The sequence below is a fragment of the Oreochromis niloticus genome, linkage group LG18 (assembly GCF_001858045.2).
Source record: "Oreochromis niloticus isolate F11D_XX linkage group LG18, O_niloticus_UMD_NMBU, whole genome shotgun sequence".
In the NCBI taxonomy this organism is placed as follows: Eukaryota; Metazoa; Chordata; class Actinopteri; order Cichliformes; family Cichlidae; genus Oreochromis; species Oreochromis niloticus.
In genome coordinates, this window is record NC_031982.2 from 6356925 (window position 1) to 6417872 (window position 60948).

The window sequence follows — 60948 nt, forward strand, 5'->3', positions numbered from 1 at the left end:
AGTGATGGGTTTGGGTGGAGGGAGGTACACAGCAGACTGACTCGGAGTAGGTGGGGATGTCACAGGCTCTGTCGCTGAAGGTAAAGATATTGTAGCGCTAAAAAATACTGTAACAACTCTGTACATATGCTGTGATAGGTGAAGAGTGTTTCCAGCATCCTAACATCAATATTGTTGATAGGTGCCTTTTAATAATCAATACCCTGAACAAGTAGAGACTTGAGAGCCTCTGCCATCTGTCACAAACACATATTGATCTTTAAAGCTGCTTCTTCTCATTTCAGCAGCTGCAAGGGGACATGGAGAAAATGCCAAGCAATCACACAAATACCTACAATGCATGATTTAAAATGCTAATAGATTATCCAAATGATAAGCTATGACCATTTATTTGTCTTGGAAATGTTGCTATTACTCTAACCTAAGAACACAGAGATGGTAAATATGCCTGTAAAAATGAGCATGTAAGGGCTGTGAAACATGGGAAGGATCTTAGTATGCTTTCTTTAACTTAAAACAATGCTGTAAAATGGCGGTATATATATATTAAAATCATTTGCGACCAATGACACACAATAATGAAACGATCTCTGTTTAGCATTTTAGCAAATTTTAGTTCATTCTACAGTTAGGGGGAAATTTCATGTCAACAAGCTTTATCGACCAAATACTCACTTCAAGCGATGATAAATATCATATTGGGGCATGGCTGTTTTTAATAAATATTTTTAAAAATTTCCATAATTTATTTTTTCCTGGCCATTTAGCTAAATGTCAATTTTTGCTATTCAAATTAACACTAGAGGTGACATGTTAGCGAGGGCCTAAAATTAAAGAAATGTCAACTGTGTTACCTGTCACCACACAGTCGACATTCTATCATGATTTAGACTTATTGTCATATATAATTTTGTCTTGTTATTATTATGACTCAGAAATTACATGGTAAATTTGATAAAAGTAGAAGAGATTGACATAGCTGACATAAATATTATTATACTGTTGAGGTTTAGTACTGAATAAATAATCACACTCTAACTAGACCTCACTACCAGATGAAATGAGCATTTGTTTTCAACATCATCTGCATTACCTTCAGAAAAACTCATTTCAACATAGCAATGATCTCATAGTATGACTCATTTTGATGTGATTTGGTGGTTTGAAAGGATGAGCTCCAGCTGACATTTGTGTAATCTGGTCAATAACAAAGTAAGGGTGGAAAACTGAAAAGAATTGCTTTCAATCATTACATTCACAGTGTTACAACGGCAGCGTTACATACATTATTAAACAGAGTGTTTTAAGTTGTAGGGAGATGAGGTTATCTTCTGCTGAGAAGCAGCACCACATGCTGATTTTGAGAGAAGCACTTAATATTTATAGAAACACAGAGAAAATAAAAAGGGTTTTATCTGAATACAGGTTTCTCTTTTCCTCTTAATGCATGCCGTCAGCTGTGTTGCTCCTGTCAGTTGTATTTCTTTTACCGCCGACTGTGTTACATGTGATTTTTGTGTCATAAATCTTTTAAATGTTGGCTGAACAGCAATAAAAATATCGGGGTACATTTCTAGAGAGGGAGGTCTTACATAAGGATGTTGAATAACTCTAAACTCCCTGCGATGAAAAAAATATTCATCCTTGATGATATCAGCACACGGAAAATTCATAATGAAGCTTAAATTTCACAGTTTCAAGTCAGTTAGACAGCAAAGCTCAAAAGTGTAATTTGTTATGTATTTTATGTCCAAAAGAATGAAAGGCTCTTTATCAACTTACTAGTAGAGGCGCGTGGTCTGACCTGAACCTGTACGGCTACTTGCTGCTGCCCTGCAGAACATAAATACCAGCCAGCATCTCTCATCTGCAGCTTCTTTAAGGTTACAGTGAAAGTCCCAGTTCTGTCATCGCTGATGGCCACTGAAGTATCTTCGTAACTCCCTTCAGAACCCGTCGACAGACAGGAGCTCCAGCCTCCGCTCCGACACCACTTCTTCTCACTTTCTCTGTTGGCAGGCAGTCACAGGGGAGTCAGTGAATGCTCACTGTCCACCAGCGTTTGACACCAGTGGAAGTTTCCGGACAAATTCCCACATTTACTGAAGTGTGATCAGTGCTTCTTTAAGGACTGTTCTAAGAGTTTTAAAGGGTAAAAGGTGGATAAAATCCTCCAAAGCAAAACCAAATACCTGAATCTTTCACTGTAAAGGCACTGAACCGTGACACTACTTCCTTCTTCCCCACTCACCATGCTGTTCACGACTGACACACCTGCAGAAATCATGAAAATGCAACAAACTTCTTTAAAACTGTGAGTCAAGAAATGTTTATCATCTTAATATTTCTCCATTACTCACCGTGAATGACTTTCACTTTAGTGTAAGCAACATCATCGGCCTTCCACCCGTTACCTAATTCCACACCACACAAGTACCACCCAGACTGCGTCTCTTTCAGGTTGTTCATGGTCACTGTGAACATCTCCTGGGCCGGGTCGTCAAAAATGCTCACTTTGTCTTTACTTGGATTGGTCGAGGAGGTCTCGTCAGTTCGAGCCAAGCTGGTGCAGAACTCTCTCATGCTCCCACTACACCAGTATTTGACATGGTTAGCATACTTAGGGTCATATCGACACGGGACAGTGATGGATCCACCCTCCAGGACACTAACCTCGTCTACAGTGGTCACCCAGCAGAGAACAACTGATGAGAAGTGGAGATCATTCAATGTTAAACAGCAATTTGAAATGAAACTTTCGGTTATGACACAACCTTAATATAGCAGTTGCTCACATTGGACACCTGTTATCTATAAATGAGATGTGGGGAAATGTGGCCTTTGGCAGCACTTGTACCATATTTATCGCTTCAGTTTCCTTTGTTACGAAGCACATTTCCTGCTTTAACTTCCCTCTTCATACTTCTCATTCCAAAATTGGATTATCCCTTTATAATACACAGGCTTTTAAAGGCCTGACAAAATAAACATCAAACATACTGTTTGCTAAAGGGCAAACTGTACAGAAGCTTGGAAGATTTACAAAAACACAAAAGCCCTCTCTGGCTCCTGGGGAAAAAAATTGCAAGCTTTTAACAACCTTCTAGTCTGTCTTAAACAAACGATTAATAACAGAAAAGTCATAAAATTGTAAAGAGAAGCAAAGTCTAAGGAGTATCATACATTTTAGCAAGACTATTTGCCAAAAGCACAGCAGAGAAGTGAGGAGGAGGAGGCACAGACATAAATTATCTTTGTTTTTTTCCAATTATGTGAAGCAGAAAACAGCTTGAAAGTCTTTTTTGTCTGACTTCTCTAATCAAATGCACACAGTCACAGTGAATACCTGGGATCCATGGTAACAGGCTGAGCGTGAGTATAGAGAGTCGCGGCATGTTTCCACTTCAAGTTTGACGCTTAACAAGAAAGTGTTCTCTGCTGCGCAAACACAGACTGCAGGTTTCACAGAGTCTCAAATTCCCCTTTGTCACGTGACCATTGGCTGGATCCAGATGCTCCAGATGTTAACTACATAAATGCCAGTCAGATTTTATTGACACTGTTCACCTACTGTAGTGAACACTAAAATTTGAATAAGATGAATGTTGTGCTGGTGTTAAATCTATCTTCTCTGAAAACCTACTCCTTGTTTCTCAGCTCATGTATAGCCTATATATAAGTATATAGGTATTTTTCATGTTTGATTTTGATTTACAATAATGTGCGGAGAATATACCAATTGAAAAAAACTCCAAATTGGACTTTAGTGGCTCTTTTTTATCGCAAGAGGAACATTTTTAATTCTCAGAAATACATTTTCTGTCGCAATACACCTTCCAAATTCCAACATTTTGTCTTCCTTGCGATGAGAGATGGGAAGTTTAATCCCAATCATAGCAGTTTTCTAAATAAAGCTACAGGTAATGAACAGTTAGCTGTGCCACCATAAAGACGAGAAAACAGCCATATCATCTTGGCAATGTCGAAAGGTGATCTGGGTGGCAGCGGATTAAGTTTCACTCATATTTTTTACATATATGCAGGAATGCACGACACCTATAAAAGCAAAACATGATTTTTACACAGTTTAGTTCTTGTATGTTCTGTTTGCTATGCTTATTGCTTTCTGGATCCAGCTGCAAATGGATTTTGCATAAAACATCCAGTCATGTAAGGTATCATCAATCTTATTGTCTAACTAAACAGCACATTTTTGTTTCCCCTAAAGATAGACTGTCCCTTCAAGGTTTAGGCTTGTAACTTAAAACATGACATACTTAGCCTTTTTTTTTTTACAATAACGTTATTCCCCCTGACAGGCACATACTAAGCCTCTCCCTTCCATAGCTGGGGAGAATTCATTTGGCAGGCTGCAGTGAAATTACTTGATTCTGGTGCCTGAAAACCTTGGATATGGTCCAGTCTTCATTTGTCGGATTAAGCTTCAAAGCACAACCCCCTCAGACACTGAATTAACAAACAATTATTCCAATCCTTTCAATTTGCTCTGTGAAGGATGTCCCTAAAGCCCCACTTGCTCTTTTGTTGTTGCTTCTGCTACAAAACCTTTTATGGTCATCTATTTCCTGGAAAGATTTGGGATGATCTCAGAAGTGAAACTCAACTTTTTGCCCAGTTTGACCTTTCCGGAGAAATGAAACCTAACATTGCCCAAAGTCACTACTTCCTGATCCCTACCCCATATCCTTGTATTGTTTTGAAAATTGTGGCAGACCGTACGTCCTTTTGTATCTTACAAGAAATTTCAGACTGATGAACTTGATAAGAGTGCATGCTGATAAAAAGAAGTTATTTTAATAGCTTTTCTCAGATTATTTGAAATCTTTGACTTTGCTTTTAATGTTTATGATGTCTCTTTATAATATGTCTAATGGTAAGCAACAGTGCTTTTATATAGATGAAAACAGAATACTGTAATAATGCCTAATGTTTGTCTTTATTTTTGTGACTCTGGTATTCTTTGTGGTGTGATTGTTAGACTGTTCAAAATGCAGACTGTAAATGACAAATGTGGTTTAGTCATTTTCGAGTAAAGTGTAAATGTACTAGTAAAAGTTCATATTATATAACAAAACATTACAACTGAATAGTGGTCAAGGTTATTTAAAGGCTAAATCTCAGTCTTATTGATTGCATACGATTACTGAAATATTGCTGAAAATCCACAGCTGTTGGTAGTGTTATATAATGAAGTTTTTGTGTGTTTGCATGTTAGGAACTGTTGTGGCAGATTTCTTTTCTGATGCATTAATCATATATGATTAATGCTTTATAATATAATATAATCATAGTCATTATATTATAGTCATAATCATAATCATTATAATATAATGATTGATGATATATGACTTTAATCATATCACATTAGTAATAGTAATATCACTTTCTTACTTTAGTATAGCAAGATCACTCCTGTCACCAGTTGTATGCATGCATGTAGAATGTTATCACAAGTGGACCCCAGGTTTTATTGCACCTTCACAGTGGACCCATTGTAGACTTGAAGATCTCCAGACATCCTGCTCAAAGGAGGTGACGGGTGGTCGTAATGTTTCTTAGAGTGGGAGGGGGTCAAGGATGAGCTGGACTGAAGGTATAGGGATACATGATGTGCTGTGCAATGTTCTTTGTTTGAGAGTGTCTGTGTGTGTATATAAGATGTGAGGGCAGTGGCCAAATTTCAGAGATCATCCTAGTGTTTGGCTGGGATGTTTCTCTCCACATTCAAAACGCTCACTGGGGGTGTTTGCAGGTTATTTAAAATTTCCACAACGAAACCAAGAATTCAAACTACAGTGAACCTATGATGTCAGTCATCCAGATTATAGTGGTCTAAAGTGCTCGAGTGGAAGACAGCTGGAATTAATTTAGGATCTCAATAATGTTTCAAATCACACAAAAGATGTCTTAAAATGGCTCAGAATGAGAGGTGAACCAAGAAGAAGTCCAGCTTGTTTTTTTTTCCAGTCAAGGACTTTAAATGAAGAACCTGCTGGCATTGTACAAGACTATTATGGGGTCAGCGGATGCTAAGCCATATAGTGCGCATGTGGAGTAGTCAGACTCGAACGTCAAGGAAGGTGGTAAGGAAGGTGGTAGGGAAGCAGACTAGGAAGACATTTCAGATTTCCAAGGTGAGCAATTTACTTACAGTGAACTTAATTTAATGTAACTTAACAAAACTTCCCCTCAAATAAACTCTATTAACAAAACTCAACATAACATGGATCTGGTAACACAGCGAGCTCACCTCTCCTCCTCCTGCATCTGGCAGAGACTGGCTTTAAACTGGGCCATCAATTTCCCTCCAATTCCCCAGCCAGTACCACTCACTCAAACTGAGGGATCTAAAACTCTACACAGATGATTTAAAAACACAAAACCTCTTCACACTTCTAATATGCACATTTACACAACTAAATGGCAGTATTAACAAAAAGAAAAACATTCAACAAATTCCTTTAAACCTTAACACAAACAAAGGAAGCATCTCTATGGAAAAAGAAACCCCTCCACTTGGTTTGACCTGCTGATGTCATGTTTGACATGTCATGTTTGACATCATCAGGATTTTAAAATGAGGAAATGCCAGGCGGCGTTTCCCCACACCTGGCCCTCATGAAGACTGAAAAGACAAACAAAGTATGAACAAATGACTTAATCTGTAACATAATAAAATATAAAGAAACATAACTAAGTATTTGTCTTAATTTGCAGAATGTTTGATTTGCCAGCAACAGAACGCTTACACAAACAAAGGCGGGATAGTGAGTGAAGCAATGTTACTTGACAAATAGCAAATCATAGCAAATACATAGAAACAGAATAATGTGTACAGTGTGCAACAAAAGGTCAACACATATGGGACAAATGGAGAGCATTGCAACTGCTCCTCCACTTTATCACAGCGCAGAGGTCACCAACTTTCTCCAGATTCAATCGCTACAAACCTCCAAACTGTGTGTGGCCTTCAGATTAGCTCAAGAAAATTGCGTAGAAAGCTTCATGGAATGGATTTCCATGGCCAAACAGCTGCATCCAAGTCTTACATCATCAAGTCTCAGGTGAAATGCTGTAAAGCACACTGGACTCTAGAGCAGTGGAAACATGTTCTCTGGAATGAACGAATCCAGTGTCCAGCAATCTTAGATGCACTTCAAAGACAGTTTTACCTACGCCAGCTAACTGCAGCTAAACAGCAGCGTTTACTGACAGAAAAATGTAAGAAATCCTCGGCAACTCATCTCAGTTACTCTGTTATCATTCAGACGTGAACTTCACTAACTCAAAGATTCATTTTGGACTCCTTTCACAAAGCTTTCCAGCCTCCGCCAAAGTAAATAGATGTCGACGCATATTGACAGCTGAGGTAAACCGCGGACTGACAGCCTACACTCATTACAGATGAATGGTGGGCAGAGTTGTTTGTCTTACACCAGCCACTGTAGCTAGGATTATGCACTTGAATTGGGAGGCGTAAGAAAACAAAATTCAGTTGACTGCAGTTTTCAACCTACTTACACCTACTGGTGATATTTTTCACACTGTAACACTGTATTGCAGTTCACATGCAGGCTCTCTAGTTTACTCTAGATGTCATGCGTGATAAGAGTCCCAACCTGAACATATCTGTATGCCGAGTGATTGTTGTAGCAACAACTAGTATACATACTTAAATTGTACGAAATTTCAGCTCAGTCTGAGAGTATTTATGTGACTTATCATGTTCACTCATTTTAAACACCACCCAAAATTGAGTCACAGTCACAATCAAAGCCCCATCAAGTGACAACAGGAAGTCAACATTATGAGATAAACATGAACTGATATGCATGATTAATGCACTGTATTCTATACATGTTATACAGCAGTATTCTGCGTAATTATTGCATTTATAATGTTCCACATTGGTCACAGGAGGATCACTGCTGCTTGTATCTTTAATTCCACCAGTGACTGTTTATCTTCCAGTAACCTTTACCTGCCCTGTACCAATGACAGGACCATAATGAGAGAATGATGACAGATTTATATTTAATATGTAGAGACAGGTAGATGGACTGCCAAACTGCTTGCCATAAAATCAGCACAGGAAGAAACTCAGATCTGACCTTTCAGGTTTCTGAAACCTGGCCTGGTGTACTCGATTCTATTTTTCATCTCTGCATGCACGGGGAGGGGGTTTCATTTCCAGTTCAAACACCCCCACAAACTCACACGCCAAGACCAAACTAGCTGAAATGTACCCTCGGGTCAGTGTTTTCTGTGACAAATATAAGCCTGTATTGGCTCTGCACAGTTTAAAGCAATTTTGGTAGGAATGTGTTTGACTCAATCACTTCTCCCAGAACAAGTAATAGAAGCAAACCCTCTCTTTGCTCTGGGGGTAATGTTCTCGCTTTGCCCTCTCTTAGCAGAAATAGGGCAGCAGGGAAATGCGAGTTCCTTTGCCTTCAACTTGGAAGAAAAAAAATATGCAGTCTGTGGGAATAACAGAATAATATCTGCAAAGTGCGGAGTGGTGGGGAATATTCACTTCCAAGTGAAAACATATTTTACCAGGACCTACATTAAAAATGGACATAAGAAAAAGTATCTTAAGTATTCTGAGCAAAATACATAGTCCTATGTATAAATATCATGGGGCTATGATATAAATGTGGCTTGCATGTATAAATAAATATCATGTAAGCCACAATGACAACAAGACGATTATCTGCTTATCTTGTTTCAGTGCAATCTTCTGCTGGGAAACCTTGGTCCTTGCACTCGTGTAAGGCCTACTTTGACACTGAGCCTACAGAGCCCAGGTTGTGACACTTAGAATTAAATGTAGTGTAAGAAATACTGCAATAAAAATAAAGTAGAGTAAAATACATTCCAGAGTTTAACAGTTACACATTTCATTATCCAGGCTCTGACTCTCAGTATTCATTTTAAAAATAAAAAAAAGTCTAGGCTTTAATCCTAATAGATTCACCTCAACATTGAAAGAATTGTGTGGGAGTTATGGTCCTTCTAGTGTCGCTGTTTAAAGGTAATTGGACACTTGGATGCATTGTACCTTGAAAAGTGAAGGCAGAGAAAAGGCGGAGAGAACCCCAGGTGTCTGCAGTAAAGGTCTGTGGGAGCATCTCCAGGGAAAACACAAAGTGTCTGTGGATGTCTAAGACTTAAAGCAGTCATTCACCACATGCTTTTCAATTAGAATGATTAAATATGACTTTGGATGTGGATCTGTGCAATTATTCTCAGACCCCTAAATTCTGCAGTAAAAATTGCTGCATTTTTATGGAACACTTTTCAATACTGGCGTGAATCCACTCCAATTAAAACTGAGACTTGGCACATTAATACAGTATTCATTTCTTTATGTAGAACTGAATATGCTTAAGCTTAGACCCCGAAGTTAGAAAGAAAAAAAGGGGGGAAAAGAAAAAGAGACATTTTGGACTGTGGCATAAAATGGAAATACACAACTTCTAAAGATGTGAGTTCCACCACTGAGCCTGGAGTCCTTTGCCACAACCATTTGGATGTTAGAGTTTTCTTCCCTGCTACCCTTGAAAAGAAGAAAGGATTTCTCTTTGCAATAACCAGCACTAAATGGTAATTTGAAAAGCCAGATTTGAACAATCCTACTGTGTATAAGAAGCTGCAGAAGTTGGGGGGGGATGCACAGAAATACAGTGCTGTGCAAAACTGTGGAGTCACCACTACTTTCTTTATATTTTGCCAAATGAGAAATAGGAAGCATGTGTAAATACATATGGAAATACAGCATATAATGCAAATAAGGGCCTTGTATAATCCTACCAAGCTTCAAAGTCAATATTTAGTATGACCACCTTTATTCTGCAACACAGCCTGAACTCTCTCGGGCAAGCTTTCATCGAGCAGTTCTCCGGGCTTCTTGAAGGCCATTCAAAGCTTTGCTTTGGATGTTGACTGCCTTTTGTTCTGTTGTCTGTCAAAATGCTCTAACACCGCTTCAATAACATTTAGGTCTGGGCTCTTGGGAGGCCGATCCATGCCTCACGGTGTTCCATTACGTGTTTTTCCATCCAGATATGCTGTACTGCACTGACAGCGTGTGTGTGATGAGTGAAAAATGAAGTGTTCCCAATCAGACACATTCCAGATGGTATTAGATGGTGAATCAAAATCTAATGGTACTTTTCAGCATTCATAATACCATCAAGTTTGACAAGATCCCCAACACCGCTGGCTGGAAATCCACCATCAAACCATGGCATAGCCTCCATTGTGTTTTACAGATGGCTGTAGACACTCCCATACATCCATACTGACCACAGGACCTGTTTACAGCCCAGTTCTTGTGTAATTGGTACACCTCAGCCTTTCCTTTTAGAACATTTGTGATGAGGCTTCAGTAAACTGTAGGTGTGCTGAGGAGACATCTCTCATATCCTATGTCAGGTCTTTCCTGAATTTTTTCCTATTTCTTAAAGATATGGTTTTCAGATACAGTTCATTTGCTGTAGCTTTTTCTGTCTGCCTCTTCTTCTTTTGTCTTCCACCTGTCCAATTTCAATAAATATTTTAAGGACACACTGTGCACCATGCTGAGATATACCAAGCTGTTGGTTAATGCCGCTTTGATAATCACCTCGTTGGAGCAAAAATACAATTTTATGCCTGTCAAACTTTTCTTCTGCATTTTTTAGTAGATTCTGCTGAAGAAATTGGAACAAATGATGTGTTTTGCAACAGGCTGCTACTAACAAAATGCCTAAAGATACACTTTAAAATTGGTTCTCTGTTGTGTATTACATGCAGACAACGCTGCCTCATCCCTTGAGTTAGGTGCCTTTTTATGCTTGAATGATTCATAGGTCAGTGTTAAGTGGCTTAAAAAAGGAAAACCGACAAAGAAAAACTTTGAAAGGGCTTCACAAAGCCAGGAGAGCTACTGCTCAAGGCCACTTGTAAAAAAAAAGAAAAAGAAATGTAGAAAGTGTAACAAAACAAGCAACATAAAGCAATGAGGCATGACTCAAGACTTGTTTACCGAACTGCATCAACATAGCACTTTTTGCTACATATCATTCACAGACCTAGCTACTTGTTAAATCGGATTACATTAGTGTGTGTGTGTGTGTGTGTGTGTATATATATATATATATATATATATATATATATATATATATATATATATATATATATATATATATATATATATAAATAAATAAATATAAAACACACACACAGATGGATAGAGTCAACCACTGTTTAACAAGGCTACCATTTCAGTTCTTTTTATTTCTTTGTGTCAGTGCAAAAAACGGAATGCTGGACAAATGTTTACATAAAAAATGTTTCCATAAAAGTAGAAAGAAAAGAAAAAAAAAAATAGCACTGCATCGTATGTGACCAGATCCGACTTATTCGGTGAGGATGGGATAGTCCAGATCAGCGGGGAGTTTAATAACTTCTTCTCGTCGTGATCTGTAGAAAAAACACAAAAGACGCGGCGTTTGTGTGAGACAGCGAAGTTATGAAAGCAAAAAAAAAAAAAAAAAAGAAAAAAAACAAAAAAAGAAATGACACAGTGTGACCTTCCCAACCAGCAGCAAGTCTAAAAATTCAATATCACCATTTTCTAGTAAAGCAAAAGCAATATGTGTCATCATGTAGTCCTCAGAGAAGCATCTTATCACATGTACTATCTGCTGTGCTGTTCCACAGAGAATGAAGTGACGAACTGGCAATAATGTCTAATGTGACAGAGCACCTGAAGGACAATATATCTGTTTACTTTTCACTGACAAAAACTCCTCAATATCCACAGACACATACGGCACATTTAGTTTGGATATTTTGTACACTTTCTACAGTTTCTCATCGTGGAACACTTAGACCCACTTACATGTTTGCCTCAGCCAATGAAATTCATCACAACGAGATGGAGGACGGTGTGAGCAAACAGGAAGTCGGCGAAGGCTCTCTCTGGGGAGATGGACAGAAAATCTCCTTTGTTCTGTGGGTTGATCTGGATACGAAGACACACTGAAAAACAAACAAGGGATTAAGTATCAGTATGTACCTCTTTCACTTGTTAATGCACAACTGCAGTGGGGCTACAGCCGAGTTTATTTTTTCATGATAATTCAAATAGTTTTAATATTAGGGTTAGTGGTTTAGAAGTTAAACACCAAAAGTCAAACAGCCTAAGTTTTTCAAAATTGTCAGCTCGTTACCTGTTTTTGCATTTAGGTGGAAATAGGAAGCACAGATACTATGCAGTATAGCTGAAATAATAAACTAAATAGCTGATTGGTCAATGCAGACTGATTATTTCTCCATTTTTGTCATCCTAAAAACACCACACCTCCATCACATTTATAAACCAATTAAATTCTCATACTTGTTAATGTCCAACATGATGAGTTGTAAAGGCCAACCGATTTATTGATGGGCTTAAATTACTGACTTCTAGTAGCTATTTGAAGAGCCATTGGTATTGGAATTCATAACTGACAATATATGAAAATCTGATCAAAAGTACTGATAGGAGAAACACCCTTCAATCATGTTATGATTACTGATGTTACATAGTGTGTACACCAGAGGGCACTCTGCAACTTCCTGTTGGCATCATGTGTGTTTGTAATGCCACAAACAACAACAAGCTGACAGAAAAAGAAATTAGAGTTCACCAACAGCAACCTCTAGTGGTAAAAGTTCCACAAAATGCAGATGTTCTAATGGCTAGAGCCCGACCAAAAATATATTTTTTAAACCAATACCAATATTTGTTGATTTTAAAATCTGATATACAGATATGAGCCTATGTATTTATGTTTTTCCAGATGGACAAAACAAACAATTTCTACTAACATATGCTAGGTGTACATAAGTATTTACTTCTTTACACTCAGGTCATTCCAGCTTGAAGGTATACCTGTGGCGTTCCAAACACCTGTGCTGCCAACAGGGAAGCTGCAGAGTGCCCACTGGTGAACAAACTATGTAACATCAACACTCCTAACATGGTGAAGGGTGTTTCTTCAATCAGTAGTTTTAAAATTTGTATTTATCGTCCATTACAAATGCCAATGCCAACAGCTCTACAAATAAATCAATGAATTGATACTAATGGCCACTTAAGGCTGGCTCCAAAAGCAAGTCAGTGCCCATCTTAAAATCCCCAATTTTACTGTATTTTAAAAAAAACCTAAATGCTGGCTGTCAGCCAGGGATACCCCTCAGCCTCTTAATAGATGCACCAATGGAATGAATTTCAAAATCCTACATCAACTGGTTCTCAAGTTATTACATTCACAAGATTTTCAATTGATAAAATTGCTTCATTCTCAAGTTTTCACTTTCACATTCACAAACATGGGTGCCCACGTCAGCTTTTTAGGACAAAGCGGTAAAACGTTTACAGCCCCGAACAAAAAACTTTTTTAGCCTCTATGCATGGGTTCCCCTTCACAGCAGCTAAACAGTGGGGTTTTTTGTTATTGTTTCCATTGAGCATTTTAATAAAAAAGTATGACAACCAATTCAAAATCTCTGCACACCTGAAGGGGCGACAGCGTCAGAGGAAAAAACGTCCAAAAATACTACTAAACGTAACTCTACACACTGGCTCAATTACAGATGAACTTGTATTTTATTGTGTTAATGGAATTACCTGACAAACGAACCTATCCAAAATAGACTTGGTTTGTGCTTCAGTTTTTATTTCTGATATTTTTAATTCTGATATTTTATTATTTGAGTAACATGTGCTTATTCATGCTAACAGTTTGAACCAAGCTTGCTAGTGTTAGCTAATAATTTGGCACACTATGCCATCATCCAAATAAGGTGATTGTTGGCTTTAAAAAAAAAAAAAATTAAAAAAAAAAAAAAAAAACATGGCAGAGGACAAAACTAATATTTTGGCTTGGACATGCAGAGCCTACAAGTCAATGGTCCAAATCACTGTGTGACCATCTAACATTTACAGTCTTTGAGTCCATGGCCTTCCCATGCACCTGCGTTGGACAGTCCTGAAAAGTTCAGGGCTACGGGAATGTATGAAAACTGCTTAAAGCACATTTTTCTAGGTGCAAAATAAGCATTTGTGCAGCCTTGAAAATAATTAACCAATGTCACCCAGAGAGTTACTCGGGAAACACGTGTATTCATTTCATTTTAGTATAAACTGAAGTCATGCTACTAGTTTAGCATGAATAGCTAACTTGTGCCTGAGCACACGTACTGGATCACCCCTTTTTGTAAAAAAATAAAATAAAATAAAATCACCAGCGACACGTTTAATCGAATAAACATTTACCTGCGAGAATAAAAGAGCCCACGCAAGAGATGAAGCCCGAGAGAAAGCTATTGAATGGAAAGGTGCCGACGAGGAGACAGTAGAGGAACTGCAGGGCTCCAGTTAACAAGATGTACAGCAGATATGCGTCCACCACTTTGAGTTTGTTGGGCGTCGTGGTGCCGTACTCGTCCAGAAACCGAGAAATAACAGATATCACTGAGTTGGACATGTTTCTGGCCGTCTAATTAGCAGAAAATTACTCAGGTTTTTGTTGCACGAATCCTTTTCCTCGGTCGAATAAGTGACGTGTCCCGATAAACCGGAAACGGACGTGGTGTTGCACGTTATACGTTCCGACGAAATCGGAACGAAAAGCCAAGACACACAGAGTCGAGCACGGAGATGTAAAAATAAGACAGATGATTTTCTCTGCTGTTATCTTGAGTTGCAGCGATATTAAGTTGTTATTTCTCTCTTTTTTATGGCTTACTTTGTGACCTCAGGCTGTGTGGTGGTCAGCACAGTAGCTAATAGCAAAAAAGAAAAGAGAAAAAAGAAAAAAAATGAAAGGATATGGAGGCTGAAAGTAGAAATATTGAGAGTATCAGTACCAACCATGATATTGGTATTTGGTATCTGATACTAGCACAATAGGATCGGTACTTCATTTCTATTGTCAAAGTTTAGAATTATAGCCCACTGAATTATGTTACATAAATTATTATTATTATTATTGTTGTTGTGTTGCGCCCCCCCTTCCCCCCCCCGAACGTGTGAGGTTTTTTTCCGTACAGTTCGAGCATCATATCGAGAGACGATCTTTGTGTTTGATCAGCTGACGTAGGAATGTACTTGTTACAAAACATTAGAAATTAGCATACAGCACCTGAGTGTAACTTGAAGGCAGAGGAGACAGAGCGTGTTATCAAACGTGATCAGACTGAATGTAGTCACCGGAGTATGCCCACCAATGGATAACCCTGCGACCATAGCACCTGTGCAGAGCGATTGTGAAACAGAGTAAGTAAGTTAGCTTAATGCAGCCGAATACAACCATCCACAACACGCTGCTAGTCGCCTTTAATCAATCATATTACTTAAATCTCGGAAGACTGGCTGTATTCAGACGCGTTTTGGGCTCTAGGCGGGATGTACTGTAAGACTGTGCTGTGTCATTGTTTGTGAATCGGTCTCTAGCTTATTTTAATGTAAAATGTAGATGTTGCCATGGTCTTTGGCACGTTGTGTGTGAAATTACTCTTGGAAACATAAAGGCAAATACTAGTATGGCAGAAAGTTATTTAACAGTTAGCTTTAAGTAACAAAGACATACAAAGTTATAGTAAAATGATGGTAAGTGTAGTCTACTGGTGACTTGTGAAGGTAGGTCTAATAAGGTAGTAGGACTCTATCGGAGTGTCACCTGCACTCTTGACTAACAGGTGCGTTCTACTTGTTATTGCCTGACAAAAAAAAAGGAGGAACAGGGGTGAGTGTGACTTATCAAAATGACTCAGCAAAGCTAAACTGCCTTGTTGATTGGTGAATAGGTGAAAGGCTCCTGGGATGTACCTGATGTAATGATGACAGAAGCAGAAACGTGATCCTGTCCTTTTGGTACCTCAGTGTAGGAAAAAAAAAATCTATTATTCTAAAAATGAATGCTAATGAGAATGGAGGTAACCAGGATTTACCCCACCACCATCAGTCCTACATGTCTGACTTTGATTAACAGCATGATGAAACGTGACTCTCGGCTCTGGCTCTGTAGAACTCAAGTGCCAAGTGCATTATCTGTGCAACATGCAAATAATGATAACATTGATTTTACTTGCTTGATTTTCCATCAGAGGAATTTGTATTGTGTTTCTACTCCACTATCTAATATCCCTTCATTCTTCAAATGTCTTTCTCTCATTCTGTCCTCGTCAGGACAAGTTCAGCTTGGAGCTGGTGGCCTTCTTGGCGCCCTACCTCCATGTCCCTTTTGAAGACAACTGAATCTAAGATTCTTGCCTGTAAGGATATGTTGATATTAGCTGGGTGATTACATAACAGGAAATGATGTATAACTATGTTTGCTTAAGGCTTTAACCCTAATGATTAATTCTCCTTGTCTGGTAACGTCAGGTATTCAGAACGATCTATGGGCCAGATTTGTGACCCTACAAAACCAGTACCGGATATGGACTCTGACCATCACCAACAAGGCGGTTCGCAAACCTGTAGAACAAGGTAGAGACCTCAGCTCCCCTTTTCCTATTCTTTGTTTGATTATAAGCAGACATAGCTGTAAAGTATGAATTGTCATAACAATGGCGTAATACATCATTCTTTCCTGTTCCTGTATTGCCTGTAGCGCCTAAGACTCCACTGGTGATGGTTCACGGCTTTGGAGGAGGGGTGGGTCTGTGGATCAGGAACCTAGACGCCCTGAGCCGGTCACGGCCCGTCTACGCGTTTGACCTCCTTGGTTTTGGCAGGAGTTCCAGGCCTCCCTTCCCTTCAGATGCTACCAAGGCAGAGGAGCAGTTTGTGGACTCCATTGAACAGTGGAGGCAGTCTGTAGGCCTGGAGAACATGATTCTGCTGGGACACAGCCTGGGGGGTTACCTGGCGACCTCCTATGCCATTCAGTATCCATCTAGGTAAGAAAGCTGATGAAATACGCAGTCCATCACCTGCGGTCGGAATTACCTGTGGCTTACATTAGTCACTAGTATTTGAATTACATGCGTCACATGTTGAATATTAACCAGGCGTGGCCCTAGCAACATAATAAACCTGTTATGTTATTAAAGGCTGGCCGTAGGTTAATGGTACTGTATAGATATGAACATCATCTTATATTACTGTCCTTAAGAAAGCAACTGAGTGTATTTCCAAAGTATAATCTGACTGTCCACTTTATTAGGTACACCTCTTCACCTTCTTGTTAATAGAACTCTAATGAGCCAATCACATGGCAGCAGATCACTGCATTCAGGTATGGAGACGTGGTCAAGATAATGTGCGGAACCTCAAAATGGCAAAGAAAGATGATTGAAGTGACTTTGAACGTGTTATGGTTGGTCCTAATGGGCTGCAGTAAATTTTTTAGATAAAGCTACTTCTGGGATTTTTCAGCCATCTCTGGGGTTTACAGAGAATGGTCCAAAAAAGAGAGAATATCCAGCGAGCAGCACTTCTCTGGGAGAAAATGCCTCGTTGATGCCAGAGGTCAGAGGTGAACGGCCAGACTGCTTTGAGTTGTTGGAAGGTCACAGTAACTCAAATAAACAGTTGTTACAAAATATCCAGAAGAGCATCTTCACACAGGCTCACCAAAATTGGACAGGATAAAAGACGGAAAATTGTTTGTTGAGATTCGGGTGTTGGGGTCAGAATCTGACATAAACAACATGAAAGCATGGGGTCGTTCTCCTTTGTGTCAGAGGTTCAGGCTGATGGTGGTGTTCTAATGATGTTGGGGATATTTTCTGGGCAAGCTTTGGACATTTAGTGTCAATTAAGCAACCATCCAACACTCTGCGGACCATGTCCATCAATTTATAGTCACAGTGTGTCCTCTTTCTGATGAATGCCTCCACCTGGATAACCCACTATGTCTGACATCAATAAAAATGACATTTATTTTTTAGCAAATTAAACGTAAATCTGCACTGACTAATATTTGTTGTGCTAACAGCGGGTCAGATTACTGTCTGTAATGGGAAAATCATCACCAACCTCTTCAGTTTCCCTTTGTTTTTACAGCCTGTTATTGTGTTAAAGCTTGAAACTGTACTGTTTTGGTTCAGTCTCAGCCATCAGGTATTTCTACTGTAATGTTTCATTTTTACCAGCTCGTGACTTTTGGCGACTCATACAAATACATCGTGCTGTGTGTTATCGTGATTATATTCTGCTTTGTTTTTCACAGAGTATCACACCTTATCCTGGTAGATCCCTGGGGTTTTCCAGAGCGACCAAAGGTCCAGAACCAGCAGGGCCAGGGGACAGATGTGGTGAAGAGGCCGTCCCCTCCCCGCTGGGTGAAGGCTATCCTAGCAGTCGTTACCCTCTTCAACCCACTTGCTGTGATTAGAGCAGCAGGACCGTTGGGTAAGAAGTGCGAACATCCTTCTGCTGCTGCGCTGTGGCATGCGTAATGTTGCGACCTCCTTCTCACAACGTGCTCTGCATCCAGGTCCGGGCTTAGTGAACAGATTCCGTCCTGATTTCAAAAGGAAGTTTGAAGATCTGTTTGATGACGACACCATGACCCAGTACATCTACCACTGTAACGCACAAACACCAAGGTATGCCCCCCCCCCCAATATCAAAAATGCGATTCTGATTAGAGAGAAGTGACAACCTTCTCTTTCTCTTCCTCCATCCAAGTGGAGAGGTGGGTTTCAGGGCCATGACGGAGTCCTTGGGATGGGCTAAGAGGCCGATGCTGGATCGGGTTCATCAGCTGCCCGCCTCCATGCCTGTCACTCTGCTGTATGGAGCACAGTCCTGGGTGGACAGCTCATCCGGAGACAGAATGGCTCAGATTAGGAATCACTCCAACACCAGAGTGCTGGTAAGTAGAGACACACACATTTGCATACATCGAAACACAAAGACAAACATATGAGTCTAATGTCATGTTAATACAATTAAAATCAGCTTTGCTGTACATTCCTGCTGACTGCTCCTATCTGCTCCTCTGTGCAGCTGATAAATGAAGCCTCCCATCACGTGTACGCTGATCAACCAGGGGAGTTCAACAGAGTTGTTGAAAATATTTGTAAATCTGTGAACTGACATGTTTTTTGGACTGAATTTGTTAAGAAAAAGTATCATGGTGGTCTTACCACCGGCACTTTTGCATGTGAAGCATGCTGGGTGGGTTTGCATATCGAGATGCCATGATTTTGATTGTAGTTTCTTTATTGTAACAAGTTGTTGTTGTTGTTGTTGTTATTATTATTCCAGTAAAACTCTTATATTTGTTAGAAAGGGTTTTTAGTGTTATTTACATTTATTTTTGATATTTTCATGAAGAGCATTAACCGAACTGCCAGTGCCGAAATATACTGGGTTGTCATATTCCTTTAACATTCAGTGGAACACGCACACGGCTGTGGATGCACAGAGATTATTTATTTATTACCCATCAGCCACATGATTCCTGGTTCGCACTTCAATATGTGCCTGACAATTTTTCTTTAATCCCTGCTCTTAATGTCTTCCTCATGTATCAATCAGCTGTATTTTGTAAAATGAAACCAGTAAAAGCTTATTTAAACTACCCACGAGTGATGCACTTTATTACCCTACCAGCAGGGGGCAGTGACAGCTGGCATATTTTTTAGGTTTTATACTCTGTGGGTTTTGCCCATCAGTGGCACGACTGTATAGCGGTTAGCATTGTTCCCTCATGGCAGGGGTGTACCCACCACCTACCCAGTGAATGCTGGGATAGGCTACACCCTATCCACCCCTGTCTGCGACTCCAAATGGACAAATTGATGGATGGATGTGAATTATAAATATCAAATGAGAAAGTCACTTAAATATATATATATATATATATAAACCAATTGTTAGAACAGCCGTTTAAAACTGTAAAACTTACAAGTATATAGATTTAAATTAACCTGTAAAGTAAATGTAGCATAAAAATAAATGCAACTGCAGAAAAAAGTATATTTGGTAAAAGTTCCATAACACTTGTGATAAATCAGAAGTTGATTAAGTAAAAATACAGTTTTATATATTTTTCTGTACCGTGTTTGAAGGTGGTAATAAGTTAAGAAAAAATGTAACATCAAAAGTATAAAAAATTATAAATCTAAGCACAAAACTTGATTAACAGCTATAAAAGGTAACTTTTTTTAACGTTTACTTTTCTTACTTTACTTTTAAAAATCTTAAACTTTTAATTTTATGTGATAAGTAATAAAAATTGTGCCTGAATGCAGAACTATAAAACATAAAATTAAAAAGTTACATTGTATTAATGTGAATTAAATTTGTGATAAAGTAAACAGTAAAACTGTTATTCCATCTCTTTTTGGCATACTATAATTACAGGACATTATACGCTACATTTAACATTCAGATAAATTTTAAAACCCGAGTTTTTAAAATGTGTCAAATTCCACTTTAAACTGTCCGAGAAGCCCACCGTCACAATGCTTGATGAAGTGGAATTCAGGAAATACGTGAGTTCATAGCACCACAAGGATTATGATCTGACATCTTTCTCTGATGGCTTCAACGACAGCGATTACTTCCTTTATGATCTCGTAGATTTTCTAATGCCTTGAATGTGAAAGAGAGCTACAAATTAGAGCTGTTAAACGAGTCGAGTGGCATAAAGGGCGCAGTATTTCTGTAAAAAATGTAAAAAATATGAGCCACTGCCTTAGCACAGTCAGCTTTAAGTACCTGGGAATACATTACTCATCCTGATTGGTGAAACGCAGTAAAGGTGTGTCACCCACCGTAATTTGTAAAGCTGAAATTAGTCACTCTCTTTTTTTTTATGCACCATAAAACATTGTTCAATTGCAAAAGTAGAAAGTTTCCTGTTTCCTCTGTGAGGCTTACGTCACCTTTAACCAGCACAGGCTTGTTTAATAAAGAGCTGCAACATCATTTCAGTCTTTTATTAAAGACACAGCACAGATGATACAAAAACCAAAACATTCCAGGTAGATAAATAGTTTAATGGTATTAAAATAGTTTCCTTCACATTAAACTTTGAGTGCTGAAGTAAAAGAGACAAGGAGAAGTTGAACTAAGGCTACTGTGGTCTCTTCGAATATGCAGACATTTGAGGGGTTTGGGTTTTTAATAAAGGCGGACTTTTCATTTCATTTGACAGTTGAAATAAGTGGTAATCGTGTCCTTGCAGACGACATCATTTTCTGTTTTCTGAATTGGTACATTCAAACGTTACATTTGCCAAAGTCAGCATCGTTCCCTTTCCAAGCACGTCACAGCCCCTCCCTTCATATAAGCCATGTGAGGTTCACTTTGTCAGACAATGCTTTTCACATTATGACTAGCTACATATATACATTAGCTCAAAGTGGCCTGACTTTCTGCACCTTCACAGGTTTTGTTCAGTGTCTTCAAATGGACTAGTTTTAGAAGTCTAAGGATACAAATCCTTGTTAGTCAAAAAGCACTTTGTCAAACGTCTATTACAATTCTCCCACAGCAAGACACAAGTGTGAATTTCTATTATTTAAAATGTAAAAATAGTAGTAATACTGATAATACTACAGTAAATCATCTATTAATAGTTTTATGAATATCAAAAATTAAACATTTCTGCAGTAAAAAACAAACAGTATAGTTCAAGATATGGAAATCTAGCACACTTAATATGATGAGGCATTGTCAGTTGATATTTTATAAGAAATAAGTGTTGTGAGAGAAGCTGATCATTGTGGTGCCTTTCATTGTTCAAGAACAACAATGTCAGCCACTCCATGCACTTGTGAGAGCTGTTCACAGTCGAGGGACACCACCAGCTTCCTGGGTCCTGGTTGGGAGGGGATGAAGTGCTCTGTCACTGTCACTGTGGAGTGGGCGCCGACGTCACTGAGAGGGGCAAGATGAAATGAAACGTTAGTCTCGATAGAAAAATGTTAGTGGAAGAGAAAGGGAGGCAAAAACGAGAAAGATGTGTTCTTACCCCACGACCACCTCATGGCCCTTCTGAAGGCCCAGGCCCTCCACTCTGAACACCACTCCCTTCAGTGTAGACGGCAGGGGGTTGGTGAAAGTAATCTTGGCAGCCATCTCTTTACCGACAATGGCGTCTCCAATAGGCTGCCAGAAAAAGAGTTAAATTAGTCAAGAGGGATACCTTTAATAGAAATAAATGTTATGCATTTGTGTTAAAATAATGCTCACTGTATGAATAAGGGGAAAAAATGAAATCTTACTTTGATAGTGATGTCAGGTGTGCGAAGCCTGAAAGTTGTCTGGTTAGCTAGCACTTGCTTCGTTTCAGTGACTCTTCCACACAGGGTTAGCATGAAGGCTGCTTGATCCACCAGCTGGCTCTGGTATTGTTGGTAGGACAGGACCCAGTCAATGGTTTTCTCTATGTGATGGGAAAAAAACACTTTTTTTTTTTTGTTCTTGTTTTTGAATTTAAACGAACACTTAGACATTTTGGAACAGCAGCTAGCTGCTAGTTAGCTTGGCTCAAGTAACTTCCCATAGGACGAGCTAGCCTAGCCTAAGCACAATGTAAAGGTTTCAGAAAATAAGTTTGATTTTCCGCTTCAGTTTTCAGTTTAATAAAAAATTATCCTGTCCCAAATTTTCTTCATGACTGTGCATTTCCAAAACTCTTGTTACCTTATCTTTTTTCACATCTAAACAAAGAGCTGCAATTATGAGTAATAAAATGACTGTTGCTTGATTTAGTATCATACAGTTTTATCTTCTTAGCCTGTATTTACTTTAACACTTTTTAGATTAAAATATTTGTTTAACAACCTAAAATTAAACATTTTAGTATTTTGTAATATCTTCTACCTTTCATTTATGAATAAAGTTTTCCAGACCTTTAGTAGCTTGTTTATTTTGTGATGCGAGAGCAGCAAGAGCTAAAAGATGGAAGTTCTGTCCTATTATTTTGAAGCCTTGAGTTTAGCGTTTTAGCGTTCACCCTTGGGTTTGTTTGAAACCAGTCTTTATAAGCAAGGGAAAATCCAAAGAAAAGGTAGAAATTGTTAATCACAGAGGTGGGCTTCTCCTAATCGCACCAAAACTTATCTTTTTTACTCTAACTGGGCCTGGAGGTTGCTAATTTAACATCAAATTGTACTGAAGAGGTTTTGACAATAACGACTAAGACCAAAACCCTACATAGATAGTGCAGCTTCATAATCGAGCTTGAAATCCAACCTTCATTAGGCGAAAGCTCCACAGGCATCTCGTCCTTCTTGATGGTGCCCTTCAGCACTCCAGTGTAGTACATGACAGCCACCTGGCTGTGGATTGTTGCCCGGCGGGGCTGTGAGCTTAGATTCTTCACCAGAATTTTCAACTGGGCATCAGCACCCATCCTGGGTCCCTCGCCATCCACCTTTACCTCCACTGACACATCTTCTGCCACTGGTGTGGAATAGACATCTGGCTTGCTGCCATAGCGACTTGCAGTCTCCACTGCAATGCGTTCTTCCTCTGAATCTAGTAGAGGGAGGAGAAGGTAAGTGCACCTCATTCTGTTGGAGGTTTCAGGATTTACTGACATATGCAAGAGATATGGTGCACAGTCTTTCCAATGAAAACAAACAGAGAGCTATATTTAAAGAATTGTGGAGAGCAGGTGAACAGTTGATGAGGGTTGAATAAGTTCAACAAAATGATCTATAGGGAATGACAGGACTAAATCACTGCTTATTAAGATATTTCCAGGTGGTGCAGAAATGATTCTGTCTGTTTCTGGAACATCAGTCTAAGGTAGACTTACAATTAGACAAGTAAAAAATAGCTGCCAGTACCTTCTTCATGTTTGTACAAGGATGTGATATCTGCCCGCTTATCAGAGCCCACCGCTTTGGTGCTGATGCAGTGGCCGACAGCTTTCTTTTCACTGTAGATCTGTTTAAATGTGCCATCCAGGTTTCTCTGCCAGTAAATTTTGTCACTGTTGACCTGCCAGAAAAATATCAATAAACACAATAAGCTCAAACAGAACAGGTTACCCTTTTTACATATGATTACATGATTCATCTTTTGCTGACGGTTCAAGCTGCAAAGACCATTTCTGAAATTCTTACATATCTATATCCAGTGTTGGGACTAACGCGTTATTAAGTAACGCGTTACAGTAACTACGTTATTATTGTGGTAACGAGCACGGTAACTAGTTATTATGCCAAAACCAGGAACGCGTTACTCGTTACTGGGATTTAGATAGGCTCGTTACTTCGTGTGGTGGATATCGCGGAGCTTCCACAGATTCAATAACATTAGCAAGTGGTGGAGGCCAGCAGGTGGATGAAGGAAAAGGGAGGCAAGAGGAGAGACCCGTGTCAGGTGAACTGAGCTTCAGGTAAGAAGTTATGACCTGCAGTCTATCGGAGTCAGATATAAACCAAGTTTAGGTGGAGTTTATTTTCGGTATGCTGACATTTTCGTACTGCGTGCTAGCTAGCATGACGGAGTTTCTATACAGCTGGGTGGGTGCGATGTTACTGATGTTGAACTTTATTTTGTTCATACGGTTAATTATTAGAGTTGTCAACCGTCCCCTAAAAAACAGAATCGTCTGGTATTCAGAGAAAATATTACGCGTTTCGTACTGAGGTGAAAAGGAACACAGTTTGTCCCGGACTTCAGCTACAATGAAAAAGACACAAAGCTGAAGCTGCACAGCTGCCTCTTCTTCTCTCATTCTCTCCTCTCCTGTTTCTACTTCAATCACGAAACTGATCAATGATCAGCTGATCGGCTTTTCTCTCTTGTTTGTTTATCGCCCACTTTGCGCCAGAAAGAGGAAACCAGCGGATGTCGCGTTAAACAACAGCAGCACGTTTAAGCTTGATCAGCTGTTGTTAGAATTTATTTAATATTAATTTCTAGTATCAGCTGATGTTTGCTGGAGCCACAGCTGTAAAGCTGCTGGTCATGATATCGGTTTGGTTATCTGGTGAGAGGGAAACATGCAGATGAAACCAGGAGATGTCCTTACTGAAGCATCAGAGCTGAACAGGTGATGGAGAAACAGGTTTACCTTTTAGGTGACATGAATGAGTTGAAGGGAAGTTATGAGCTGTTTCTGAGAGACAAATAACAGCAGCGTCCTTTTCTACGTAGCTGACAGCTGGTAACTGTGCAGGGGCGGGTCTAGCAAAGTGTTGCCAGGGGGCCAGGTAGGGCATTAACAGGGAAAGGGGGGCACAAAGAAATACTTTTCTTTATTATTCTCATTTAAAATGTCTCGCTTTAAAAAAAAAAAAATTATCTGAGTCTTACAACAAACAATTGATAGATTGATACATATATACCATCAGAACAGTGTACATCACTGTCACAACAGTGTTTGTTTTCATTCAAAGGCTTTATGATTTTTCCTATAATGGTGGGCCGGTCTCTAGTCAAAATGCCCGGGACGATTTTTTTGTCCCAGTCCAGCTCTGTATGCAGCTCATCTGCAGTCTGGTGTTACCTACATCTTCCTATTCAGAAGGCAGAATTTCCGAGTTCTGAGTACAATCAAAAGCACCACGACTGCAGTTTTTGTGTTGGATGTAAAAAGCAGGCTAGAATCATGGCGGCGGTCAACGACGGTCCAGGCGTGGGATTTCTCTCGTGGAAATGTGCACATTATTTTTTCCTTTCTGTTGGTAGGTGGCACAGTGCACTTGTGGCAAGTAAGCAAGCTAGAAGACTGGCAGTGTGGCTGGGTATCCAGTTACGGAAGCAACACATTAACAAGAGAATTCTGAGTAAAACCAAAGTTACTTTCCCTAGTAACTAGTTACTTTGAAAGTAACGAGTAACTTGAAGTAACTGAGTTACTTTTTTAGAGAAGTAACTAGTAATGTAACTAAGTTACTAATTTAAAGTAACTTACCCAACACTGTCTATATCTAGTACATGCAAAACAACAAAGAGTTCAGTTCAAGAACAAGCACTCACCTCAGCAAAGACAAACGGCGTGTCATGTTTAAGGTAGACATGGCCAGAGCGGATGGCGTTCACAGAGGCAGGGCCACAGCGGAAGGTGCCCTGGCTAGTTTCCTGGGGTGTGGCGTCTACGGCCTGCCAGCCTCCATTACCTGGAGGTAAGTCTGGTCTGGCCATCCAGCAGTCATTCCATACATGGAAATTCCTACAGTTAGACAGAGTTTAGGTAATTTGAATTTACGTAAACTTGACCGTTCACTTTTAGGTTAATATAATAATCAGGGGTGCACATAAGTGGTCCGCAGGTGCGCATTCGCTGTCAAAATAAAAGACGCGCACCACATAAGAAGTTGCAACGCGCGTTTGCTTACATATAAAAGGCACTGTTTTTGTCCGCTAGAGTGGGATTTTCACGGCATATTCTGCACCACATCTCTGTGCGTTCATCATTTGTTTGAAGCCAGCTCACGTCCTGCAATCACTTTTCCGAGAATACGCGCTTTTTTTGCGGTTCGGACTCCTTCTGACATTTCTTTGGAGGTGGAGGAACACCAAAGTAATTGCTTAAAGGGGCTTGCTTCTGCGACATCTTTAGGAGTTCTAAACAAATGTCTGTCCTCCTCCAGAAAATCTTATGTACGCAAACGCGCGTTGCAACTTCTTATCTGGTGCGCATCTTTTATTTTAACAGCGAATGCGCACCTGGGGACCACTTATGTGCACCCCTGATAATAATACAGTTAGCATCTAGTTAGCTTAGCTTAGCATAAAGCAGTTAGCTTGTTTGCGCCACAATTTTACACTTTATTTTTCTGTATAGAGACTGTTAGTGGCATTTGTGGATATATTTTACTGACTTTGAACATAGCTGGCTATTTTTGTTGAAGTGAAACACATCTTAACAATTTAATAGGAATTAAGGATTTGGGTTTAGTTTTGTTACATTAACTACATCACAACATGTGATGTTCACAGTTATAGTCAACAGGTGTTCAGTCAGTTATAGGGATATGAACAATGCAGACAGAATGTCTAAGGGCTCTTGTAGGATATCAGTAATACAACATAAAAGAACACATAGATACAAGACTAGCCTTTGCACTTAAAAAAAAATTCAACTTGGGGATTTTTAAGAACATTTTAGAACATTTCTTTAGCATAGGTTTAGATAGAGCTGGGCGATAGAACGATAACGATATGTATTGCGAAATAACTTTTTGTCGATAGAAAAATTAAACTATTGTGATAGGCCTCATCTCTCTTGTCCTCTTAAAGAAAAAAAAAAAGAACAGCCAATCCAAATTAAGTAGCGCAGAGCCGAACCAATCACAGCCGCAGCGTCACGTCACGTGACTTGTTACGTACAGCACTAGCGCCATGGCGCACATGTGTATTTGTTTTTGCAGCCGTGCAGCCCGGGTAATGAAGGAAAGGAGTTTGCCGTCTAGAGAAAAATCAACCGAGAGCGTGAGCGAAGGTTACCGAAGAAAAAACGATGATGGTTCCAATACCGGAGAGCTTGTCGAACGGAAGAGCCACAGAAGTTCCGTAGTGTGAAGGTATTTCGGCTATTTCAAGTCTGACAAAAAACAGAGTAGCGCGCACTGTAAATTGTGCCGAAAGCAAGTCTGGAAATACAATAAAGCGGTGCATGCTCAATCTCTGACTGAAAGCGCTAATTCGTCATTCGGCTTTTGTCAGACTAAAGTAACTGTTAAAACTGTTTGAAAAGCTAAGCTATACAACAAGGAGAGATTGAGAATTTCCTTTTAGTTCTCAGTTTATTTGATATTGACAAAAGTTAGTCAATTTTGTCTGTTCTTCTGTAAAACGACCTAAGATTTATTTTTAGAATTAATATTTTGTTTCTAAGTGGAATTGACAATTTAGTAGTCTGTTTTGTTTGTTCTATTTTGACACTTAAACGCTTTAGCGGCTGCCTTTTGTGTAGTTTGCAATATTTGCCTTTATTTATCTAAAACTGAAGTCTCATGTTCCTTAAGTACATCTGCCCTGTTGAACTTATTATGGGAAATAAATATTTTAATTAAAACAAGCTGCTAATTATTTCACATTTTACTTGTGAGCAACGGCACATTTAAATCTTACAAATATAGTTATTTGGCTTATATCGTGATATATATCGTTATCGCCTGAAATGAAAAAAACATATCGTGATATGAAAAAATCTTATATCGCCCAGCTCTAGGTTTAGATGATTTTCATGGCAAGATGCCATTCCACGTAAGCTCTATATCTTACCAAACAGAGTCTCTATTGAGGTAGTTGATTGGCTCCAAATTCTCATCAAGGTACACATCTGTAGTGAGGGATACGTCAGTATCATGTGCTGACTGGAAGTTGGTCACACTGCGGGCAGGAATGCCAAGGCAGCGCAGCACTGAAACCAAAGACAGAGATATAAATAGATCAATTAAAATTTATTTCTGCAAGGCCATTTGATACTTGAATTACATTTTCAGATGGTAATACTTTAGGCAGCAGGTAATTTCATTATTCTGGCTGAATGAAAGCAACACATGTGGCTCTATCTGTGACAAATATAGATGGTATGTCAAGAATGCCAATGCAAGGTATTTGGAGTGCATATAAGCTATGACTTGCTATCAGGAGCAATGTTATGTGCTAGGGTCAGCTAGCTATCACGCAAGCTTCCCTGGATGCACACACAGTGAATATGAAGTGCTCTATGACAGAGTTACAGTGAGAGCTAATGCAAAGACACAGACTGACAAAAAGCCATGATTATAATAATTTGTGGATTTGTAATTAAATTGACATCCACACCAACAAACACTCTTGGCTATTCTTTGCAGCTTTTTTACACACACAAGCCGAACATACAGTACAATCCATTCACATGCCTGCTAAGGCTTGCGACTGCCTACTAAAGTTTAAGGTTTCACCACAGACACACTCTTAACTTTCACTCAGCCATCCAGCACTCTTACTTTTTAATGTTTTTTTTCCTCATAATCACCTGTTGTAGTGACCCCAGAGAAGACCCAGCACTGTCCATATGACACAGGCGTTCCATTGGTTGAGTGGTATTTCCTCAGGATCTCCACGCTGCTGCTCCACGCCGTAGGTGAGACTCCATCAGAGTAATCACCTGACCAGTTTCCAACTAGAACACCGTAGTCATCCTGAGCGTTTATCTAAAAAGGACACAGTGACACGGTCATTGCATTTCCTGTATTTTTTTCCTACTTTTTCTAGAAAAAAACGTCTTTCTTTTGTACATTAGCTCACCATGGCAGATATGACCCTGACCACGTTGACCGGATCCCCTCGACCAGATGGCGGCATTTCACTCTTCTCCATGATAAACAGACATGCTTCCAGGATTCCCTCATGAAACTACAATGAAGAAAAAGATTCACTATGAAACTCAAGTTTGGAGAATTGTCCTGTGAACAATGAATATTGTAAAGAAGAGAAGAAAAATGAAAATATTTTGTTTTTAAACAGAAATAACCAGCTACTGAAAAACACAATGAAAATATAGGTACAGGGAACAGTTTAAAATAATTCCATCTTCAGCAGGAACAAACAGGTTAACTGCCACAGGGTCATAATCGTGTAATGATAGCTTAGAAACCAAGCTTGCTCTTCATAGCTTGTACCTGTCCGAAATTCCACGTGCGAGCACCGATTTGTTTCTCCGTTCCGTAGTAAATCCTCCCAGTGTCATTCAGCACATACTCCTTCCTTTCCCCCTCGTTATCCAGGAACACTGTGTCCTCTAGAAACACAGGAAACATGCATTTGCTCTTATTTAGCTTCATGTCACTGAAAATGTAATCTTCCAAGAACAGGCTTTCAATAATGCATGCACAGTTAAGTACATTTATTTACAACTGTGGTTATCCCTGACATTCAGTCTAATTAAACCAGGGAATACAAGGAAACCCTTTTTTTAAGTAGATGTTTTAAATTTCTTTTAATGAACGGAAACATTCGAGCTTCCCCCCGTTTGTAAAAATGACCCGAAATCCCTGTTTTATTCACCTCCTTTATGACTGAACAACTCAAGAATGTGTTTTTTTCTTACTTATCATGTGAAAAAGTTCCCAAGGCCAGGAAATGGTTAAGAAACACAATGACTGCATAGATCTTGCAGGGAGGCCCACACTCACTTATGGGAAAAAGTCTGGTTTTGGTGACCTCAGCAGTCCAGACTTGGGCGTGCACCCCTCACCCGAGTCTATGTGTTTCTTTTCCCATCCCTTTTTATCTGTTACTGTCACCACCTTGAAAATACCCATGGGTGGGGACAAGGAACGGGACAAAAAGAAAGAAAGGAAAAGCAGTAAAAGTATCAGACTATTTGAGATGGACATAAGAAAACGCAAGTGGAAGGAAGAGGTTTAACAAAGTACGGGGGGCATAGGAGAGGAAGAGGGGAAGTTATGCTTGGGTGGGAAAAGAGGAGGAGGAGGAGGAGAGAGAAAGTGAAGCATAACATATTGTCTCGAGATTTTAAGGGAAAAAGCACACAGGGATGAAGCTGACAGTATCTGGCAGATGTGATAATTGTGGTTTTCATATCTTGCTAAAAAAAATTCCTGGAATGTGGGAAGAAACAGATTCACAAAGGAGGATGTTAGGGAGGAGGTCCAAGAGCCAGAGTGAAGGTCAGGTCAGCAGATAGCAAGAAAGGTACAAAACAGGGAGGGAGAGGCATAAAAACGGGAAGGAAATACACACGATGAGGTAAAAGCAAGGGAGAGGACAGGTTGTCACCAGCTGTAAGGATTCCTGTGAGCTCGCCCCATGGCGCTTCATACAGTAATTGTAGGATTTTGACTTTTATGAGTGTGAGGGAGAGATTGGTCTAGGGAAGAGGAGATTGAAAGAGGGAAAAGGAGATTGGGCATGCCGCCAAAAGCAGCAACCCCATAATGAAAGACACACAGGCTTTTTATAACAACCAGGTCCACTGTTTTTTCTTTTCTTTTTTCTTTTATTTTGCTGCTTTGCAAATGCGCTTTTTTCTGTCAAATATCCTGTATAGATGATTTGGAAAACTTAGGTGAATAACCAATGAACTTCATTTCCTAATGCTTTCTTAGCCATATAAAAGAAAAAAAATAGATGTATGAGAGAATATTGATCAATTCCACAAACCTTTTTTCATTGTAAGCGAAGACTCCTGCACAGTGATACGCTGGCATTATAGGATCAGTCATGAGTAGCTGTTTATTAAAGGTTTATACATTTATACCTTATACAGAAAAACCCACGGATAATTATTATCCAGTTCCCATTAACTCTCGTGTACCTTAGGTTTTGCGTGCTTTTGTTTATGTTTTGGCTTTATGGACTGCAACCTTACTGTTATGATTCACTCTAAGCACTGTTATTAGTGCATGATGTGATTGCAACATAATGGCGTATCTACAACATCATAATTCAGGTTGTGTTGCAAGCAGAAGTTCTGGCTTCTTCTTTTAACTTCCTACCAGAAAAGCTTTCCAACTCATCCCAAACTGGATGTTTTCTGAACGTATTTGTTGTCAAAAATTACTAAATTCCGACTCAAATTCAGAAATCATTTTAAAAGTAAAACTGAGCAACAACTAAAAACAAATCATCCAGCATTGCCTTTTAATTTCACAGGGGACACAAAGTCCAGTCTCCCTGGTAAACTGCTGGTGAACTTGTAATACTCCCCCCTACGAATCTATTCCTCATACAACCCTACAAAATCCACATTATCTTGAATTTTTAATAAAAATAGATAAAAGTCATGACATCCTAACTATGTAACTGGTCAGTTAGAATTTTGGGTCTAAGATAACAGTTCTGAGAATGTACAACATGACAGTGTAAGGTCGAATGTCTTAGTGGAGCTTTGAACAGGGTTAAGATTAGCAGATGCAAGCAAGGGCCAGGCTTCACATAACTTATATCAAGGTAAAAAAGCTAAATTAGACATGTAGACATTTGGTCCCTCTTGCTGGCCACTGGCAAGAAGAGGATAATAATTCAATTCAGTTGTAGTTATATAGTGCTAAATTGGAACAAAAGTCACCAAAATGTGTTTTATATTGTAAGGTAAAGACCATACAATAATAATATATGAGCAAGCACTTTGGCAACAGTGGGAAGGAAAAACTCCCTTTTAACAGGAAGAAACCTCCTGCAGAACCGGGCTCAGGGAGGGGCGGGGTCATCTGCCCTGACTGGTTTGGCGTGAGGGGAGGGAGACATGACTCTGATTATGGGATTTCTAACTGAGGGTGTAATTTGGAGGACATAACAAACTCAGTAACCATGCTGCTTTCACCAGCCCAGAGAAGCTTTACCCACCATGCCTGACAAGTTAGCACAAGTGCTGACCCCTGTCTTTCTAAGAATCACACATTCGCAATGCTGTCTGAAGCTCAGCATGTCCATCATGCTGAGCTTCTGTGCCATTGTGAGCTTTCTGTAGAGGCATTTTTTTCCTTTTTTCTCTTTGAAAGAGGAAAAGCCCCTCTAGCTGTTGAACCCTTCAAAGAAAAATGTTTTCTGCAGGAGTGAAAGACTACATTGTAAGTTTAACCCTCTAGGAAACGGCATGTGCAACAAACAATGAAAAACTATGAAAGAAAGTTTTTTAAAAAAAAGTAAATAACAGACAATTTTGTATTTCCAAGTATTTCAATGAGTGCCCAATAAGTGGCTGAAGAATGTCTAATTATACCAAGAATTCATATCACACCAGTTCTACTGAAATAAGCACAGTACACAAGATTGAATACCACACGAAGAAAGCCACATAAAGAGAATTTGAAATATGCACAAAAAATACTCCTTCAAATAAATGGTAATGTATTATCCAAATTAGGAAATAACATAAAATCATTAGGTGACAGTTTCATCCCCTAACAGCATTACAACTATCTGCTGTTATATTTAGACTGAATCTCACTAGTCCAGATTATTTGATGCTGGTCAAAGTTATGACACAGATAACTGGTGTGGTTATCCTCCAAGTGGTGTGGTCCTTCATCGTTATTGTCATCCATCCATCCATCCATCCACCCCTCCATCCATCCATCCACCCATCCACCCACCCATCCCTCCATACATCCATCCATCCACCCCTCCATCCATCCATCCACCCATCCACCCACCCATCCCTCCATACATCCATCCATCCACCCCTCCATCCATCCATCCATCCATCCATCCATCCATCCACCCACCCATCCCTCCATACATCCATCCATCCATCCATCCACCCATCCCTCCATCCATCCATCCATCCACCCCTCCATCCACCCATCCACCCACCCATCCCTCCATACATCCATCCATCCACCCCTCCATCCATCCATCCATCCATCCACCCACCCATCCCTCCATACATCCATCCATCCATCCATCCACCCATCCCTCCATACATCCATCCATCCACCCCTCCATCCATCCACCCACCCATCCCTCCATACATCCATCCATCCACCCCTCCATCCATCCATCCATCCATCCATCCACCCACCCATCCCTCCATACATCCATCCACCCACCCATCCCTCCATACATCCACCCATCCATCCATCCATCCATCCACCCACCCACCCCTCCATCCATCCATCCACCCACCCATCCATCCATCCATCCATCCACCCCTCCATCCATCCATCCACCCACCCATCCCTCCATACATCCATCCATCCACCCCTCCATCCATCCATCCACCCATCCACCCATCCATCGACCCACCCACCCATGTCACTGGGGCAGCAGTCTCAACAGAGATGCCCAGACCTCCCTCTCTAACTCTGCCAGCTCTTGTGGAGGGGGCTTTCCCAGGACACCAGGGACAGACGGCCAACTTCTGAAGCTTTATTAGTAACCAAAGCACCTAAAAGTGTTTTTCTTTTCCATCAGCCATCTCCATTACTTATAGTCCACCCTGGCATCATTTCCATTGTAGTCTGTGCTACGTGCAGCATTTTTTCAGCTTTTTCTGAATGTATTTTTCTCTGCTGTGCCTCCGTTCTGTAGAAATGTTCCTAATTTCCTTGTTTGTTTTCTTAAGTCATGGTGCTTTCAGCTCTTTGAACAACAGTCATTTAGGCATACACAATTAGCAATCATATCTGCATATCTAATGACCCCGCTAAAGGTCTCCCTCATCTTACACCCAAATGTTTTGATCTCCAATGCAGCTGAAAGTCGTGCTCTCACTTGTGGCTAAACCAAATGCGGCAGAAGTTTTGGTTCAAGCCGGGGGAGTTGTATAACAGACCACAGTCACATAGACACACACAGTCACGCTGTTGCTATTCATGGGCAACAACACACTCGTGGACTGACTTGGCCTTTATCACCCAAGTGTAATATTATACCAGAGCTGCTCTAGGAGATTAAATGGCTATACGGGCATCCATTTTATCTGAGTATTCGCAGTTAGACAGATGGAATCTGCTGCTCCCAGATGCTGCTCCCAGAAAAATATTGACTTTTTCAGATACTCAATTCTACCTAAAGCCTAACATAAATCCAGATAGTAAGTAATTCATTTCTGGAATGTTATGTAAGGTCACACGTCTTCTCTTTCTTTATTTTTCCAATCATCTGTGAGTCGTCTTCTTTCCTTCCTCTCTCCCACATTCCCTGGCTTCAATCCACCCACCCCCACCCCCGCCTTCCCTGTTCCCATTGGTGCCAGCTTACCTTCACACCAAGGGTTGAAGAGCATGACGATGTTCTTGCTGGAGGTGTAAGTAGTTGTGGCGTCGCCTTTGAGCGAAGAAGTTGTCACAGTGAGCCCGTAAAGGCCGATCACAGCGTTGGCTGGAGAGTTGATGGACAGCTTGATCTTATTGCCGTTCTGCTCTACAATTTTGGCCTCCCAGCGTTCGTCTTCCAGGTGCTCCACCAGGGGAATGATGACATGGGTCCCTTTGGATACCAAGGGCAGGGGACCTACGCCAAACAGATACATAACCATATTATTCCCTTTTTTCATTTATTTGTATATTTCTGCTCAAACTGCTAATAGTCAAATCACTTATTTAAGAATTGAAATCCTTCTAAATGTTGCAGATATTAACTAAGGTTGAAATAGGACCAGGCTGTGCTCTTGAAGATGTTACAGCGAGTCAGAGTATCCAAGCTTAGTGTTGCGCTTGTTAACATGAACAGGTAAAAATGGAAGCTGAAGCCGGACTGTTCATCACTGGCTCTATCACATGCTGAAGTTCGGGCTCAGGCTGCTGGGCTGGGGTCAGCATTCACTCTTTATCATCACCCTGGGTTCTTGGCTAGCTTTGTGTTAGCATGCTATCTGTGCAGATGCTTGCAAAGAGCTGAAGTTGCATTATAGTATTACCCAGTTATTTCTGTTCTGGACGCAGTATGCACTGTACCATCATGCTCCTGTCAGTTTATGCAATAAAAATAAAAGTAACGTCCATAGCTCCACCATTTTCCTCCTCTTGACAAGAACTGAAATCAGCTCAATGTAGCATGTTTTTTCTTTTCTTTTTCTGTCTGGGTTGTGCAGATAACGAAAAACCTTTGTAATGCAAGTGACAATAAACTTGTAATTACTGGATTGTGTAAATGTAATACGATAGAGCAACACGTTACTTTGGAAAGTGTTACATTCAACACTGATTGCGATGACAAAGGATTTCAAAAATAGTTGTAAACGACTGCAACTTTTTTGTTAAAATGCTGCCACCTTGCGGCAGAAGTTCTTTTCAACTACACTTTATGAAGACTTATGAAGAGCTTTTACAAAATGTACACTTAAATTCATATTCCTGACATTCAATGTTTTGAAGACAGTCAGAGAATTTGTCTTTTAAATTTACAACTTAAGTCAGGACACTGTTGTTTAGCTTTGCCAGAAGTCTGTGAGCGGCCCTGTGGCAAATGTTCCACAAATTTAGTTCAATTTAAATTAAAATATAATTAATCACAATTTTTAAGAGTCTAATAGTCGACTCGTTGCATAAAAGCAACAGATTCATATAGAAATAAGGGTATAAATGGGAGTATGTGTGTATTTGAGTGTACTGTGTGTATCAGTACATGCACATAACCTTGTGTAGGCATGTGGTAAAATATCTTTGCTTTATGTTTTTGAATGAAAATTTAACCTGCACAGCTCCAAAAAGTGTTTTCCTGTTTTCTTTTATTTGTAACTATAAGCTAACCTTGAAGATTTTGATCAAATAAGGCAGCAGCAACAACAGCAAAGAGACCTTACAAAATCTGGTTGCAAACCTTTTTTACATCACAGTAATTTTATGTTATTTCCAGTGTATGGCAACCATTCCAAACTGTAAACCACATGTGTATGACAGTCTTTGGCCCAGCTATGTGTGGGTTTCCAAGAGTAAACACTAGCGTGGGCCTGGAAAGCCTCCAAAACTCCAGGACGTGCACATCCCCAGAGAAAGCGTGCACATTTGTGTGAGGGATTATTTAGCTTTAATGTTGCTTTAAACGTGTTTTTGTCATGGGCTAGCAAATCCATTAGTTAGATTAAAACCCTTTGGATGTTCTCCTCTGAGCTGTTTGCTTTGTGCTACCCTGCTGGACGACCATTCGTCCAAACAAAAATACGGAGTTTACCAAGAAACCATTGTTCTCCATTTGACCGCATCCAGGACACCCCTCCCTTCCTCTCTCACCTCTGAATACTTTTTTTAAAGCAGGATGATCAAAAACAGTGTCTCTTTTCTGCTCAAAACAACAGCTTTGAAAGCTTTACTGATAAAAATCACTGCTTTTGGAGCAACACTTCGAGCCTGTTCCCTGCCCACAGTGACACTGATGGCAGCCAGTCTGCTGAATGTGGACAGCTCAGACACTTACATGTAGTTTGTTTCTTCTTTTCCTCCTCTCTCCCCATGAAGCTATCACAGCAGAAGGAGCAAATCACTTCTGGGTGGTGATGTATTGCCAGAGTTTGTAGCGTGAGGTCTGTAAATACCAGAGGGAGGTGTCCAGTGTCCCGAGGCCTGGAAACTGTTAAGACTGCGGGCTGCTGGGTGGAATCCAAAACTTGTTGTGCAGCCATGAGCTGCTGCTGAATTCAAACGTGCTAACTATGCATAACATTTGGACCATATTTCCCATGATTTGAGCAGTCGCTGGATTTTTTCTTGTGTTTGCACATGCAACTAATTTTGGTTAAAGGGGCAGTCCAACAATTTTAAACACAAAAAACAAATAGTTAGTGGCCCTTTCTGTGAAAACACTCTTAATCTAAAGCCGCATTTTGTTGGATGACTTACCTTCCAGTAACAGTTATCTTCCACATGCATTGTTTCCCACATACAGTAAATTACAATGTGCATCTGTTACTTTTAAAACTGTCTTTCAAATGGCTTAAAAAAACTATTGATCAAACTCATTGTTACAATTTTTAATTCCTTTTTCTTCATATTTTGGTTTTGAAAAGATGGACACTGTCCAGCCACTGCTTTCATACCTGTTTTCAGCTCCAGGTACAGCTTGTCAGTGTCAGTACTGAAGGGCCTGTTGAGCTCCAGCTCTATCTGGAAGGTCTGGCCTCTGCGAAGGATCAGCTCATCCCCGTGATAAAGGTCAGTGTGATGCTCCTGTCTGTTCTGACCTGCCTTGGAACTCAATAGGTCCACCGAACACACCGACAGCTTCCCTTCTAATGGAGAGGGTTGAATATCAGATGTGATGCCAAAAACAATGTCATGTTTTCACACAGTTTAAAATAAGTGTCGTTACCATCTGTTTCCTTTGCCTCTCCGTTCTCGGGCTTCGGCTTGGGGGGATCTACGACGGCGGCAGGGGTTGGGAGTTTGGTGAATTCCACCTTATCTGTGATATCATATGAGGTGGCGTTTGGGTGCTTACAGCAGCACGGGCACATCTTTCTGAGCCACCATAGACAGCCCCCCTCCTCCTGCTTCTTCTCACCCTCATTCTGGATGGTCAACTCCACCCTTGTGGGTGGGGCTGCTCCGGGGAATCGCCCAATCTCTGATGCAGTTCTTACTGTTAACCGTTCACCTGGCATTCTGGAAAACACATGAAAAAATGTTAACTGTAATTCTAAAGAGAAGAATTTTGGATATGCACTATTCTCTGGTCTTTTAATTCACTGAAATTCAATTTTCATTCAGTTTTATTTTTTTATCGGCCAGCTCCCAACATATATGTAGTAAGCTAAAGACCCTACAGTAATAGAAAGAAAGGAGATTAATTCATTAAGTACACATACAGTTAATATTTTATGCCAATTAACTTCTCACAAGTAATGAGAGGCCACAGGCAGTCCAATTTATTTCATATCTATTTAATAAAAACAATGCAATAGACTAAATGAACAGTTTCCTTGTTTCTTAGTTTCATTAATTACTACATTCCTGACGTGGACTCTACTCAGCTGCAAGTCCTTCCCAAACAATTTCGGGGAATTTCGCCATTCGTCCTTTTTAGGTGCTCTGCATGAGCAAACATAACTGCTACGAGCAGCTGGATTCAATCTGCTGCGCCCCAGCTGCAGTGTAGTGCAGTGTAGCTGCTGTGCTCGTGATGTCTTTTTGCATGCACATTGACTGCAAGCGCAAGTGGACAGGGTCGTGCACCTTATGAGCATTTATCATCCTGTCACATCCCCACCCTCATACACTGCACTAATAATCACAGTGGAATGAGATCGTTAGTCTCTTTGAGGATTGGCCTGACCTTCCTCGCTCGTTCTTGTGTTTACTAGAATGCAAATCTGAGGGAGGAGACGGTTTTCCCTCAATCCTTCTTTTGGTTTTACCATCTGCATCTTCTCTCCATCAAAACAAAATCACAAGCTGTGTGTGTGACACCGCATGCAACTTTGCAAATGTGAAAGCTATTTTGTTTTTCAAAAACAAACCATCAGTGAAGTTTTGTTAGCACATGTAAACTGTAATGAGCTGCAGTGATGTACGTAGTTGGGAGAAAACAATGTTGTTAATGAAACGTTAATAGCAGACACATGTTTTATAGAGCAATACAATTCAAATAGCCCTGAACCTATATGTGTGTGCATGTGTGTGCTTGTTACCAGTTCTTACTGGTAAATGGACTGGTTCTTATATAGCTCTTTTCTACTCTACTTGAGCATGTGGCTTTCACCCATTCATTTATTAATTCATCAAAAGCACTTTATTTCTACGTCTGAGTGCTTTTTGATCTAACATTAGCATACACAGTCAGAAATGTGGTTGTTCAGTATGTTGCCTAAGGATACTTCGCTTGCAGACTGGCGCAACCAGGGACTGAACCGCTAATCTTCCGGTTACTAGATGATCGGCTCTACCTTCTGAGTCACAACCACCCAAACATGAGCCACTGTCAGCAGAACATGAGCATTTTTACTTCTAGGCAATGTTAATAATTCTGAACGTAAGCATGAACTATACTGTAGTTAACTAATAATATGCTCCTTAGCTTTTGGGGGGGGGGGGTAGCCCTAAGTTTCCCTATAAACAAGATAAAGGTAACATTTAGGGCTTACTTTGAAGACTATTCCTAGTTATAGTGAGTGAGCTGTGATTGGAGAGTAGTTAATTTGGGGGAGGGGTTACCATACATTCAGTCATTTCTGTACATAACTTCAGCATACCAGTTTACAGGTACAGGTTTGACCAGTGAAGTAAAAAAGCATTACAGGAATTTTTAGATGATATCGCAGACAGACGGGAGCTGCAGATTCAGTGCAGATATGTTGATTTTCAAGGGTAACTATTTGCATGATGCAGGCACGCGAGACAGGGTGGAAAGGTCAGAGGTCAAAGGGCAGACAACAGCTGAGGAAGAGGGAGGGGCGCGTCATAGCCTCAAAGCTTTTAAAATCAATGCATGTGTGCACCATCTGTGTGACGGTCACGTTTTGTGTTTTTCAACTCTGTGGCTTCCTGAGTTCATCTGAATCCTGATGGAAAATGATAAAGCTGTATGTTTTTCACACAGTGACCTCACCCAAAGCTCAAGTCGATACTGTCAGGCTCACTGAATCTAGAAAAAAGGAAGCTAAAGGCAGAAAAACAAACACTCTCTATATAAGCTATTACAGGATCTTTTGAAACATAACTAAGTAAGCAAGCAACTTACAAGCGTTTGTTGTCCTTTTTAAAATGAAGCCTTATCTTCCTCTTGCACCAAGGTGGTCTAAAATTGGCCAATTAGAGACATCCACTGAACCCCCTAGAACCATGAAAAGTCATTTCACAAGCCTAATTTTTTGGCAGCCTTTCTCTTCCCTTGCTCACACTCTAATGCACAAACTTAAAATGATCTATACTATAATACAGCCATCAGCCAAGCTTGAAATGAAGTATTCCTCATCTCGTCCTCCCTTTGCTACTATCACTACCACTCATATCACTTTCTTCCATTGTGGTTTGCTCTGTATCTCCGCAGCCCTGCACTTTTCCTTTCTTCTAGTTTGTGTTGGCATGTGGGCATGGCTGGTACGCCTACTGGGTCCTGATATGCCCGCTACAAATTTAAGTCAACTTTATCTTGTCTACAGCAAAACCAGCTTCAACTGGCTTGTTTGTCCAGTGAGTTTGGTCCCATGTAAAACTCACTGATTACTAAACTGTCACAGCAAACCCCTGGAGTTCCAGTGTAATTTTTTTTAAAAGTACATAAAGAGATTGCTTAAATCCTACGCACTACACATCGTCTATGTCTTTGAGAGAAGAAAAGGGATAAGCTGCAGCAGCTGGCTGCCAACCAAAAAGGCTGAAGCCATGAAAATACCTGAACTAATTGACTGTGTTTGGTTTTTTCTAAATGAACGTAGAAAACGTTTAAACAACAAAAAACGTCTTAGAGTTTGGAAGGTGACCAGACGTGTTCTTTCTACTGGAAACAAATTAGATGAGGTGGCTAATTGTAATAATGAACGCAGTCCTCAAATTCGAGCTTTCTTAACTTGTCTTTCCCCGTGGATAAAGATCCAGTAAGAGTTCAACTGTGCAACAAAACCAAGAAAGAATGCGCACAACTTTACGCCTGTGCCTGACTTCAACATCTGGCTTAAGAAAGCGAAATACGAGTGGCTGAAAATCTTACTTTCTCTGTATGAATTCTTCTTCGGATCAACGATGAGACCTGGATGTCGTCGTGAGTAGTTATCTCTCAGCCTGTGAGAACTTTTGGAAACTTTTCGTCTTAATGCGCTCCGTTCGTGGATCAGAATTTTAAGGGTGCCCTGGAATGTCCTGCGCGGTACTTAAAGCTGACACACACACCCCTGTTTCACACCGCTTTAAACAACCGCCCCGCCCTGGTTTGAAGTTTCCCACTCCCAACAGAAGGTCCAGCTCCGACGTTTGTGCGCGATTCGTCAGAGAGCGTAGTGTGGGACAAGGGTGGGGACCCAAAGTTTCGTTGTGCAACACTTAGCAAAACTTTATCGATGGAGAAAGAAAACGGAAGGTGACAGACAGTGAAAAGGAGAGATAAGGACGGCATGCATGAAGAACTATTTTTTGTGTTTGCTTTGCACGGCGCATACAATAGGACCAAAAATAACAAAAACCTCATGGATGTTTTCAGTTATGAACTGAAGAAAATCTGTTACGTTCAAGAAAGTGCAAATTTAGCCAAACTTCCCTTTTTTCTCTTCTCCTTTTCTTGATTGCTTTACAGGAAAACCTCAGAAGTCAAACCCATTCTGACCTCTGACCGCTCAAAGTTTGAACTTCCTAATAACCAAGGCAACATTAATAAGTTTAAGTCACATCTAAAATCCCGGGATAACGGAACACCCATTCGATGTTTTATGACTCATAGGCCAATGCAAGCAAGCAGAGTGAATGACTGAAGTTGCATCAGCAGCTTTGTGGCTTGGCAGAATAGAATTATGAAGTCATAGCAGATCCGTGGTCATGATGACACAGACAGCTCGATAAATATCAAAACCTGCCCTCCTTTGTCAATCAGGATTAGATGGTTGCTTAATCAGCTACATCTAGAGGAGAGAAATGCTCTCACAGGCTACAGTAAGGCATTACTGTACAGTAAGGCATTACAAATTACTTACTATTACTTAGAATTAGGGCTGCCATAAGCAAGCTAAAATATTTAAGGTGATGTTAAAATGTGAATGTTGGTGTTATTATTATCAATATATCCTTAAACATGTTTCCGGATGAAATTGCAGATACATAAGTTTAACCTTTTAAAAATGTGGTGCATATGTTGATGTATATAGTTTGATATTCTTGTAGCTCAATCCACATTTAGGCGACAAAGTATATCACTTTTTTTCATTTCACTGTATTCTATAGCTATCATTTCACCTGACATTCTAAGTACTGTATTTACATTTAAAGCAGTAACAGAGATTAGGAGTTACTACAGCGATGCCGGGGCTTTTCCTAGGCATGACAATTAAGTCACTCGGTTCCCCTCTTTTATTATGGGAAAACCTCTGTAGTATTCCAGATCTTTGGAATTTTTGTGAAAAATATGAGCCATTAAGAACAGTTATTTTCATACTTTTCATGTTCACAGTCAAAACATTCAGGCATGCTGGAAATCATTAGGACACATCTGTCCCCAGACCACACGTGTTGCCAAGTTTCATTGCAGCTAATCTAATTGTCAGTGAACATGTGAGCGTGTGGGGATACAAGAAGTAAAGTCTGGGTTTTACCTTAGGAAGAGCATCCTGATGTTGGTTTACAAAGTTTTCAAATTTTGGTGTTAACCTTCCTAATTCTTTATTTTTTAAAGATATTTAAGACTGAACTAAAGTGTTGGACTAAATGTACCTCCAGCAAAGGTACAAGTTAGGTGCCAGCAGTAACACTGTGTTAAGGCATGTTTTTGCGCTGTATGCCTGAGAGAAAACTGGCAATCTCTCAGTATAAGAGCGGGAAAAAAGTAGAAAAGAAAAAACAACACTGACCATTCTTGAGGTGGTAGATTTAACAGTGCTTTATCTCCTGTCACAGGACCCAGGCATATTGGGTCAAGCAGTCTGGGTTGGGGTTGAAGAGAGAATTGGTAAGACAAGATATGAAGGTCTGCAAAATGCACCAGCAAAGACACAGTAAACAGCACAGCCACAAGTACAGTGCAGTCCAGAACATGAGTTTAACATTTAGTTAGGGACTTACTGGAACACAGAAATGTATTCATAAATGTCTAATCGCTGTCTAAGAGAGAGGACTGTTATTATTTGAACCATTTGATGCTGTAATTAAAGGCCTAATGCATGTTTTTACAATATAATTTGAAATAGCAGCTAAGAACCATACATCAGATTTTTGTCATGATTATTTGTATTTTGAAAAGTGCAGAGGGTTTACCAGTCTTATTCTTGATTCTGTTGGCTTGGCACTAGCATGATAAATGGCTCAGACAACATTTGCGGCTTCTGCAGAGCGGTGGGCGTGAGAGGAAACATAAAGGTGACTTGGGTTCGCTGAGTATCTGAGTATAACAGATGGGATTGGGCCCTTGTTCTTATATTGTACTTGGGAAACTAAACACCCAGCAGCAGGCCAAAGGAAACTTCCTGGCTGTGAGAGTCATAACTTATTAGGAGTTGGAAGAAACCTTTCATTTGTGTGTTATATACATTTTTTTATTAAGAACAAAAAGTTCTTAATAAAAACATTGGATGTCATTTGCTGTATATGGTTTTACAATTGGATTTTTTTTTCTCAGCAAACAGACAGTAGGCTACTGTCGGACTGACCCCGTGTCTGTGAGAATATTTTTGGTATGTGCTGTATTGGTGTGTCTTTGTTAAAAAGTAACCAAGTTCCATTGACTTTTATCAGTGGCGAGAGGATTAAAAAAAGCACATAGAGCCAAAGCACACATTATGAGTTTTACATAAGAAGAAAGGGAAAATTAAAAAAAAGACCCTCTGCACACCCATATTATGCTAAAGGAACGCTTAAGGCAGTTCTTTTATCTGTGGGCTGGATAGCTTTGTTTGCATAAAGACTGGAAGAGAGGTGGAAGAGGAGAAGTAAAGCATTTTGAATAAAAAAGAATATAAAACTCCAAATAATAATAAAAAAAACCCCTCATTAAACATTTGTAATGAAGAAGCAATCAGTTGCCATTTGCCTCTTTTTATTTTCTCTGTATTCAGTCTTTATTTAGGAAATTATGTAATTAATTAGATAATTTGTCTCTTATGTGTTAATTCATAGATGTTTGTTGTGTAGAAATAGCCTGGAAACAGATTAAGCATAACAAGGAGAGTTTAAAATAATAGAGGGCTAGCTAAAAACAATAAATTCAATTAAAATAAAATAAGTAAAAAAATATTTCTAGAATGTTTCACATAAATTTCATTAAAAAAGCTACAGTGTATTACTAAGCTAATTTCTTTTTATTTTACCTTTGGGATCGATTATCTTGATCTGTTCTAAGTTCTGACGCTAGGCTAAGTGTCTTATTTAGCAACCAGACAAAGTTGTTTGTTGGCTAGAAATAGAACCAGTCAAGCTCAGGGAAACAATGTTTTATATACTTTATTCTTTTAAAAGCTTAAGAAGATAAACAAGCTGACTTTATGTTAAGCTAAACTAGGCTAAGATAAATTGTCTGGCTGTAGCTTAATCTTTGGACTGCTGACTGTTGGCTAGATACCTTCCAAAGGTACATGGACTGTTTAGACCGCAGACAAGTTAAGACGTGGACTTAGCTTCTGAGTTGGAGAAATAAAGCCATTGCGAAAGTTTCCTCTTTAATATTAATCCTGCATTCTATCTGATCTGATTATATCTTCACCTCGTGATGGATTTTTACGTTCAAGCACTCATTTCGCAACCTTTACTTTGAAAGTGTACGTGGTTTGCATCACACTTTTTCAACTTTTACTGCTCGGCATGTAAACAAGTGTAACAAGTGTTTGCAGACAAGTCAGCATCTTCCATACAAACTTAAGGTGACTGCGGCAATCTGCTATTGACCAAAGCGATCATAAGACGGTTTTTTGGTACAGCCTCTTTGCAACCCATTGACTGGCAACAACCTCCAGGAACCATTTAGCAACCAGTTTGGAAATACACCTTTCCCTTTGCAACTGGTGATTGTATCATGTTCAGTATGTTGAGCCATGTGCATATGAAACTTATGGAGAACTGGAAGTCTTTGTGCAACCACAGCTATTGCCTCTTGGTGGCCTTTAAAAAGAACAGAGGTCTGAGGCACTTGATTTCACTTTTAAGACCCTTAGGCTGGATCCATCTTTTATGCTGTCTATGAGCACTCCTTGGGCTCAGTGGAGAACTTGTTTCCCAAATGCCTTTATGGACACAAGCCTTGTACTTTATTTAGTAGGGAGTTTGAAAAAATCACCTTTTGAACAAGCTAGCTGTACCCCTTTTTATGTTAGGCTTGTTGTTTTTTAGCCATCACCAGCATCTAAACTAGTTTGCTCATAGTGTGACTCCACCTCATCCACCCATCTTTAAAAAATAATTCAACCCTGAGATGAAGAGAGATGTTTCATTAAGCGTGACACAAACGTCATACCTAAAGCCTGGTAAATGGGAGTGGAGGATTTAAAGTTCTGCTATTGCCTAGATTAACATGACTCAACAAGATTCAGCGCATGACATCAACAGCTGTCTGTTTTATAGTGATGTGATGAATCTGTCTATGCACGCCTGCATCTCCTGAAATTTGCATTTTCTTTTTTCATAATTGAAGCATTCCTTCACAGTTTGCAGGCTGATTCATGCACTGCTGCAGTTGCTCTGGAGATGAATACAAACAGACCGAGCCGACAGGAACTCTGCTGGAGAACAAACAATATCTCTGTTATCCTGCGTCCCCGCTATCAGTCCTTTGTTCCCACAATTTAAAATAAGCAAATCCAGAGAAAGTAAGATTCTCTTTCAAAAGGATGCATGATTCAGCTCTCCGAGTTAAAGGCAGAGATATGTGCTTTCTGAGAGCAAGTACCCTTTTTCAGGGACTTTTTCCCTATCTCAATTGAGAGTGGATCACAGAGGGTGTTCTACAGTATACGGATTGCAAAACTGACCGGACATTGTCTGTCTAAAGCTTTATGGTTGTATATGCTGCTTGAGCTATCCTCTTTTCAAGTGGAACTAGACTAATTGCAATGCAATCAAACCTGTAGTTAGGCTGTACAGGCTGAGTGGTAAGGAGATTTAGATCTGGTTGTTGCTTAGAGCTAAATGCTAATGTAAGCAAGCTATCAAGCACAGGCTGCTCAAAAGAACACTTTTCATGAATCCCTTTAGGGTAATTGTTGCTCCAGATTGTGGAAAGTGTAAAATTATATAGCTTAAGCACGAAGGAGGTTGGCCACAAAAGGAATAACCTCCTGTAATGTTCAGCAGAGCCTTTAGTCTATCTCATTCTCTGGCTGGGATAATGATGCCCCTCTAGCAAACCAAACACTGTGTAAAAGGTGGGAGACATTATAAATGGTAGAGAGAAGTTGTGACAGTATCCTCCACTGCACGACTGCGTAGTGATTGTCCAGCTCTACCCGCAGGACTGAGACATCTTTCTGAGCGTATTTGTTTAGTCTTCTTGTATTGTGCAGCTTTAGCCTCAATGGCCAATTAAATGGAAGCAGATTCTACATACTGATAAGAAGGAATGTGAATATTTAATAGGACTTTATTTTTTATCAATTCTGTTTATACGTCGAGTTCATTATTAATATTATTATTAAGGTGAAGTTATTGATTCCTGATCTATTTTTGTGTAGAAAAAAAAAAGCCCTGTGTAGGTTTCAACTTTTACTATCTGAATCTTAACACAGTGCAGCAACAAAGTAGATAAAATGTTTGGATGTGAGCCTTTTATCTATTGGACAAATTGCATTTGCTCATCATGACTAAAACTACGATGTTATATTATGATGAACTAGGACTGAAAAAGGAACACGGAAGTACCAAAGCCTGCAGTTCCTCTGATGACCACTTGAGGCTAGCTCTGAAAACAAACCCCACCCCATGACTAAAGTTTAAAGGTTGGCACAGAACAATGGTTTGGGCCCTGTTGGTAATTTCCTCCTTCTTAAGAACTGTACAACACATGTATTTCCTAAATAACCCTTGTATTTAAATGTTTTTACGCTTAATGTTAGGGGTGTTAGCCAAGCCGAAACAGGACACTGCAGCTGATGTTAGGTAGGCATCACCCCCTGTATTCAGGAAGGGCAGTGGAACAGCTTAGTTGTGACTGAGCCATTTATCAGAATTATCTGATAAATAAATTGGCCTGTTTTGAGGTTTTATGAGGGAAATTACAGTTTTATTAGTGTATTTATTAGCTTGTTAGCAGTAATTAGCACTTGTGGACAAGCACTTATGAGTGCGACTTGATAATCCAGATTGATCGTGTTAGCTAAATGATTTTCACCGTCCTGTTTAAATATGGTCATTTCCATCTTTTGTGTACAGTCTATGGATAGGACATAATTTTTGACAAATCTTCTGCACTTGCTGGCTGACTGTGTCATGGCTCTGAATGGCTAAAAATCTGGAAATAGTCTCTTTTCTGCTACAGCTGCCTGTGGTTTTTGTTTGTTTCCTCTGCATGCATCGTTTACCTGTGAAAAGCAGAACCTGCATTTCTCATCTGAAAGCGCAATATTTTGACTTACATCACCTCTAACAGCACTCCCAGTCATTTACAGCATCCACAGGTGCGTCACCTAGCCAGAAGAAGCACGCTGGCGTCAGAAGGATAAGTAATTGTTGTAACTTGAGACTGGCTCCAACAGCAGTCTCCCATAAATACTGTTTAAAGTCTAGTATAAAAATGGTTTGGGATTTATAGCTGAATTCCTCATTCTTAACAATTGTACAAGGTATCATCTTTCTTTCTTTTTTTCTTTTTTTTTGTCAATAAAGCATCAATTTGGATTTTGTTGACATTTTGTTGAAGTTAAGGGTGTGACAGCTTTGACAAACAGGCCAGCTGAGACAATAAGCTACAGCCGATCTCTGCCTCCTGTAAATCCACTCAGTAATCTGGACCATGCTTGTTCCTTTCTGAACATTTCATTAATTGAATTGCTAATCCAACATAACAATGTGAACTGAAAAGTTAGCACTTGTCCATAAAGTCACTTCCATCTTTTATAATTTACAGTCTGTGGCCAACAAAACTGAACACAAATCTTCTAAATCTCCCCAGCAGCTGATTATGTTTCTTTCAATTTTCTGTATGGATTGGCTGGCATTTCTAATACCACATATCTCTAAATGCTTCTCTTTACCAACATCTCCTTGTATGAGATCATTTTTCTTAGATACAACACTAAGGAAGGAGAACAGGACTGGTATTGATCGGCTCGACAGAAAGATCGAGCTGTATCAAAGGTAGAAATGCACTAAAAAGTGAAGAGAGTGTGTTAGGAAAAATGTGCTTTGAATAAATGAAGAAAACGAGAGAGACAGAAGTGCAGAGGATTAGTAAGGAGGAAGAGAGGGCAGCTGTGAAGAGGATGAAGAGTGGAAAGGCGGGTGGTCCAGATGTCATACTTGTATGGAGATGCCTCAGAGAGAGGACATTTGGACAGAATTTAACACAGTTCTGGAGCGTGAGGGGATGCCTGAGAAATGCAGAAGAAGTGAAGTGGCATTGATTTTCAAGAACAAAGGTCCAGAGTTGTAGTAACTACAGAGGGATAATGTTGATGAGCCAAACCGTGAAGCTACGCTGTTGAAGCTAGGTTAAGGGGAGAGGTGATGATCAGCGAGCAGCAGTGTTGATGAAGAAGTATAGAAAAGTTCACAAGTTACACTGTTTCATTGTGGATCTAGAGAAATGTGATAGGATGTCAACATAGGAACTGTGGTACTGTATGAGGACGTCAGGAGGGTTAGAGTTGTAAGTGAGGATGAAGACTTTGGGATGATGAAGATGAAGCTGACAGGCAGGAGGAAAAGAGGAACACCGCAGAGAAGGTTCACGGAGGGTTCATGCAGAGGGTTGGTGTGACTCAAGAGGAAGCTGGGGATAGGGTGAGATGGAGACAGATCACAAAATCTTAACTTACATCACCTCTGATTCATTTAAATGTGCAACATTTACTGTACCCATGGATATGTCATTTTCCGTAGAAGTTTCAGATGAACGGGTTTTTGTTTTTCCGTTACACAACAGTCAAGTTCCAGCAGAAATCCAGAATAGTGTTACCTGAGCGATAAAACCACTAACCCATGAACAAACAATTATTAGGAAACAATGTCCCCACCCAAATACAAAAAAGATGGGATGCAGTAAAACGGCATTTAGACTGATTTGGTTAGAGCTCTCCCTTCACTTGTTGAATGTATCTATTAATCTTGAAATAACCATGTATTAATGATAACTGTGATATCAAGAAAAAAAAGGCACTATGCTGATTTTGTCCTTTATTTTTTTTTGTTTTGTTTTACCTTTGTGCAAACTTTTTCAGCAGCTCTTGTAACACATTTGAGCTCAATCTGCCCAAAAAAATACAATTTGATGGCTAGTGTTAATAATATTATTATCATTTTATTTTTAAATCAATGTCATATCATTTTTGTGTAATTATGACGTCAAAATGTCATATTATGGCATTGCTACCATGAAAAAAAGCCTGTTTTTTGTTTGAGAATTATGAGGTTTAATTTGATAACCTTGCTGCCAGTTAAAAATCCCAAGAACATTAAAAGTGGCTTCCTATTTTATGCCCAACGAGACTGTTCTGTTTTGTGGGTTGGGATGGTGTAAGGTGTTGATGTCGACATTTGATTATCACACGCTTGTTTAAATTGACTCATATGCTTGTTGGGCACACCTCTGAACCCCCATCGAGAGGTCGTCCCGAATCAGCCTTTCAGGAAAGTAGCTATGCTGCCCTCTGCTGGTGTCAACCAATAAGGACATTGTAGAAAAGACAGCGACGTGCTAGTTACGGTAAATTCAACCACCTCCTCTGTAGGCTTTATTTTAGCCTTTTCGAGCATGGTGAACTATTTATTTATGTATTTATTCTTTTGTTTATCCATTCATTAATCTTCAAGGAAACTGTAATAATATTTGTCCGCGTGCTGTTACGTCATCATCACGCGTCAACAGCACAGTGCTTCTGTCTGACCCGTCTCACACGTGAGTAAAACATTGCCTTACGGAAACGTTATTATTATTCACATTTTTCCACAGAGTAACTTAGCAGTGTGGTTTAGTCATTCTTTTACAGTTTGGGAAACCATAGGTTTTTTTTTATTTTGGCAACGTTTTCGAGAGTTTGTGTTGTTGTTTGGAGTGCAGCGAGTTAGCATGGTAGTCCCTGTGCCTGTTTGCTTATATGTTTGCATGTTTTAGTCGAACTCCTTCTAAAATAATGACAGCTTTATTGGTGGCCACTTTAATATTATGCAAATATTACCTTTTACCTGTAACAGCTTTTTAAAGTACAGTCTTGATCCATATATGTTGCTAGGAAAGTGCAAAATAGGTACAGCTATGTATTGAAACTTGCAAATATGCACGGAAAGAGAGTATCTAGAGCAAAAAAAACAGTGTGTGCAATGCTAATGAGTTTGAAAGTCAGTATTTGGTATTCTTTAATCCAGCCTGGACCCTGTTAGGCAAGCTTCCTTCTCTCCTTACTTCCTTCTGATACGCTGACAACGATTTGAACCAAACATTTTTTATTGATCACTCCAAAAGTCCTGTTCCTGCTGATCTTTAGTCCCATTCTTGAGTAATTTGGTATTCCTCACTCTGTTCTCCCTGTTTCCCTTCCTTAAGATTTTTTTTTTTCTAGCCACTCTTTTGCTGAAACCATTTCCAATTAGGCTTCAGCATAATCATCATCCATCTCTCAGGTCCTTTGCTGAATTGTTTTTCTTTCCGATTTCTGAAAGACATGACTTTCAGATACTGTTGGCTTGCTGTAGATAGCTTTTTAGACCTGCCACTGCTTCTTTTGTCCTTAAAATGTTCCTTAAAATGTTTTTTATTAGATTTTTTTCAGAGTATCACCTGTTTTTTCTTTGGGAATCACCTTTTCACTGCACAGATACCATTTTATGCTGGTCAAATTGAGTTATCTTTAGCAGCTGATAATGAAATATAACCAGTGTAAAACTGATTCTCTGCTAAGTTGTCTTTTATGTTCAGACACAGCGTTGGTTCAACCTTTAGGTGTTTTCTGTTTTGTTTTTAATGCTTGAATAACTTGTAGGTCAGTGTTAAGTGTCTTCCTCTGAAAATGGAGAGGTACGAGGACAAATAATTACATAAGCAGCCAGTGTCCAAAAAGTACTTTGGAAGACCTTCAAAAAGCCTGAAGCCCAAAGAGCCTTCGCTCAAGAGCACTTTAGAAATCACAAGAACGTCTGGGTCTGTGGAAGCAAAATATAAATAAATGAGGGTTTGATCAAGGCTTGTGCACAGTACTATATATCTATTGAAGTATAATAATCTGTCTTACTGGTAGGACATGCAGTAGTGTAATAAGATATGTTATGTAGTTAATTGGTTCAAATCTGTTTTAGAAACTAGCTTTATATTTCACTTGTATCCTTATGTTTAAAGGTTCAAGATATGCTGTCAAAAGCAGAAGAAAAGAAGCCACAGAAAGGGGGAGGAAAGAAGAGGAGGCATCCCGGGGAAGATGGAGGAGGAGAGAGGAAGAGGAGAGAAAGTCAAAAAGGAGAGAAGGGTCAGGGAGAAGGTGGCAAGAAGCGCTTGGACGCCCTCAGTGTGGGCTATTTCCGCCGTGTCGGAGAAAGGCTCAGTGAAGGCTTTGAAGATGATGAGGAGAGAGGTGAGAAAGGTCTTTTTCTGGGGATCTGAGTAAAGCACAGGACTGGAACTTTAAATAAGGGGTGCAGCAGAAGGTCACATTACACAGCACCATGTGCAGCCATGATTCATAAACTTTATCTTTTGAACTTGGCTGCCATAGGGAACAGAAAATCACAGACTAGTGACGTGTGGAGCATCCTCTGCCGGCTTTGATTGGATGAGGTCTGCTGAAGCAGACTTAGACTATAGAGAAGAAACACATAAGCTGACAATTCATTAAATGCATTTTTTTCCAAGGAGTACATTTACTTATTCCATCTTCATAAATTGAATCATTTTTTTTTTTTAAGTATCAGAGGGGGTTGTTAATCAGTTTCAGCTGCTTTGGTGTTAATGGCATTAACACCAGGTGCACTGGAGGGGGAACGATGAGACAACCCCCAAAACAGGAATGTCTGTACAGGTGACAGTTTTCACTAGTTTTGCTTTTGGCTAGAGTCAGTGTCACTGCTGGTAACATGAGGTGATACCTGGACCCTACAGAGGTTGCACAGGTAGCCCAACTCCTACAGGATGTCACATGAATACGTGCCATTGCCAGAAGGTTTGCTGTGTCTCCCAGCACAGTTTCAGGAGCATGGAGTAGATTTCAGGAGACAGGCAGTTACTGTAGGAGAGCTGGACAGGGCAGAGAAGGTCCTTAAACTATCAGCAGAACCGGTACCTGCTCCTTTGTGCAGGGAGGAACAGGTTGAGCACTGCCAGAGCTACAAAATGTAATTAATTAATTTTTTTGAGCTGTGTAGTAGATTGAATCTTTGTGAGTTTTGAGCACAGCACATAATCTGTGCACTGTACACACATGAATTTGGCTGCTTTCCCCTTCAAGGTTGTGTCCTTAAAGTGGCCTCAGCATTCATGCTACATTTACGCTGGCTCACTTCTCGGAAGTTTTTTTTAATCACTTCTACTTAAACTTTTTTTTGGAGAAGAGGTTCAGGTTACAGGGAGCCAAATCTTTGTGCAAGTACTGTCTTGGCTGGCCCAAAAACCTCCTGTGTTTCCAGTGTACTCTTTACTCAGGATGGCACGCACCTCAACTGTTTATGCCAAATGTCCTCCCTTAGCTGTCTCAGCATGTTACAGCCGAACTCCTCTGAACTCTGCTCCTCGCCACATTAGTTTGCTTTTTATTGGTAGAGAACTCGTTGAATCTCACCTGGTTTATATCACCGGGATGTCCAAAAGAGGATAACAGGAAGTTGAGCGCCACGTGGAGCAAGAATAACTAAAGCCAGCTCAAACTCCCCCGATTCACGGTACACTGGTGCCATGAATCAGGGCTCAAAACATTTCCAGGATCACAAAACAAGAGAGGTTTGATTATTTAAATAACAAACTAGAAGATAATTGGTGGTGGGTTCATTAAGTTAATTGAATGTATTTTCACACGAAGCTTGGTCCAGACTGTGGAGGTCGTTCAGAAGCTGTATTCTTGTGCTTTCTGACTGATTAATTTCTGCATTCCCACAAACGACCATCTGTTGGAGGAATTAGCTGACCACCATCAGTGCGAACATCTTCAGCTCTGCTCTGCCACAGAGCCGATGGTGAATGTGACACATAAATCACCTCCAGCCTTTCCAGTTGCTTATGTAGCGAAGCAGATGTCAGGTTTATTTACTAGCATTAGATCTGCTGTCATGTATATATAATGAAGAAAAAGAGGAGAAAGAAGAGAGAAGCCTGAATTGAAAAATGGTTTAAATCAGTGATTGATCGCCCTGTCGGTTTTAATTTTTTTAAACCTCTATTTAATACAGTACCCACCACTACTTCATACCAAAGATGCCCACTGTGTTTTATGCTAATTAATTCATTGTGTTGACAAGTGATGTGTTAGTACGCAAAGTTAGTACTTTGTGTGTTTCTGGAGCAAAATCCTCCATTAAGTAATTGCTTTAAGAAAAACTGCATGGAGCTGGATAAAACTATCTCTTGCACTGACCTCGACTTATTCACGTCATGCACTGATTTTAAATGACTGCTCATTGCACGTCCATTGCATCATTTTACCTTAAATATAACAAACAGGTTCCTCTCCCTCCTTCCATCTAGCCCCATTATATTTCTGCTTTTAACTCCAGCAGCTTTCTTCTCTGTTTATACTCACCCCGTCTTCCACAGAGATGTTTGTGGAGAATGTCCTCACAGAAGTAAAAAGTAAAGCGGCCTTGGTGGCGACAGATCGGACCGGAAGCATCACTCTGCAGCGGCTGCTCCCGCTGTCCAGCCCCCAGCAGGTCGGGGAGGTGCTGGCTGAACTGGGTGGAGAATCGGGCTCAGAGTTTAAGGCGGTTTCTTGTGACCGGTGTGGAGGCCATGTCGTGGAGAGTGCAGTCAGACAGATGTCCAGGTGGATGGGTAAGTTCACACGAGTGTAAGTTTGCGTTACAAGTGAAATATCAGCTCAGCTTCAGTTTAGTTTTATTTACACAGCTGTAAATTACAACATCAGTAACTTCAAAGTGATTTATATTGTAAGGTAAAGACGTACAATAATACAGAGAAACCCCATCAATCAGATGACCCCCTATGAGTGAGCACTTGGCGACAGTGGGAAGGAAAAAATCCTTTTTAAAGGAAAAAAAACCTCCAGGCTCAGGGAGGGTCGGCCATTTCCAATGATCAGTTGGGAGTGAGGCGAGGGAGAACTGTGGAAGCTGGAAGAAGGATAAGAGTGATAAGAAGGGAAAACATTCCCGTCTTCTACTGTGACAGAACAGCTGCTGGTGAGAAAATCACACCAACCTAACTCCTGGTGGGACTCTGTCCTTTTTAGAGCCCTCACAGAAGGAATCGTCTCCGCCCACAGAGGAGGAGGGAGAAGAAAGCTGTGGCCTGTTGGAGGCTCAGGTGTTGTCTTTCAGTCAGGTGGTGAGGGACAACACTGCCGAGTTCATCAGACATGTTCACGGCTCACACGTGGTCCGCACGCTTTTACACGTGCTGGGAGGCTGCCTCGGACCACCTCGCACCGAAACCCGTCCAGGTAAATGCACGCACACACTCACGCTTGTATGAAAAAATGAAGATTTTTAGTGGATTCTTTTTCCCATTTAATTAATTAAACAAAACACTCAGAGTACAACTATCCCTGAAGGTTATAGTTGTAGGCGTTGTATTGAAAAAATAAAAAGTGTGTTGCTCTGCTCTCTCTCTGCTCGTTCATGTCATATATTACACTTGATTTGGTTTCTTGAAATATTTTTTTCAAGGTCAACTTTGATCTTGGGTGCAAACAATGAAGGTCTGGATCAAATCCTTAGCCAACCTAGGTGCTCACGTCCCCTCATTGCTGTCAAGTTCCATAAAAAATTGTGGGTAATATAAAATCCTTACTGCTTTTCACACTTGGTGTGACCTTGACCTTGAGCTGATTTTCACAAAATTGAATCAGCTCGAGCTGTTATTGGTACCTACCATCACACAAACTTGGGAGGACACAAACTTCAATACAAAAGCGGTAAATTTAGGTCAAAGTAATGAGTGATATCACAAACTAACCCCCTCCTATCATCAGTTTAAATTTGCTTTTTACATAAATACAGTTATATGCATATGGAACTGTGCATACTTACTGCAGCCCACCCGCAGTACATTCACGGCCTATCATGGGGCTCCAGCCCTCACTTTGGGAATCCCTGTACTAAAATGTGCTGCAACAGAGAACCGTGTTTGGTTGTTAGACCTCCAACAATGAGAAGCAACTTTATGTTGTTTTCCAGCCAAAGAAGCACTGAGCAGTTTTTGAGTTCCACAGCAGGACGCTCCTGTCTTTTTTTCAGGCCATGTTTAGTGGGAAAACAAACAAACAAGCCAAAAAATATAACGGCTTATGAGAATCCCTGAAAACTCCTGCATGTGCTCAACTGTGATTGGTTAGACTCTGAGATAAAATGGACTAAACTAACCGAGCACTCAAAGCACTTTTTATTATGTACAAGCGCTTTTTTCTGTGCCTAAACACCTTGTGTTAATATTCACACACACACTCACAGTCACCCTCTGGTCTGACTTCTAGATCATAATGATCATAATTTAGAATCGGGACTTCATGTTTAAGGTGTTCACATATGTCCTGCCAAAGGCCTGTTTTTCCCATAGATTCTATAGAAACAGTCTTTTTGTAACCTGGGTACCCCTGTTAGCCAATAAAAGAATGGAGACTGAAAGCACTTAGCTGTTGGTAGGATTGTGTTTTCAGGCCTGGAAGCTACATCCATTATTTCACCCATAGATGAGGAGAATAAGCCGGCGTCCGTTTTTTTTGTGATCTTTATGTTTTGTCCAATTAGCAGCACATAAAGTATGCTGAGTTAACCTCTAGATGTTCCACTTTGCAAGATACCCATGCAGGCACAGGCTGTTATCACTGTAATACGCTGACACCAAAGAACACGTGAAATACGATTATTCTCTGCCAGGTTCTGTAGCGATGCAGCTTGCTTTATTTGTTAGCTTTGAAGATAATGAGATCCCCAGGAAGCACAAGTCAAACAAAATCTAAATACACATGCATAATGCGTGTATGTTAAGAGCTGACTGAGTTATGACTCAGAGAAAAAGTGCAAATTATGATACAAATTGCAGCAATTGGCTGAGAAGGCATGTAGAGTAGCTTAATTGGCAACACTGGCACTAGCTGACATTTGCTATACAGAGAAAGAGCTTTCGGTTCACCCTACGAAAAAAAGCAATTTCTCCCATTTGGCCCGATGTCTCACCTCAGTTTCTTTTTCTGCAAGATATAACAGAAGAAAAATAAAGCTTTTGATCTGCTGGCTTTGTCAGTGCGCTTTTCTTTTGAGACTACGTCAGGACCTTTATGCCAAGAGGTATATTCTTCTTCTTCTTCTTCGTGTTTTCTCTGTTCATATTCTTGTTTTTAACCAGGAGGAAAAGAGCGGAGCATCCCCCCTCAGCTGACAGACTTTGAGATTCCCACTTCCTTCTGGTACGAGCTGAAAGATCTTACAGAGACCTTGATGGAAAACATTAATTGTAAGTCATCTTTCATAAAATAATTGGGGGTTTTATTATTATGTTGGAATTTAACTGTTGTTGTATGATAGATGTTTTAAGTAGGTCATTAAAAAAAGAAAGCAGCAGTGTTGCCTCCCTCTTCCTGTGCTCTCCTGACTCTTGTAACATTTTTCTGGGAATCTGAAAACCATAGAAGCTGTTTTTGAATGCAGGCGAGGATTTGGAGTAAAGTCAAAGGGGAATCGCCTAAAGGCAGAGTCTTGAACAGAACGCTGACCAGCTTGTGTTTAGAATTTATGTGCTCAATTCAAATTCTTGCAGTCGTAATATCAAAACAAAATGAAATGGACAGTAAATAAAGTGAGGGCAAATGCACACGCTGCAGAGAAGCCTAAGTGGCTTTTAGTAGAGCTCTGTGTCAGAAAGAAATGCTGTTTAGTCCACAGTTTTTCCATTAGTTAACGTGCAAACACACACGCACACACACACACACAGTCTCTGATTTAAACTATAGGCTTTAAACTATAAGCCATTAATCTGACAGAGCAATGGTGGAATCTGGCACAGCAGATGCAGTTTTGCAGGCATTGTAACATAAATTGAATTAAAATGAGATATTAAATGCGGTATGGCTCCAATGCACTTTCAGTTTTCTGCGTTTGGTGATTTATTTTTTTTTTTTTTATGTCATTGTGACTTGAGTGATCAGATTTTTTTTATTTTTCTATAATTTGTGGGCACAGAATTGCAGTCAAAAGTTTGAACACATATTCAAGAGTTTCTGTCATTTATTTCACAATTTTCTGTCATTTGGCAAAAAACCCAAAGGTGGGTAATTAAACATAACATGTATGGAATTGTGTAGTAAACATTATGTGTAACTTCCTTTAGACTTCAGCATTTCCCTTTAAATGTATTTCCTATGTTCCAGCCGTCATACCAGGCTAACAAATATAGCTGGTGTCAACAAATACAACATCTCTAATGGCTAAACAATAAAAACAAAAACTATAGCTCAGTGCAAAATGACATTTATGTATCTCCCGAAAATCTGGGAAGGGTTATAAGGCCATTTCCAAGCAATTTGGAGTCCATCACTCTGCAGGGAGGATTATTCACAAGTGGAAAACATTCAAGGCAGGCTTCCCAGGAGAGGATTTCCCAGCAAATTCACCCCAAGTTTAGACTGCAATGCTCAGAGGAACTGCGAAACAAACAAAACTAACAACAAAACCCAAGAGCTACATTTCAGACACGACGGGCTACAGTTAAGATGTTAAATGTTAACATTCATGAGTGCACAGGTAGAAATAGACTGAACAAGTACGGCTTGTTTGGAAGGATTGCCAAGACACAAAGCCTGTTCTCTCTAGAAAGAACAGGAGGTGCCCACCAGGAGTGTTTTTTTCTTTTCTTTTTTTAGGAAGCTGAAACTGCAGCCTGCAGCTTTTTAAAAAAAATTCTGCAGTTCTTCAAATGACCACTTGAGGCTGTACCCAGCTGTGATTTCAATCCATCCTTTCTTTTCCGTTAAGAGGATGATTGCTTAATGGCTGCGATTAAATAAACCCTCCTGCATTAATTAAATTAGTCTGGTACAAAAAGCAGTTTTATTTTCTAATTCTTCTCCTTCATAACTGTATGGAATTAGGTTTATTCTTATTCATTCATTTACCCATTGGGATTTTTTAAAGGAAAATTATGAAAAAACTTCAGATGAGTGCTTGCTTCCAAATTTTTTTGACTGGTACTATTTCTTTAAAAATGTGGCCTCGATCACATTTTGCAGTTGTAGTGAAAGAAGAGTGTTTCAGTCTTATGATGCTCTCTCCTCTGGGTGGCCCTACTTGTGGAAATGCTGTTGAAAAATGCTGCAAACATCCAACAGTGAATATTGTGTATTTTGTTAAGGCCGTTAGTACATAACACCTGCTTGTGTATGCAGTTTTACTCTTGTACTGCTGGTGGCAGTCATGCCCTTGCAAAGACAGGGCAGACTACTACGGAGTATTAAAGTATTTACTCCCTGTATACACACAGTGTGTTTCAGTGTGGAAGCATCTCTTGTTTAGTTCATGACAGGGCACCTTTGTACTGGCAGGAAGTTTGAAACGGTGCTTCTTCTCTTTGTAGTAAGTGTCACTGACGCTGTTGCCAGCGCAGTGTTCCAGACCATGCTGACTGTGTGTCACAGAAAACGGCCCAAACTCTGCAAACAGCTCCTCCGGCGCATCATGGAATACCTGACGAGTCGCAGCGCTGCTCCTGGAGTTAGGTAAGAGGCAAAAGTTTGCGTTTGTGAACCACTGAGTGTTTTTAAGAATATTGCGTTGTGTGATTTTTATTTATTTCCCCGTAGTCCGCTTTTAGTCTTCCTGAAGGACCAGGCCTCCAGTCACCTCATAGAGACGATCATACAGCTGTCCCACAAGCCACTTCTCCGCGGGCTCTACAAGAACCATCTCAAGGGTCAGCTGGTCGACCTCGCCCTCCATCCCATTGCCAACTTTCCCATCCAGAGGCTAACAGCAGCGTCTGCCAAATACAAACTGGTAGGTCGCACCTTGTGATTGGAAACATGGGAGGGGTGATTTGCTGGAAATTTTCTAACCGGCTTCCTGGTGTTGTTCCTTCTTCCACAGTTCCTGAGAATATTTGACGAGCTGGTGCAGGGAGTGGAGGCCATCTTGGCCGCGGGTCACATGGGTGTGATAGTTCAGCTGGCAGAGAGCTGCGCAGAAAGTGAAGAGAGGCAGGATGAGATGATGCAATGCCTCCTCAATGTAAGCTTAAAAGAAGGTTTGTTGTCGAAATGCAGGCCCACATGGGCCCTGAGTGATTAGAACAACCTTCTTTTCATTTATCCCTGTGTTATGATTGGTGTTGATGGAGCATAACAACTACTTCATATTTGATTTGTGGATAATGGAAACCCTGTCGATGTGTTGCCTCCCAGGCTTTCCACTGCGCTGAGCCTGGCTCTAGACACGTCGCCTGCCTCCCTCTCTTCATGTCTCTGCTCACCTATGAGGTGTACTACCACTCTGACACCGCAGAGGGCAACATAAGCACGGAGGTAAACAGCTGGAAGGAAGAACATTTGCAGTTTGATTGTAATTGTAGTCTTGGTGTTTCCGCTGGTCTAACAGTGCAGCGCTGCACCAAAATGCATGTTTCATCAGTTGTCTGGGTTTTTTCTAGATCCCGCTGACCTCCATATGTTACCACGGATCCCGGCTGGTCCAGGCACTTGCTAAATTCAAGGAGCGCTCACTCCTCCTCAGCAGCCTGCGCACTCTGAGCCCTTCGGACCTGCTCAGTATGGCTACTGACCCCGCAGGCAGCCACGTCCTCCAGGCCCTAATCACCACATCCAGTGACAAGGGCAGGGGGAAGATCCTAAAGAGACTCGAGGTACGTGATACTTAATTCAGAAAGCAAAATGACTTCAAGTATTACATGTGTAAGTTTTAATGATCATTCTCTTTCTGTATCACGCTCTTTGTTGTTTCAGGGTCAGTACGTCCAGATGGCCTGCTCCAGGTTGGGCAGCCGGGTACTCGAAGCCGTGTGGAACAGCTCTTCAGTCGGTCAGAGGCAAAGTATCGCACAGGAACTAGGTAATAATGACAAACATTCTCTCTCAGAATCCCACTTTTCCTGTGACTCACTTCCCTATTCATGACTTCTGTTCCTGTCTCTCCTCCCCTTCTCAGTTCCAAGTGAAAGCCAGCTGAGGTCAGATCAGTTTGCTCGTCACGTGTGGGCCAAATTTGCTCTCTCCCACTTTGCACACAGAAGAGCCCACTGGCAGGAAATTCAGACGGGCGAGTCCAAGAAGCGGAAGCTTTTCAGTGACATTCTTGAATGACAAGTGCATATTTGTGAAGTATTGTTTTGTTGTGATTTTTTTTTTTTTTGATGTAAATAAAAAAAAAAAAAATCTGAAAATATCTGTTTGTGTGCTGAATTAAAGTTTAGTTTTACCCAATGTATGCTATGGATTGTATGAATCAGCCTGACCTGTAGGGGGCACTGTAGGAACATGTATCATTTTAGGCTTATTCCCATGGATGAGGTCTTCAGTTAACTAGAGCAACATTAGTTTAAATGTGTGAGCACGCAAGGCCCTTTAACATATTTTAAGTGTGTTGCTTAGTGTTTTTGCTATGGTGTTTGATTTGATTTGATTTGATATACCT

General features: G+C 40.2%; 5 protein-coding genes across 9 annotated transcripts in view; 2 read left to right on the top strand and 3 right to left on the bottom strand.

Annotated features, from left to right (window-relative positions):
• Window positions 1-3499, bottom strand: part of pigr (polymeric immunoglobulin receptor) — a 5529-nt gene extending 2030 nt beyond the window's left edge. Inside the window, exons 1-5 of the mRNA XM_003456174.5 lie at window positions 3347-3499; window positions 2361-2705; window positions 2193-2274; window positions 1783-2009; window positions 1-74 (exon numbers count right to left, since the gene is read on the bottom strand). The exon at window positions 1-74 is cut by the window's left edge and continues 23 nt beyond it. Coding sequence (XP_003456222.1) covers window positions 1-74; window positions 1783-2009; window positions 2193-2274; window positions 2361-2705; window positions 3347-3395 — 777 coding nt within the window. The 5' untranslated portion in view covers window positions 3396-3499. The remainder of the gene's footprint in view (window positions 75-1782; window positions 2010-2192; window positions 2275-2360; window positions 2706-3346) is intronic.
• Window positions 3500-11258: 7759 nt separating this feature from the next.
• Window positions 11259-14653, bottom strand: dad1 (defender against cell death 1). Its single transcript, XM_003456175.5, has 3 exons — window positions 14333-14653; window positions 11912-12051; window positions 11259-11490 (listed from the first exon to the last, which is right to left on the bottom strand). The coding sequence occupies exons 1-2, from the start codon at window positions 14541-14543 to the stop codon at window positions 11921-11923; spliced, it is 342 nt and encodes a 113-aa protein (XP_003456223.1). The 5' UTR covers window positions 14544-14653; the 3' UTR covers window positions 11259-11490; window positions 11912-11920.
• Window positions 14654-15127: 474 nt separating this feature from the next.
• Window positions 15128-19595, top strand: abhd4 (abhydrolase domain containing 4, N-acyl phospholipase B). Its single transcript, XM_003456176.5, has 8 exons — window positions 15128-15334; window positions 16247-16332; window positions 16445-16549; window positions 16674-16962; window positions 18237-18418; window positions 18504-18615; window positions 18698-18884; window positions 19019-19595. The coding sequence occupies exons 1-8, from the start codon at window positions 15285-15287 to the stop codon at window positions 19106-19108; spliced, it is 1101 nt and encodes a 366-aa protein (XP_003456224.1). The 5' UTR covers window positions 15128-15284; the 3' UTR covers window positions 19109-19595.
• Window positions 19596-20943: 1348 nt separating this feature from the next.
• On the bottom strand, window positions 20944-41305 carry tgm1l1 (transglutaminase 1 like 1). Its single transcript, XM_003456177.5, has 14 exons — window positions 41027-41305; window positions 37691-37983; window positions 37419-37610; window positions 34646-34897; window positions 29599-29717; window positions 29225-29332; window positions 28953-29130; window positions 28214-28352; window positions 25964-26156; window positions 23821-23974; window positions 23222-23506; window positions 22249-22409; window positions 21996-22132; window positions 20944-21901 (listed from the first exon to the last, which is right to left on the bottom strand). The coding sequence occupies exons 2-14, from the start codon at window positions 37980-37982 to the stop codon at window positions 21757-21759; spliced, it is 2355 nt and encodes a 784-aa protein (XP_003456225.1). The 5' UTR covers window position 37983; window positions 41027-41305; the 3' UTR covers window positions 20944-21756.
• An 8439-nt stretch (window positions 41306-49744) lies between these two features.
• On the top strand, window positions 49745-60737 carry nop9 (NOP9 nucleolar protein). 5 transcript variants are annotated; one of them, XM_019348383.2, is made up of 13 exons: window positions 49745-49861; window positions 49969-50053; window positions 51488-51719; window positions 53851-54124; window positions 54543-54752; window positions 56657-56764; window positions 58880-59021; window positions 59106-59298; window positions 59389-59529; window positions 59703-59822; window positions 59948-60160; window positions 60261-60366; window positions 60463-60737. In XM_019348383.2, the coding sequence occupies exons 3-13, from the start codon at window positions 51567-51569 to the stop codon at window positions 60615-60617; spliced, it is 1815 nt and encodes a 604-aa protein (XP_019203928.1). In that variant the 5' UTR covers window positions 49745-49861; window positions 49969-50053; window positions 51488-51566; the 3' UTR covers window positions 60618-60737. The 5 variants fall into 5 exon arrangements, with proteins under 5 accessions (XP_019203928.1, XP_005475961.1, XP_019203929.1 ...); XM_005475904.4 differs by having other exon boundaries at window positions 49747-49861; window positions 53888-54124; XM_019348384.2 differs by lacking the exons at window positions 49745-49861; window positions 49969-50053 and adding an exon at window positions 50076-50227.
• The last annotated feature ends 211 nt before the right edge of the window (window positions 60738-60948 follow it).

Coding starts and splice junctions, on each gene's coding strand:
- dad1 (XM_003456175.5), bottom strand. CDS start 14,543: ATGTCCAACTCAGTGATATCTGTTATTTCTCGGTTTCTGGACGAGTAC. Junction 12,052..14,332: donor GGGCTCTTTTATTCTCGCAG/GTAAATGTTTAT, acceptor TTTGTTTTTCAG/TGTGTCTTCGTATCCAGATC.
- abhd4 (XM_003456176.5), top strand. CDS start 15,285: ATGGATAACCCTGCGACCATAGCACCTGTGCAGAGCGATTGTGAAACA. Junction 16,550..16,673: donor TCGCAAACCTGTAGAACAAG/GTAGAGACCTCA, acceptor TATTGCCTGTAG/CGCCTAAGACTCCACTGGTG. Junction 16,963..18,236: donor GCCATTCAGTATCCATCTAG/GTAAGAAAGCTG, acceptor TGTTTTTCACAG/AGTATCACACCTTATCCTGG.
- tgm1l1 (XM_003456177.5), bottom strand. CDS start 37,982: ATGCCAGGTGAACGGTTAACAGTAAGAACTGCATCAGAGATTGGGCGA. Junction 29,333..29,598: donor GCACGTGGAATTTCGGACAG/GTACAAGCTATG, acceptor TCTTCATTGTAG/TTTCATGAGGGAATCCTGGA. Junction 26,157..28,213: donor CTCAATAGAGACTCTGTTTG/GTAAGATATAGA, acceptor GTCTAACTGTAG/GAATTTCCATGTATGGAATG.
- nop9 (XM_005475903.4), top strand. Junction 54,753..56,656: donor TCGCACCGAAACCCGTCCAG/GTAAATGCACGC, acceptor GTTTTTAACCAG/GAGGAAAAGAGCGGAGCATC. Junction 60,161..60,260: donor AGATCCTAAAGAGACTCGAG/GTACGTGATACT, acceptor TTGTTGTTTCAG/GGTCAGTACGTCCAGATGGC.